The sequence below is a fragment of the Papaver somniferum genome, chromosome 4, assembly GCF_003573695.1.
Source record: "Papaver somniferum cultivar HN1 chromosome 4, ASM357369v1, whole genome shotgun sequence".
Taxonomy (NCBI): Eukaryota; Viridiplantae; Streptophyta; class Magnoliopsida; order Ranunculales; family Papaveraceae; genus Papaver; species Papaver somniferum.
In genome coordinates, this window is record NC_039361.1 from 80090981 (window position 1) to 80163069 (window position 72089).

The following is a 72089-nucleotide window of genomic DNA, read 5'->3' on the forward strand; positions in this document are numbered from 1 at the left end:
ATCAAAATTAATTTCCCAGCCATGACCTTTTGGTGCTCTTGCAGGGCCAATATGCATAATAATAATATTTCTATTGCCACCTATGATGTGAAAAATTTGCTCGCTGTCTGCTTCTTCATTTGGAATTACACAAGCATGGATAAGAAAAAACTTGATTTCAGCAACTCCAACTGTTGTAAAATGGACAGGAAATTGTTGCAAACTATATATTATGTCCATCCACGTATAAGTTGCCAACAAGTTTGGATGCGCTAACTCATATTCGCCACCCTTGCACATTGCAATAGTATCATTTGGAACACGTTCAGTACTTACTTGCCATGTAATGAGTAGGTTGTGCTCTAATCTCCTCCACCCGCGGGAGAATGACTACAATATGCTTATGGACCTCAGCTTCGGGGAACCAATCGCTCTTATAATTCCAGTTGATGACAAGGTACCCCACTGAGATAAAAATATTATCAGTCCGCCTAACATTTCGCACACTGCACAACCCAGTTAAAAACAACTTGAATTTCCACTTCAAGTACCTTACCCATAGCAACACATTTAGAATCTGAGGCACCACAAGCAAGACCTGAATTCCAGTTCTATTTTCAAGGAACTCTAACTTCGTAGAACCAGGAGCAAGAAAGGGAATGTGTAGTAACAAACCAGTACCTAAGAGCCGAATATATCTTATAAGAATTGTGATATTCGTCACAGGAAGGAAAACAAGGAACTCCATAAAGTCACCGTCTGAATTCAAAACTTGAAGCAATTGGGTAGACAATCGATATAAACCAACATCACGATCAGTCCATAGCTGCAACAATTTATGAACAGAAACATAAATATACATAGATTCATCACTATAGGCATCCGTCCCAGTTCACACAAGAAACACAGTGACCCAAGAAGTAATTGTATCGATACAACAATCAAAAGTACCGACAAAATAAGAATACCCTGTATGGACTAACACCTTTCCACGATCATAAATCCATCGAGCAAACTTGATGATAACAAAGAGACACTCGGAAACTACTACTTTGTAACTTGCAGTACCCATTTTATCAATCAATTTATATATCTTTTCCAGTTACAACAACCGTTATCCGCAGAGTCTTGTTAGAACTGTCGTGGTGTAACAATTTCACAAGTATCTTACCCACATAGCCATTGGCACCATCCTTAATAGATACAAATCCAACTGAACTTATAAACAACAAATTTGACTGACACCCAGGCCTAGAATTCCATTGAAGCATTATTTTTCCTTTATAAGAAGAACATAATATAGCTTCACATTTACCAGGGTCAAAGAAAGAACGAGTAAATTCCCAATGAAAATAAAAACAGATACCATCATTAATCGAACTCCACACACTATCTCTGTGTGGCATTCTTACAAACATATTACTGTTATCATCATTGAAACCCGTTTTAACACATAGCAACACTCTTGAATTCATTAACAACAGTTCAGATTGATATCCATGTAAGAGAGTTGGTTGTTGAACAAGCACTAGCACAATTGAATCACGAAACAAAGAAGCTGATTCATACCTATGTTTAATAACGAGCTTATGGGAAAAATTCCTCTTGTAGTTATCCAGTAAAATCGAGCAAGTAGACAGAGAAAAATAAAATTCAGAATCACTAGTAAAATAAGAAAACCCCTTCAGAATTCCAATTTCCTTTCCACGATCAAATAGACTTCGAGAGTAATCAGAGGTAAGATATAAACATCGCTTATAGATAAGTTTAGTATGGTTGTTGCTTACCTCCTTTAAATGCTCGCAATACTCCACCATGTTACCAGTAGAAGTTTCAATTGGAAAAACTCTAATATCACTCGAATCAGCTAAATTAGATAAGGGTTTTGCTGCTAGTGGATCTAAAATTATTGAATCATCCTTTTCGTCAAAGAAAAATGAAGGAACAATCAAATTGAGAGAATCGTCTTCATGATTTATTGAAATTGAAGAGTCAAAAGAATAAGAAGATTTGATTGTAGTGGTTGCATCCTCATTTTTGATAAAGAAAAATGGAGGAATCAATTCCAACTCAAGCGAATCATCTGCTTATTCATCATCTTTAAGCATTTGCTGAAGTTGTTGGTACTGTCGAGCAATCACCGTCAGCCTTTGTTGGCGTTGTTCAGAAATCTCCTTCTCCCATTGTTGGTGTCTTTGATCAATTTCCTTCAATGTTTCTTGGAATTGTAGATAATTCTCCTGCATCCTTTGAACAAAAGCCTGTTGCTGGAGTATCGAAGGAGCAGCAACCCTTGCCATCGAATCCACATCGTAAAATTTACCCAGGAAAGGGAATCTGATACCAATTGTCATGAATCATTGCTCTGATACCAATTGTCATGAAACCGTTTGGATCAATGACAACTTTCTCCCAATTCCAAAAAATCGAGCCTACTGGTTTCGAAGAACAAGCCTATTCGATTGAATCGATAATTTTGATTAATATTTTCCTAATCTCCTCTCTTACGGACGCATAGCTTATAAAGCTAGGTTTTCCCATCCTTACATCCAACGACCGGAAAGGCAACAGGTGGTTTCATCTAAACTACTCATTACAACTCAATTAAACACTAATTAACTAATTATTAATACTAATTATATTTACTAACTACTAACAAGGATATTTATAGGGGCACCCTCTTCCAACCATAGTTGGTACATGACAGTATCTCGTAAAAATCCTTAAGAATTTTTAAACAATATATCTCTAGATTTATTCTAGTTGTTCTTGTTGTAGAATAATTAGGTTTCTCTTCCATTTTTAAAGAGTATAATAAACCCTAATCTACAAGTTTGTTTTGATATTACTTTTACTTAGTAATTGTTTTTTTCAAAACAAACACAAGATTTACAAAACCTTGATTCACATCTAAAGGGAAATCAAATTGGTGTTTTGTGAAAACAAAAGATCGAAAAGTATCAACGTTGTTGTTACATCTTCTAAAGAGAACTAACATTCTGCTAGAAGACTTTTGAGAGTGCTTCTGAAGAGAACCTTGTTTTGCCAGAAGATTTTCGAGAATAACTTCTAAAGAGAATTTGTGTTCTGCTATAAGTTTTACGAAAAGAATTCCTAATGAGAATCAGTGTTCTGCTAGGAGTTCTACAAGTGTTTGAATACTGCTGAAGCAGGTATTACATCTAGTCCGAATAGGTAGTAGGAAATTGGTGTAACAGCTTATAATGAGCGTGTGTTTATTCTGGAGTAGGTCCCAAGGTTTTTCTGCATTTGCGGTTTTCTCGTTAACAAAATTTATGGTGTCTGTGTTATTTCTTTTCCGCGTTATCTTTTTATATAATTGAAATATCACAGGTTGTGCATAAATTCAATCAGTTTGTGAATCCAACCTTTAGGTTGTTTATTAAACTGATTGACACTTGGATATTGGTTGTTGATACCGTCCAAGTTATTTCTTATATTCAACCGGGCTCGCAAATTCCTATTTGTTTGATTGCAGATTGAATTGAGAAATTGAGGTATAACTCTTGGATATACTTTTCTTAGGATTGAGTCTTACTTTCTAGTTGATTCTCTTGAAAGTATATTGGAGTTAGTCCATATAGATTGCTAATCGAAATATTGGATGTGGTTGTTAGACCCCCGCTTTTTCACCAATAATAAAAAGTTAATATTTGAATACCAATTCTTTTATGACTGTCCATGTTTTTGCCTTTCTAATTAAAAAGTCTTATACCTATTATAATTGTTGTTTGCAGTCTTATGCACTCCATGCATCTAGCACAAGATCAAAAAATCTGGATAACATTAACTCATGTTCTCGTATTGGCGGAGTGGAAAGGGTAAACTTCAAATGCAATGATTTAGAACCAGAAGAGGATATCGAGGACGGAAATAAGAAGTCAAAGATGATGTGAGTATCTTACACATTCTTAATCTTGATTTTGTCCCATAATATGATAAACAGATTTTCAGGTTCCAACTGTGCAGATGTAATGACCGGATATGTGTCTTCTTGGATTCATTTCACGTTTTATGCATGAATTCACATGCCATATGCATGTGTAAATCTTAGTTACACAAGTCAGATACATGTGTAACTCCTTGTGTTGATTGTTTTTTTGGATGTGAAATCTTATGATTGTTGTTATGTATGTGGTAGATACACAAGCCATAAGAATGTTTAGGTGCATTTTTGCAGGTTACTTGTATAATTCTTGAATATAAAATCTATAAGAAGTGCTTTCATTATTTTGTGCCTTTCCATTCTTATTTAAACCAGATGCTAGGTAAATATATCTCTCATATATACTTCTCCTTTGCACAAGCCATATTTCTCTCATATTCTTGTTTAATTTTTGTGCATTTTCATTTATAACTGCTTTCATTGCTTATATTTTATTAAGTTTTGGTTTTCTTTCACAAATTACCGTGTATTGAGTCGCATTAAGCACACGCATCAAATTTAATGTAGACATGGAATCAAAACTACAGTAGTCTCATTCATTCCCATGTGTCGTTGATTCAATGTTTTTTTTTCCTGATATATGTTATTTATCATCAAAACTGTTTACGAACTATTGCCTCCTCTTGTTGGGTATTTGACTAAATTTTTTCCTAGAATATGCAGATTTCCTTGACTGGACCAAATGCAATAATTGGAATATCTTTGGTGCTTCGTGAGGATTTATATATTATAGGATATAGTGGCTTGTGTTGAGGATTTCGTTTTACATATCTAGTATTGTGACTCGTTTATTGTGTATAACAAGCAATTACTATAATTGATAAACAAACAAATTATTGTAAATGAATATTAAAGTAATACATGTATTTATTATATGTGTAGTTTTGATGTATAACAAATGAGTACACATCCATATGCATGTGTAACTTTTATTACACATGCCATATGCATGTGTAACTTGTAGATACACATATCATACGCATGTGTAACTTCTGCGTACACATGTGTAACTACTGAGTACACATCTATATACAAGTGTAACTTTGCATTAACAAGTGTACTGGATACACATGCCATATGCATGTGTAACTTCTGTGTACACATCCGTATGTTGGTGGTGATCGGCGGTGGTGGGCGGCCGCGACGGTTGTCAGCGGTGGTGGGCGGAGGGGGTGGTGGTCGGAGGTGGTTTAACAGTGGTGGTCAGAGGTAGTTGGTGGAGGTGGTGGTCGGAGGTGGCTAGCGGTGGTGGTCGGAGGTGGTTTGACGGTGGTGGTTTGACAGTGGTGATTGGCGGTGGTTGTGGTGGTCGGAGGTGGTTGGAACATCATCACACTATATTTTAATAATTTTGGGTATAAATTTAAATTTTATTTAATTATGATCTTGACAATATGTATAAGGGTATGAACGTCTTTTAATATTTTGGAGCTTATATTTAAACTTTTTTTAATTAAGGGATTGTTATTATAAGTAATCCATGGGTCGGGACTTAGCCTGATTTCCCCTTTAGGGTGGGCTGAAAAGAATTATTTATTTATTTTTGAAGCATAAAATTTATTAGATTAAGACGAAATTAAACGAGGGTACGTTGTACCTATAGAATCTGCCATTACAATAGGTCTAATACACGGTGGTGTTATATGATCCCAAATGGTTGTCGATAAGTTTGCTAATGCGTTGTCGTCCACCGCTTTGTTTGCTAGACCGTCAGCTGCCTGATTTCTTTCACTGTAATTGTGTGTGATGATGCACTGTGGAATTTGGGCAAATGTAGATTTGATTGGAGCTATCATATTGATTAAGTAGGGGTGCACATACCCTACCCATATCCGCCAACCCTACCCTACCCCCCCGTGTTTTAACCGTATCCTATCCTACCCACTATTTGGCGGGTAGGGTAACGGGTAAAGATTTTCTTAACCGCCGTTAGATGGGTAGGGTGACGGATAAAGCTCGAAATTACCCTACCCTACCCGCCTACCCGTCTAATACTGAAAAGACAAAGTAACCCTTGTATTGTTTTCTCCTCCTGCCTATTTTTTTGTTATTTTAAAACATAATAGGGGTAAATTACAAAGTAAATGGATTTTCTCTATCGAACCATTTCATCGCTTTTCATTTGAACCATTTTTCTCTGTTTTCATTCGAAGTAGCGAAGTGGTGATTTTCTGCAGAAGAAGTGAAGTCTGGGTTTTGAGGATTTCGATCTGAAGATGTAAGTGTTTATAGATTTCAATTTGTGTTTTGATTTGGGTTTCGATCTGAGTAATCATCTCCGTCTTCATATGAGTAATCAGTTGAGTAATAAGATCTAGGAATTTAGCTGAGAAATTAACATGCATGTTAACTGATTGAAGAATTTCTCGTAGAAATTTACTCAAACGTGGGATGGGGAAATGCATGTTAACTGATTGGTCAATTTGGGGAAATTTTATGATTAATTAGTTGTTTTTTTTAGAATTCTTTTTAATGATTGTGTTTCTTGTATTGTTAATCGTTCACTGATTCACTTAGAAGAAAAATTAAGGTGATAGACGAGATCTGTAGATTTTTGATTCGATGTTTTAGTTTGTTTGAGACAATTTGGATTCTGTAGTAAAACTAAATGATATCCTTTGTGGCTGTTAATAGAGTTTTATAGAATAGAATGAGATTTAGGTAGATTGCAGTTCAGAACTTCCAATTTAGAGTTTTAGTTTGTTAGATGAATGTGCAGTCCACCCAGATCTATGAAACAATTACAAATTTTAGATGATTGTGTTTGTCAAAGAAAACAGTAAGAAGGAGTGTCTCATGTTAGACAGAAATAAAGATTATAACATCAATTAGTTGAATGACGGAAGGCTTATTTTATCTTAAATTTTTGCGCAAAATGCTGCTACAAGTTTGTGCTATATCATCAACCTTTAGTTCCTGTAATTGTATCTAAAGGCCTCTTGGTTTGATTCCACCTACAGGCCTCTTGCTAAATTTTGTTTACTTAATACTTGAAACCATTCACCTGAGTTTTATTTATGGTCTTATCATAAGACTCTTATGGGCTGTCAGTGCCAGTGCAGTTGAAAACACAACCAAAGCAAGAATTACAGGAACAACAAAGATAGATGTAAATGTTGATTTCACTCACAAACTATGTGCTGCTTTGATGCTTCATCCCTTCAGGTTCCGTTATTCATTCTTCATCTTACTTTTATTGTTTTTATCTCAATCATTCCAATGTTATTGATTGGAATTTGTGTTTCTCGTTGTATTTAGGAATTCTGGCAATCCCCTTTCACAGATTATTGGGAGGTATGACATTAACATATCTTTCTGGGTTCTAATTTTGTTTATGTGATGAAAATTTTGTTCAAATTTGTGTTGGTGTAATGGGTGTGATAAAATTGGTGCAGTCCTTGATTCGTTGCATCAATTGGTTCTAATTCATCAATCAATTTCTTGTTTGAATTTGAGTTGTTTCGTCGTTTTTATATTCAGTTTCTTGGTTGATTCTTAAAATTTTCATTCTTTTTTTGTTGTTACCCTAGTCTTTGCATTAATTCTCACACTTAGCCTCTGCTTTCTATTCATATCACTTGTTCTTTGCCTTATAACCTCTATTTGTATTGGGAACCTTTTCTCTAGATGCAGTATTCTTCTACAGTAGAAGTTTTACTTTGTTCTCAGGATTAGTAACTGTTGCAGTAGCATTACTGGTTGCAGTATTCTTTACTGGTTGCAGAAGTGACTAGTGAGGAAGCATGGTTGAGATTACAGAATTGATGTCAACGAGACCTCCTATTCCCTCTCAAGATTCATATCAATCTGTGCAACAAAGGGTCAGTGTTGTTATATCTCCGCCACCTCCACCTCCACCATCTTCTCAACCTGAGGTCAGGGAAAGTATGAAGCGGAACAGAACATCTTCGGTGTGGGAGCATTTCCAAAAGAGTGTTGATGAAGCTGGTATTAAATGGGGGAAATGTAACTACTGTGAAGGTGGTAAATATAGGGCTGGTGGTAAGAAGTACGGCACATCAAATTTGAACTGGCATTTGACCAAGTGTCGGAAGTATATGGAGTCACTAGAAGCTGCGCAGTTGGACTCTCTCGGTCAGCCTAGCAATCTGGGAGATCAGCAGCAAACAGTTAGGGTTACGTTCTGTCAAGATGGATGTAGGAGAGCCTTGATAAAGTTCATTATCACAGATGAACAGTCTTTCCGAATGGTTGAAGGAGAAGGATTTATAGCATTTTGTAGATATCTTGAGCCGAGGTTCAAACTTCCATCGCGGATGACCGTCTATCGTGATATCTGTGGACTGTTTTTGAGTGAAAAAGCCAATTTAGTGAACTATTTCAAGTCGAACAAGGTTAGAGTTTGTCTCACAACCGATACATGGACATCCATTCAGAACTACAACTACATGGTGGTTACTGCCCACTTCATCGATGACCACTGGAAGTTACACAAAAGAATAATATGTTTCTGTCAAATTACTAGTCATGGAGGTGAGCATATTGGAAGAGCATTGGAGAAATGTTTGATAGAGTGGGGTCTTGAGAGAGTGTTCACCATCACGCTCGATAATGCATCTGCAAATAAAAAAGCAATTGAATATATCCAAGAGAAAGTTGTAAGTTGGGGATCGTCAATTGTAGGAGGTAAACATTTACATGTAAGGTGTGTTGCCCACGTATTAGCTTTAGTTGTTAAGGATGGGTTGAAGAAATATCATACTTCGGTGAGCAGAATCAGGTCGGTGGTTAAATACGTCACGGCCTCTCCTGCTAGAATGAAGAAATTCTTAGATGCCTTATTTCTTGAAAGAATGGAATACAAAAAGGGATTAGTGTTAGACGTGAAAACAAGATGGAACTCCATTTACTTGATGTTGGATGCAGCAGAAAAATACGAAAAAGTCTTTATAAGGCTAGGACGATCTGATAAATCATTTCGTGAGAGGTTTATCTTCGATATTCCCGATGAATCAGTAATGGGTGTTAATGTTGATGATATTGACAGTACTGATTTTCTTGATGAAATGGAATCCAGTTCTTCTGATTCTGATGCTGATGAAGTTCCCTTATCTGGTCGAAGAAAAGACAAGAAGAAAAAGCCTCGCGTGCATGCTCCTGAAAAGTATGACTGGGCTAATGCTTGAGTCCTAGTTCAGTTTCTACAGGTATTTTAAATTTCATTGTCTTTAATTATCAGCATGATTATATCCATTTGATCAAATATCCCTAAGCTTGATATTGCCTAACACATTTCACCACTGATTAGTTTTAGTAATCTTAAAACATTATTACTTTAGTAATCCCTAAACATTATTACTTTAATTATATTCCTTATTTTAATTATCAGCATGAGTTTTTCGATTACTCTTTTCTGCATTTCCACGCTTCAAAGTTCTGTAACTTTACATTTTTCTTCTCAACTTCTCAAAGTTTTGTGGCTAACCATTTCCACTTTTGGGTACTACATAAGATCCAATTATTATCTAATTTCTCATAAACTTATCTGAGCTTTCTGTTTGTTCTCTTTTACTTTGGATTTCGTGTGTAAGTTTTGCTCAAAACGAAGACAATTAAACCCAATAACATCGATCTCTTTTGGTTTTTTTCCTTTGTTTTTATTTTGGATTTCGTGTGTAAGTTTTGCTCAAAACGAAGACAAGTATGAATATTACTAGCCACAGTACAATAAGCCGTATTACTGTCATCTTCTTTAGCTGCTTCAGTTCGTGTCTTCTCCTTTTCTTTGGACTTGCTGACTGTCATAATATGACTAACAATCTGGCTCGCCGTAGACTTTTAACATGGTTTTATATTCTCAAAAACATTCTGATACCTTGCTTTCCAGACAAACCCAATAGTGATGGCACAAATGTTTTCCCGGTTAACATCATCATGACTGATTTTTTATTTTTTTTTGAAACCAACTTTGAAAGGTAATACATTTAGTTTTAACTCTATTTATTTTGTATGGAAAGCACTTCCAAACACTCCTTACATACTCACATTTCATGAAGAGATGATCAATGTTTTCTATTCCAGAGTTGCACAAAGCGCAACTGTTGTCAATATTGCTTAGAATCCTGTGGATTCTATCTTCCACCGACAGAATGTCATGAAGACACTTCCAAATGATTAATTCTGTGCATAACACTCATTTTCCATAGCTTAGTCCAAGAAATTGTACTAGTGTCAGAACTGATTGAACAGTTAGCATCATTATTCTCACACAAATTTTTATAAAGGGAACCAACTGTGAATTCCGAGTGATCGAAGACAATTAAACCCAATAACATCGATCTCTTTTAAAGGTGCACCCTTAAAACAGTTGCTGTCATTCCTCAAGTGTGATAGCCTTGATCATCTTACTTCAGTTAGTTCTCAAATGATTGCTTCTTTAGATCAAGCCCGTAGTAGTACCATAATATTTAGCCATCTGTAAACATTTTTATATTTCTTAGTTCATAATATTTAGCCATCTGTAAACATTTTTGAAGCCACTGTTGAGGTGTCTAGATGTTTTGGTCTTTTCTTACGAGTTAATATGATCTGTACCTGTAAATATTTTTGAAGCCACTGTTGAGGTGTCTAGATGTTTTGGTCTTTGCTTACGAGTTAATATGATCTGTATATGAAGTTTCTATAACAATTAAAATTGTTTCTACAGGTATTTTTTGAAGCCACTTTTGAGTTTTCTGGTTCTACGTATGTCACTTCGCATACATTTTTGGGGGAAATTTGTGATGTACGTGGAGAGTTAAAAGAATGGCAAAATGCTCATCATGATCCTCACTTAAGCCATATGGGTGAGAAGATGTTACTTAAATACAACAAGTATTGGGGTGAGTATAAGAACATGAATCCTTTATTGTTTATTGTTGTGCTTCTTGACCCAAGAGAAAAATAACGTGGACTGCAAGTAATACTAGAAGACCTGATTGTGCATGATATTCCTTGGATGAAACAAAGATTGGTAAACAATTGGTTAGATGAAGTGAAAAAGGATTTTAATGAATTATTCACAGCTTATAAGGCAGAATATATAGGTGTAGGAAGTGTGTTAGCCTCGTCGGAGTCCGTAGGTGATACTGGTGGTAGTCCTAGTCACCAGAGTTGTAGTTCTAGTTCTACGTCACATAGAAAGAGAAGACATAAGGCCCATAGAGAAGAACGTAAAACCCAGTTATCTATAACGGAGGATGTTGACAAATCAGAGGTGGAAAGATACTTATCGGAACAGATTTACTCACCAACAAAAGACAACAAAAATGGTTCGAAGTTTGATATACTCACTTGGTGGAAAAGCAATGCTGCAAGATTTGATATTCTATCACTTATAGCAAGAGATATACTTGCTATTCCCGTCTCTTCAGTTGCAAGTGAATCTTCTTTCAGTACTGGAAAGCGAATACTTGGTCATTTCCGAAGTTCTTTAAAACCCCGAACTGTGGAAGCATTGATTCTCCTACAAAACTGGTTAAGGACACCGATTGATATGGATCCATCTACATTTGGAGCTGAAGAGAAGGAGGATGACGTCTTAGAGTCAGGTATACAACTTTCCTACATTTGGGTTTCCTTACTCTTTTGTTTGCTTTTCTTAATCTGTCTTCACTATGTTTGCGAAACGACTTAGTTGGCATTTTCTTTATCTGTCTGTATCCATTTGTGCTTCTTTATGGGAAATACTGGTGGAAGTTTGAATGTTGTTTAGAACTTTCCATTTCTAGTCAAGGAACTTGCATGTTAAACGGTTGTAGCTACTTAGCAAACTGAAAGCACGAATGATGTTTAGAACTCTATCCATTCTTAGCCAAAGAACTTGTTAAATGGTTGTAGCTACTCAGCAAGCTGAAGAATCTTTAAATGAGAGTAATTTGTGGATGTTGGTATTATTACTTGATGTTGGTATTATGACTGAATTATGTTGTGATATTACTTGATATTGTGACTGAACCAAAAGTCTGAACTTGTTGTGATATTGTATTCCATAGTAGGATGTTGTGATATCTCTCTTCTAACAGATACAGAACTTGTTGTGATATTACTTGATGTTGGTATTATGACTGAACTTTGAATCAAATCATTCACTATTATGAATGAATCTAACAAGAGATAACTTGTATGCAGATTTATTTGGTGATCTTAGTACTTATTTCATCATCGTAGATGATGATTGAAGAAGAAGGTCAATATGAAGAGCTTTTGGTGATGATACTGTTATATGAAGAACAAGGTCACGTGAAGAACATGGAATTGGGCTGGGATTCATCGTCTATTTCAAAAAGAATACAACTCTTTTCTTGAGAATACTTTTGTTTGTACATTTTTTATGGTTATGCTTTTGTTTCTAAATTCATCCTTGGTCTATTAGCAGTACCATGGACCATCATTGCTGTGTTTCGCATGTCCATTGTTAGACATGTTTATACTTGTGGTTGAGGCTCTGTTGAGATGGCAGGAGCAGGCTTGAGCTGCTGCAATGGTAATGTTGGTGCTTGAAGTGGTTTCTGCCATTGGTTACAGGTAAGGAATTATGGAAGCATCTTAGATGGATCTGAAATGGGCACTGTAAAGAAGCAGCAGAAGATGGTGGTTACAAAAGGAGCTGAAATTTTGTATTGCAGGTAATATAGACGGTTATACCCGCCACCCTACCCTACCCGACCCGCCAGAGAATGGTTTGGGTAGGATCTTACCCGTTTAATGGCGGGTAGGGTGGCGGGTAAAAATTTTCTTACCCGCCAGTAAACGGGTAGGGTGGCGGGTATAGGCCATATCCTACCCACCCTACCCGTTGTGCAGCCCTATGATTAAGTACCAAGGAGGTTCGGTTGTTGGGATTAAAAATCACACGAGGTTTTCTGAATCCGTTTCGAATTGCACCTTTGGCCATTCGCGATCTGAAGCCGTTTTTGTTGTGATAAGCATGGCCCAAATTTCGGCAGTGAGTGCCGTGGTTATCCCTGGAGGTTATGCAGGTGCTAAAATCGTGGTAGCTTCCTCGTTTCTGTAGATGATACACGCTCCTGCAAGACCGAGAAGACCTCTAGACGCCCCCCATCCATATTGATTTTGATCTAGTCTCCATCCTACTAAAATTGTGGTAGACAGAACTATTGTTATTACGGAATCGAATAGAGAGAGAAAAGTTCAGGGTGGTTCCCAACCGACGTGTCTTTTAGCAGAAGAAACAGTGTCGTCCTGTAAATAACTCAAACTAGAAAGTAGAAACCTTTTTGATTCCAGAATCAAATTAGTATTGTATTTGAGAAACATGAGTAATTCATTAATTGTTCCTTCTGCTTCCTCGAAAGTGAAAGTTGGATCAGCAACTCCTTCTGATACTTCTTTCAAGCGGAAAAGAGGAATGTTCCAGAAAGATTGTAATAACCCCTAAATTTAAATCTTTACACTTTCTCAATTTCTGTGTGTTTCTTCAGCATTTGATTTATTCGGTTGATTTGAATTTTGCAGTGCAACATATGATGTATGGATTTGGTGACGACCCAAATGTGAGTAAACCTAATTCATGCAACTATTTAATCTCTAAGTTATAGATTTCGATAGTTAAGTTCTTGTCGGTTATCAGAGTGGGAGGCATGCATTTATGCGTTTGTGAATTAGAGTCAGATCTAAGAAACCAAAACAGACTCACTTAGTCATATTACAAGGATTGCCAGCTCCAATCCATGCATTTGATGATGATACGAAGAAAAAAATGCCATGTTATAAAATTAGTGAAAAACCAATCGCGCAAAGGACAGTCTCATACTAGGAATGCCCATTAGCATCTTGTAAATTGTTAAGCAAAATTGCTAGCCAACCAAGTCAAACCAGTGATAGCTGATGTTGGATGATTTGCTCTAGCTTACAGGTTACAAAACTATAAGCAGGTCAACCTTGTTCTGGAAACAACTCGAACAAACTCTAGAAAAAGCATTTGATACCAGTTGTTGCCAAAATGCAGCAATAGCTTGTTGTTTTTTTTATTAAACATGTTTTTCATTTAGAACTAAACATTATACAGCATAGTGTTTTGACCCTTTACAATTCCTTTTAAAACTTTATGTTTCAAAACAACAATCTGAGGCACGACTCCACTTAGCTAGCTTGTCGCTTCCGCATTTAAGTCCCTATATACATATTTAATATCTATATTACTGCTAGAAATGGGTTGTTAAAAAAGTGGCCAAATTGCAGTGGATGCAGAAAAAGAATAAAAAATCATTTGTACTGCAAGTAGGGCTGCACGTGGGTTGGATTGTGTCGGTTTTGGCCTCACCCACCACCCAACCCACTGATGGCGGGTAACAGAAGTTGTCACTCGCAACCAACTCAACATTATAATGGGTCGGTTTTCACCCGACCCACATTACGGTGGGTTGGATCGGGTGAGTGGTGGATTACCCACCATAAAATACAATGAACATTACAGTTACAGACTTACAGTCTTACTGTTAAACTTACCTACATACAAATAACTAAGACTCTTACAGATTGGTTGTTGGTTTGCTACTGGTGACGTCGTGACGATGTTGATTGATTACTGACGGTGATGCTGCGATTTGATTTACAAAGCGAAGAGAAAATGAAAAAAAGAAACTGAGTCTGAGAGGGAGAGAAGAGGCTGCCGTTGAAGGGAGCTGAAGAGAAGTTACCGATGATTAGGGTTAGGACATTATATATCATTACTTCAACGTTTGTGGTTCATCTACGATAGGTAATCTAAGGGTTATAATTAACTTAGAAATATTCAGGCGGGTGAGTGGGTTGGGCCGGGTGAGAGAAGCTGTCTCCCACAGTCGACCCACCATACGATGGGTTTTGATGTTGTGACCCATAGTCGACCCGCTCCTAGGCGGGTTGGGTCGGGTACGAGTAATTTCAGGAGGGTGTGGGTTGGGTTGGTGGGTTCAGTCGGTTTTGTGCATCCCTAACTGCAAGCCGATCAAAAAGCTTGGATAAAGATTTGTAGGTTGACCTGCATACAGAAATTAGCACATATAATGGTTTCGTGTGGAAAATCGTGTGTTTTTATACTTGATTTGTTGCTATTTCTAACAGTCTCTTCCAGAAACAGTCGCTCTTTTGGAGGACATTGCTGTTGAGTACGTCGCCGATTTGGTTCATAAAGCCCAAGATGTTGCAACAAAAAGAGGCAAGCTCTTGACTGACGACTTTCTACATCTGATTCGCAAGGTACCCTTATCGTTACCAAATGCCCTCAATTTTTAGTCTCACACTTCTGAATCTACTGTTGATTTCTGTTGTTGATAGACTCGATTTCTTCAAGTTTGTAAACTAACAAGCAAAAGTTATCCAACAGGATATACCAAAGCGTCACAGATGTCAAGAATTGTTGTCCATGAACGAGGAGCTAAAGCAAGCCAGGAAAGCTTTCGAGGTTGACGAAGAGAAGCTTGCATCAACAGATTAATAGGTTGTTAATTTTCTTGGAACAGTTCATATTTCTTGGACTCCATCAGGATCCATAGTTTCGCAGACCCTAGTTCCATTTTGACTCTGTAAATTCTTTGTTGTTCCTTTGTTACACTATGCAGACAAAAACTAATATTAACATGAAATAATGCTTCCAGTTCTGAAATTGTGTTGTACTATTTACACTAAGAAAAAACAATTTAATCTTAACAGCCATAATCATATTTACAATTCCATTAGTGTTTTGATCCAGACGAGCTCGCCAATTTGGCATGTCCCAATTGCCGGAACAGAGTTGAACCCCTTGGGAGAATTTTTGTTTTCTAAAGATCAGGAAATTTTGCATTGCATCGCGTGAGTTGCTGATTTTTGAAGGTTTCAACAACACCAAATGCCTCCCAAAGCGGATTTTCCTCCAAACCTCTAACTAGTTGATACCTTTAAAAAAAATTTTGATGCTTCTTCCATAAAGAAGGTGTAATTGTCTCACCCTACAGAGTGAGGAAACTTACACTTGAGTTCTAGAAAACTAACATGACATGTATGCAAATAAAACAATCAATATTTAGAAAGAATAAAAAGGAGAAATTTAAAACTGAACTCACATAGATTTCAAATTGATTGAATATGTTTGGACAAATATGTGATAACTTTAGGGAATGTTTCCAGATTATTTCTTAGGCTTCTAAAGATTGTCGATTAAGCTGCAAGCAACTTCCTCAGCTTATCCAAGGACTTGTTATATTCAGGAATACAAAATATCCAAGCTCTTTGAATCATGTCTCCGACAACAACCAACTCAGATCCACCCAAAAGTGTCAGGAACACTAAAAAACTCGGTATACTGACACAAAAGTGCACAACAATCAGAATTTCAAATGACTGGGTATATGAACTGGATAAAATTTAAAAAGATGTATTGGTGGAAGGTCCAGGACTCCAAGTCTGATGCCTTCTAATACAGAAAGCCTCATATTCCTCAACTCCATTTCATTAATGCAGATACCTCCTTGACAAATCGGCTGGAAGAATTGATTACTAACAATCACGCGGTGTAATCACGTTAATTAATGCATACACACCTAATAACATAGCATAAGTGGACAATTCAGGCATCAGTACTATTGTATTTAAATTATAGTGCATTGGAATTGTGCTCTTTTGAGTTTCAAAGAAATCTGAGAGCATTTGCTTAACTTGTCGTCCCCATTAGCGTCTGATGCATCCTAGTCAGCCTTATGCCTAGTAAATAGATCAACCTTTGGTGAGCTTGGATACTAATAACTAGATGTCTTTGATCCAACATAGTCTGATGAAAAACCTATAACGGTTTTAGGAAAAATCTAGGTCAATGGAGAATCGAAACCTATAACGGTTTTAGAAAAAACCTAGGTTAAAGGAGAATCAAATCCAGTACGCAACTAGTATCACACAGAAGGTGTGGGGATTAGGTTTTCCAGTTACTACAGTTCTCCCTTATATAGTCTTCATATCAGGGTTTGATAGCTTAGAAACAAAGCAATCAATATTCACCGTTAGATGAAAACCTGATTTAAGATTCAAGCTAAGTTTGCTTAAAACGAAAGCAATATCTCTGAACCGTTAGATGGTCTTATCTTGTTACACACGAATGAAATATACCTTCATTTAGATATGGGTAACCGTCCCTAAACGTGTATATTGAGTTGGCTCAATAACAGTTAACCGAAGTTATCCATATGAACACTTCTGTACTAAGAACATTATTCTTTAAAGCTTCTAGATCAAATGATAATCAAATGAATCTAATTGTGTTACTCAGAGTTGTTCAATTGTTTATATTCTCATAGAAGTATACAAGACACAATTGAAGCAAAATCGGATTTGATTCAAGAGAATCAATTCATGAACATTAAGCCACGGTTTGCAAATATTGCATTCCTTAATGTATAAATGCATTTGTTCATGAGTATGAAATCATACTTAACCGATTTTAGAACTTAACCAACTAAGTTTTCAAACGGGTACGCAAACTTAAGTTCCGGACTTTGGTCTTGTCCGACAGTTCGCGAACAGGTAGCATAATATCGTCCCGGACATTACTCAGGTAAAACCGTTCACATACTGGTATGTAAACTTGGTTTCTGGACCCGAATCATACCACAAAAGTTTGCATACTGGTATGCATACTGTGTTATATCCAAAGAATGGTTAATTGTTTTAAACTCCCATTTCAATTATGAAACATCCTTAGAAGACGACAATAGTCTCACACAAACTATTAGCTTAAAAGTAATTTTCAAGTGATTGAATGATCAATACGAAATATTCCAAGTCGAAATCAAATGACTGTCTCAAACAAATCATGTAAGATATAATAGAATAGACTTCTGAGTGACAGATAAGTTTTAGTATCCACATACCTTTTGTTGATGAAGTTCCTCCAAGCTTTCCTTAGTAGATATTCGTCTTCAATCGATGAACGTCGTGAAGTCTGTAGCTCAACTACACATTCTATCCTAATCTGAGACATAGATATAAGTAGACTAGAAATCAAGACTTATAGTTTGGATCACCTAAACTTGAGAAACAAGCTTGAGATAGCAACACTTGCAAGTTCGACCGAGTAGTGCTCTAACAATCGTGATACACGAGGAATGGGATATAAAGGAATATATGTTCCTAGTTCTTGTAGATAAGTACAGTTTTTAAAGCCTAAGAGTCTTGTCCAACCAAACCCCACAAGTGAAACTGTCAAATAAAGCACCTCTTCTAATGTCAAGAAAGTAACATCGTTGAACAGATAGGAAAATAACAAAGATCAACAAGCTCCAATATAAGTTGATCCACAAAAAAGTAACATTAAAACTCACATCCCTTATGTTACTAACAATTGCTTTCATTGTGGTAATAAAAGACACTTGTAATGGGGATTGATAAGTGCGTAATTTATTTTTTTGAGTGTCACTTCCATATTGGTTTTAGTTATATTTATTGCATATTACCTTGTATTATGATTGTTTTCTAGTGTATGTATTATATTAGGTGAATCATCCGAAAACAAGTGGAAATAGCCACGAAAGTGAAGTTTACAAGTGAAGAAGTTCCAAAGACCAATTGGAACTCATTCAAACTCAGGATTTCTTCTCATCGTCTTGAATAATGCGAAAAATATGAAACCAATGGCAAAAGAATGAGGTCATTACGACCTCGTATGAGAAAGATATGAAAAAAATCAAAGATCAAGCTTCTTAGTTCCCTTTAACTGACGGTTTAATGAAGATGGATAAAGGCACCCATTATAGTTAAGAGGCGTCCATTTTGTTAAGGGGCGGTTAAGTTACTTAAAGTCCAGATCCGCACATAGGAACTTTTTTTTATCAAGCAAGTTTTAAGGCAAGTGAAGAACAAATCCAGTCGAGTGGCGTTAATCCACGAAATCCTGATGCGGGTGCCCCGATGATGTATATTAGAAGGTATTTCACAAAAACCCATTTTGATTTTTATTGTTATTGCTTAGTTTGATCGATGGAATAGGTTTCTTTGATTATCATAAGTTGGTTCGGCCTAAAAGTTTGCGACAAAAACAGACGAACTTAGGTATGTTCTTTTTTTTTTTTTTTTTTTTGCTATGTGGAAGATCAGTTCGGCTCTAATTAATAACTCAATTTTTAGCCGAACTCAGGATAATTCTTAGGGTTCAATGAAGTTCAGCTCATTCGACTTCTCAATGTTTTCGGCCGAACAGTTAAACTTGGCAGAGTTTTCTAATGCAATATAGTTCAGCTGATTTTACTTGTATAGGTTTTTAGCCGAACATCACTCTGTGTGTCTCAATTTTTTTTAGTTATCGGCCAAACTATATTCTTCAAGGCCGAACTTAGTATATACTTTAAGCGAACTTTGAATTATAAGACGAACCTTGTATTGAACAAGCCGAACTATTCTTCTTGCGAGAAGTTCGGCTCTTATATTTCATCCGAACCAAGTATTGAACTCCGAAGAAGTTTGGAAAGTTAAAATTTTTGGAGCTAAAAAAGAGAGATTAGACGTCGTATACGAGTATACCTGTGTATTATTAGCAGAAGGTTCTTCATTGATGTATTCGTCTCGGATTATTTGAATCATCCATTTTGAATCACAAAAATCCCCTAAATCTCAAAAACCTTAGATTTTTATTTTCACTTCTTCTTCCTCTCTCAAAAACCCCACTCTCTCACTCAAAAATCAGATTTTTTCAACTAATTTAACACTAACAACTAATTAATCATTATTATTAAAACTAATTATAACCATTAACACTAATTAAATAAGGATAGTTATTCCATTATCAAAAAGGATACATAAGGGTGATGGTGTTTTTTATTTAGCGACCCTATTTTGGTATTATTCAGTATGCCTCAAAAAAAATAGTATGCGTCAAAACAGGTTTCCTAGAAAAAAAATTTTTTAATTTTTTTTTATAAGCAAACAATAAACAACGCACCTACACATTATCAGTCCTTACCTCTCTGTAATCAACACACGAAGTAGGAAGGATCCAAACTGGTGGAGCATCCCAAGCCATATGGCTAGCATTTTCCTTGCCCCATTGACCTAGGTCGTGGGAAGCCCCATTACATATATGATTAACATCTTTAAAAATTAACGACTGGAAACTAGAGATTAAGACTTTAATATCTTGGAAGAGACAATGAGTTCGTAGGTACCCCAAGAAGAGCTTCTTGTTAATCTTCTCAATAACAACTGCGGCATCAACTTCAATTACGGTCTGGTCCAATTTCCTTCCCTTTGCAACTCTTAACAGGTCTCTGATTCCACGAACTTCTGCTTGTTATGCTGAAAGGAAAATTAAATTTGTCTATTCTACGTAGATAGAGCTGTGTGTTGAGTCTCTTATTAAGAAACCTGAGCCCCCAATTTCTGAATTCGGGTTCCAAGGGCCATCCGTGTTAATTTTTAACCAATTTGTAGGTGGTGCCATCCAAGAAGATAAATTAGATTTACTTTTTCCTAGAAATCTACTCCCAAGTAAACTAGACTGACAGACGGTGGTCTAAAAAGTCTTTGTGCTGATTTGCAATGAATGTACTGTACAGTTGAACTACCTATCTAATGTAAGAAATACCATATGGTCCTAAACATAATATATTAGATAGAGTCTAGTCAATTTGACCTAGACAACTGTCTGTTTGGTCCTATTTGGAAATATAAATTATAGTTTGGTCCTAGAAATAATGATCTGGTCCTAGGTGATGTCATGGATGATGTAATTGTCACTAGGTAGTGGCAGAAATACCCTTTTGGGGCCATATATATACAAAACTCAGTAAAGAAAAAATCTTTTTCAGATTTACTTTCTCTCTCATATTTATTTTCAGATCTAATCTCTTTCTTTTTTTCTTGTTCTTTTTTTCTTCTTGGTATAATAATGGCGTCTCCATTATTTTTTATTCTTTTACTTCATGCTACTGTTGAATACGTTGTTGCTGCTCATGTTGGTGATGTTGAAGATGAACTTAGGGTTTACGATGATGAAGATGAAATCATGTTATTTGTTGCTGCTGCGGTTATAGATGATGAAGACGATTTACGAAGAAATCCGCCGCTGCTGTTGAAGATTCATCTACATATGTTGAAGATGTTGAAGACGACGATGAAGATGTTGAAGATCTTGATTTCTTATGAAGATGTTTGTAGATGGGGAAAAACTATTTGCTGGTTTTTACGGAATTGAGGAGATGACCGTGTGGAGACTCCTTGAATCGAGAAAATGCTCAACCTCACACAGATGCACTGCAAGAAGGGAGTACTTTAAGTTCGAGAGATCAATCTGTAGGACTCCGGCCTAAACCAAGACAATGGCCGTTCTAGAGTCAATCGGTCACAAGAGAGGATGGGATGATATGTAGGAGGGAAGCTGAGAAATGTGTGAGATCAATGGTGATCGAGATTGTAGGTGTCTTGGTGTATTTTGCGTAAGAAGGTTCTGAATGATTGAATTTACTCAGTTAAGAGTGATTGCTCAGACGATGAGTTCGTGTAGACGAAAGATTGTCTGTGTGAACTTGTCGAGAAATTCTTATCTGTTTCAATCAGGATTCAGATACTTATTTATATTTCTGAATTGAAAACACCATGATCCCATGAAGTTTGACAGTTGTTGGAGTCAAAGAGTGGGGAAGTGGAAAATCGTGTTGAACCAGTTGCTCATCGTGCGGAGACTTGGTTAACTTTCCACCCACTACTTTGTTAACTCCTCCAACTGATTGCACGACTTGCTCACATTCTCATTGTGTGTATGAACACACGTGTCGTAGACCGTCAGACCAAAACCCTAGTTAATATCCCCCCATGTGACATGATTGATATCTCGTGAATGTGGAGTCTGCAAGACAGACGTGTATTTAGTTAGTCAGTTGCTGACTTTAGGGGACGATGAGTCCTTATATTGCTGAGTCGAACGTGATTTGCAAATGTTCTGAGACTCATGAATCAAACATGTCTGCTGAGGAAAAGGTATATTGTCGAATAAATGTTGATAACCTGAGCAAACTGTGTTGCTGAATCATTGAATATTGATAGTTGAACCAATATTCCTTAGTATGAGCATATATTGCTCATCTGATGAATTATTGAATATTGATAGTTGAACTAACATTCTTCAGCGTGAACAAATATTGTTCTACGTCATTGAATATTGATAGTTGAGCCAATATCCCTTGATCTGAGCAAATATTTCTCATCTGAGCATATGTTTCTCATTTTATGAATTGTTGAATATTAATAATTGAACCAATATTCTTTGGTGTGAGAAGATGTTGCTCATTTGAAAAAATGTTGCTCGTCTGAGGAAATGTTGATTTAAGATGCTGACATCTGAGCCGAGCATAATTATTAAAGTATTGATCGCGGGATCAACGTAAAATTATTATTATTTGAATCTGCTCAGAATTATGTTTTTTTTTTGTAGAGCTCTGGATTCGAAACCCTAATTTTGATCAACTGCTGAATTGATGATAAATTGATGATTTATTGAAAATCATTCATGAAATGAAAGAGGGACCGAATACATGGGATGATGAATCAACCATGTAGCTCCCAGATGCTCAAGTGAGCAAAATACCAAAGTCTCTTGAAGACCAGTTGGTCAAAGGATGATTAAATGCTAGTTTAATCATTTATTTTAAAATAGTACTCGTGTGAGTGTCAGGTAGTAGAACCTGATTATGGAGAGATGAAGGACAAACCAGGGGTCATGGGATCAGCCCTTGGTGGTCGTGGGACCATCTGATGGTCGTGTGAGCAAACTCCACGTTGTTTGAGAAGAGTTTGGACCTAGTATGAGCAATTGAGCAAATTAGGTCAAAATTGTTAAAAACACATGGGACCGGCTCTTTGAAAGCCTCAGGGCCGGCCTTGGTCGGTCAAAGATACATGCCCGTGTCACCATAATGTCCAATGTCTCAGTCCTGAGAGTTATGATATTTTCTGGTGTGCGTTTGAGCAACATTTTGAGAAAATATGAAGAAATCAGGGATTTTTGCTGAAACTAGGAAAACTTCATGAGATGAAGGAATAAATAATAAATTATGAAGGAATCATGAAGTGTGGGACCGGATATGGCCAAGGCATGGCCGGCCGGCCAAAGAGCCCGGTCCTAAGACGCTTTTTCTAATTTTATAATATTTATTCATGGTTTTAGGGAAATATCATGAAATCAAAGAGTTTGTTGAAACCAATGAATTTGTTGAAATCAAGGAGTTTCCATGAGATGGGGGAAACATAAAAAAAAAGGTAATAATAATAAAATAAGGGACATGTGGGACCTTCTAGGGCATGACCGGCCGGCTAGGTCCCAGTCCCACGAGTTTTCCTAATTTTATATTATTTTCATGGTTTGAGGGAAATTTCATGAATTCAAGGAGTTTGCTGAAACTAGAGAGTTTCCATGGGATGAAGGAAACAAATAATATTAAAATAATAAGTCAAGAGCATGTGGGACGGGTCACGGATAGGGCATGGACGGCAGGGCAGTGAGCCCGATCCCGTGCATTTTCTCCCTAATCTTATATAATTTTCATGAGTTTAGGGAAATATCATGAAATCAGGAAATTTTCATGGGATGAGGGAAATAATAAAATAATAAGGAGTCATGAGGTGTGGGACCGGCCACGGATAAGGCATGGCCGGCCGGCTAGTGGGCTTGATCCCGCAACACCTTTCCTAAATTTTATTATTTCTTTGATACGAGGAAACTGATGAGTGCCAAATATTGTATATATTTATCCCTTTCTGTTGGCATTTTAACTCATCTTTTGTGCATTAATTCTACATTTTATCCCATATTCTGTATTTTCATTGTTTTCAAGAATAAATATTTTTATTAATTAATTTTGCATTTTTAGGTAGTAAATAAAGTTCGGATGAGTCGCGGAGCGAAAAGAGCAGAAAAGTAGTGAAAAGCCGGGAGAAATTACGCAAGGAAGCCGCGAAGAATGGTGCGCACAACCTCATTTTCGACACACAAAAGCGCCTCCGTTCTCAGCCATCAGATCATTTCTCAGAAGCATCCGACGGTCGCTCCTTCATAGAGCATCAAAATCTGAAGTCTATGCCGAGCACCACAGCGCTGGAATTCCAAGCCTTCAGATTAGATGGTAGTTGAATCCAACGGTCGCTCCATTGCTGTTCATCAAAGTTTGATATCTCCGCCTAACACTACAACACCTAACTCCATCTGGCATCGTTGATTTTGTTGTATCATATAATCCAACGGTCGCTCATCGCTTGCCTCCGCATCACCGTCCGATCTACCAACCATCTTCGCATCTCGCAGCTCAGAGTCACAGAACATCAAAACTAGATACACCCGCCTCACACCCTAGTGACCGAGCACCATCCACCTAACCAAACAACCCCTTCTCCCAACCAGTCGACCTTCTCCTCCACCCACCCCTCTGCAGAACCATCTCCCTGCAACCATGTCCTGCCACCACCTTCTCCACCTCTGTCACCACCTGCTCCGCCACCCACCTCTGTCACCACGTCAAACAATGATAACCCATCATTGTTCCCATCCCCCTAGTCCATCTAATTCACTTATTTCACACATTTTCAACCGAAACCCTAAAGTGTGAAATAGGTAAATTGGGTTGAGCTAGAGTGAAATTGAAGGCATGGAGAGGTAGAGAAGGACAAGTAGAGTAATGGGTTGCGTTCAATTTGATGTTGCTACATCAAATTAGGTAAGAATTCACCAACCCTAGCTCTGTCAGTTTGGGAATTTTTTTGTAGAACCCTAATGTGTTGTGGGTATATATATAAGACTGTGGGTATGTTGTAATAGTTATGTTGGGATTAGCCTGCATCCAGGACTCTCATGTCCTGTTAAATGTGTATCACTGCATATGTTTAAGTTTCCATTTTACTGATGCTTGGAATAGCCAGCATCCAGGACTTTCATGTCCTGTTAATTGTTATGTTTGTGTTTATTGTTAATGTTTGTGTTAATTGTTATGTATGTTTGGATTAGCCTACATCCAGAACTTCCAAGTTCTGTTAATTTTCAATTTTCAGTTACAGCTCAATTTCAGTTCATGTTGTGTTTAATTCCTGTTATGCTTATGTCCTGTCATGTTAGTATCCTGTTAAATGTATCTTGTTATGTGCTTGTTTAATTTCATGTTTTGATTCCCATTTCATTCCTGTTGATGTTTGTTACATGTTCACTGTTGTGTTTAATGTGCTGTTACATTTGAAGGAATGCTAGGCTAGATACATCTGTGAAGCTTTGAACTAATTGTGCAATGGAAGAAATCAGTGCTTATAGCAAGCTGATTTTCTTGCCATTCCTTGTGTATGCTTGTATGCAATGTGCTGATTGAGCATTGGGAGAAACTAGTGCTCATAGCAAGCTAGTTTTCTTCCCATTCTATTTGTGATTGCCTGTATTCTTGCCTTAGCCTAGCCTTGCTTCATTTCAGTTTCTTTATCACCCCTTCCCTTGGCCTTAGGCCTTGGTTCATCTTGTTTTGTTCTTTGCTTTTACTGTTGCCCTGTTGTATCTTTCATTTTGTTTGCTGTTTTCTTCCTTGCTTGTGCATTCTGTCACTGCTGTTGTGCACTTGCCTTGCTGCATTGCACTGCTGCATTACTATTTGCTTCCCCTGCTGCTACATTGCCTTCTCTGTCACTTGTGCTGCTGCTGCTGTTGCTGCTGCCAAGCTGCTGCTGCTGCTGATGCTGCTGCCAAGCTGCTGCTGCTGCTGTTGCTGCTGCCAAGCTGCTGCTGCTGCTGATGCTGATGCCAAGCTGCTGCTGCCTTGTCTGTTGCTGCCAAGCCTGCTGCCAGGCTGCTGCTGCCCTGCCACTTCTTCTGCTGCCAAGCCAAGTCCAGTTCCTGCAGCCAAGCTCAGATCCAATCCAACTGAGCCCAATTCACTTCAGTGAAGCCTAAGGCCCAGTCCTCATTAACCAAGCCCAGTTTCTAAAACCAAAAGCCCAGAGCACAACTTGGGCTCATCAGAAGACCAAAACCAAAGCCCAATTTCATTAAGGCCAAAGCCTAGTGTATTGATAGGTTAGAGCTAAAGCCCAATTCAATTAATTGTGGGCTTAACCCAAAAACCTGAACTCACTGTAAGGCCAAAGCCCAATTTGCATTTCAAAGACCAACTGAGCCCAAGCTCAGTTCCTTTTATTGTGAACAAACCCATTAGTACTTTAAGCCCAAAAGGCTTCAAAACCCAATAGCAATTTAGGAACCCAATTAGCTAAAACACTTCCAAAACACACCCGATCTCTGTGGATCGACCCGTACTTGCACGAGTTACAACCGACGACCGTGCACTTGCGGTATTACTGTAGGCCCCCGTTTTATCACGCTTAATTTATACACCCTTTCAAGGCCTGCCAGAAACACCATGAGACCGAGGAGTTTCCTTAAGACGAAGGAGATTTGTTCAAATGAAGAGATTTTCATGAGATCAGGGTAAAATAATAAAATGTGATAAAATATAGAATTAGGCGTGGGACTGGCCACGGCGTGACTGGCCGGCCGGTGGGCTTAGTCCTCTGACGCCTTTGCTAATATTTTATTATTATTATTTTTCTTCCTATGTTGCATAGGTTCATCATTCCTTCGTGTTTTGGAATGCTCGTTTGCGCATTCAGGTGCTCGTTTGTGCATTATTGTTGAGTACACTCGCACCATTTTGGTCGGGGCTTACTCGATAGCTGTTCAGATGCCCGTACATTGAATATTTATCACTAACCCGTGGAATTCTTCTGGGAAGAATCACGAATTGAAGTGACGAAATATTACAAAAAATCGTAGAATATTGTTGAATATTCAGTTAACGATTAGAGATAATTAATTGGTGGCTCTATACTGGCAGGCATGCTGTCTAGGAGCATTAATTATCTGAGAATTGAGAGATATGAGCTTGTTAAAACGTCATATTTCTCTCATGTAGTCAGGGAAAACCTTGTTGCATCCTGAAGACGTTATTGCTCTATACTATCAGGCATGCTGTCTAGGAGTCGTCCAATATTTCGATTCTATATAGAAATAATTACTGAAATTGCTCAGTATTCATGAGATGTGTCGTTTCCTCAACTGAGAGACTACACATCTTCATATACTCCGAGAGACAACATTCTCAATCAGAGACTTTATGGCATGAGCTTTCATGCTTTAATGAGAGACATGAGCCTCAATACTCATCTGATTGCCGGATCAGGAGCATGTATAATTATGGTTTTACGATTTTAACCCTTGTCGAAAATCCACCATCTACATTAAGCCTCCTGCTTAGTGAGGGAAAATCATGTTCCTCAGTCAGCACTGAATGGTGATTTTCCAGTCATGAACGAGAATAAGTAATTGAACATAGTAGTAAGATAAGACGTTACCGGATTTTCGACTGTGCGAGTAGACCATGGTTTGAATGAAAACCCCAATGGCATAATAGAGCGTCATCCAACGAGCATAAATTGGTGTAGAACCGCTAACTTGATGGTGGAATCTTGGGCGGTTAGGATTCACGGGTCGGGCCCGAAAAGGAAATCCTTATGGAATTAGTTCTTGGAAATAAAATTGATATAAAAGGGAATTAATCCCTCTTTTTTTTTATTTATCCCACGACCTACCACCACCTCCTCCCTTCATCCTCTTCACGCCTGAGTTCAGAGGAGCAAGAGAATTTTGCCGGAGCCGTTGATCGCCGTCCGACCGGAGCAACCAACGTCCGGCCGGCGCCGACCAGGTACGCGGCCAATTTTTTTTTTCTTGCTGATTTCGTGAGTTTCTCATGATTTGATCATGTTAAAATTTTATACATGTGTATATATGAATGTGAGTTTTGTAGAAAAAAACCTTATTTTATGAAACGTATGTTCGTTCGATCATTAGTTCAAGAGACTAGCAATAATCCCTAAATTGAGAGAGATTTTTATTTTGAAATAGACATGTGTCCAGTGATAAAATTTTGTTTATGAGCTTTCAAGGAAACCAAAACTTTATCTTAAAAGATGTGAGCTTTTCACAAAACCGAAAGAAACCTTCGTTTCAAAGAAAAACGATCATACGAATGAAGAATTTTTTTTTATTATGAGACCGTGACATTTATATAAAATATAATTCCATATATTTATTTACGTGAGTTTTCTCACGTTATATAAAAAAAATTGAAAATTTACGTGAGTTATTCACGTTAATTATTATTTCGTCAAATCAAAACATGGGTTTTGAGTAACCCTCAAAATTAGATAATTTATTTATGATGAAATATTGTCTTGGTGTAAGTTTCATAGCTCAGTTGTGGATATTTATACTATGAAAATTATGTTCATGATTTTATGAAAAATCAGTTCTGATTTTCAAATAATAATGCTTTGTTCGTTATTGCAGGTTTCAAAGAACGAACTAATTTGGAGTGTTAACTTTTGCACCACAATCACTACCGAAATCGTGAAAAGGTAAGAGTTAAGAGTTACCATTTTTGTAGTGAATTTATTATCAGCATGTCCATAATTTTATGCTCCTGGTTCCAGAAAATGGTGACTTCCAGCAGCAGCGATTATGATTTTAGTTAATCCTCCAGGTCCTCTGACGAGGATTTCAAAGCTTCTGCAGCCAAATCAAAAAATAAGACAAATCATGCTGAGGGGGAAAATCCTGACATACCCCTTAATGACCGGAGAGCCACTTATGCTGAGCTTATGAAGAGAAAAGCCGAGGATGATGAGGCGGACGACCGTCGACGTAGAAAGGATCGAATCCGGCGCAGAATACTAGCAGCTGAGGAAAGACGTCGATTTGCTGACAGTGTGCCTTCCGACTCTGATGCTTCAGAAGATGAACCAGTGTGGGTGCCACGGGATCGCAAAATTAAGCCAGATCGTCGTACCGGAGATCTCAGAGAGATTGCGAAACAAGTCGAGGATAAAGCGGAAGAGGACTCGGACGATCCTAATATCCGTCCAGACTTCATCAATGACCCTGATAGTGACTCCGACGAAGAAGAGGATTCTGAGAAGGACAGTGATGATGAATCTAATAAGTCTGACAACTCGGATGAATCTGACGAGTAGCTTTACTCCTGATCTTACTTAAACATTTGAATGTTTTCTTAGCCTTCGTAGTAGACATCTACTTTATTTAAATATCTTCACTTCAGTATTAAGATTTTCCTTTTGAATAAAAAATCCTTTTAATAATGTTGGTTCTTCTCGATTGAATCAAACAGAATGGGCCAATGCTCATGCGCAAAAACCAATCATAATCCTTGTAGACTTGCCTTGGCGGTTTCCATCGGCAAAATACTAGGATACGCCGCATATGCCGAGAAAACATGCGCCATACACAAGGCCGTGTGACTATATCCATATTTGGTCAGTCCCCAGTACGTTATTTTCCTCCACATCTCCAGTATGGATCTTGTTTGAAACTTAGGGTTTCAGTAGAACTCGCAACTGAATTGACTATTCACAGAAGATAAGCATCCACCGTGTCTCATATATATCTCTCCAAGACTTAGGGTTTAACATTTACGCAAATACTTCTTCCGTTCCTGAGTTAGTTTCATCGCACAGAGAAAATTTTGATTATCATACCTTTCATCGCTATGTCCAGCAGTAGTATGTCTTCTCGAAACGAGCCTCAGTCGAAGCATGAAGTGGAAGCGTCCGTCTCAGTAAGTTGTATATTTTCTTCATTTCCATTTGATCAGAGTTATTCATCATAGGAAAATAGTTTGTTGCAGGATAACCAGAAGAATCCGTCTTCTTCTCATAATTCGAGACCCAAGCGGACTGTTAGAGCCCCTGCTCGGTATAGATCAGCTCATACTGAAGCCGGCACATATGTGAGTGATTCTATGACTTCTTGATTGAAGTTATACTCAACGTTTTATCCAATATTCATCTGTAATTGCAAACTTCTTTGCCACAGGTTGATGTACACGTTGTTGGTGATGCTGGAAAGAGGAGGACTGGGGAGTCCGTGGTCGTGGTTGACGATAGCAGTAACCGTGTTGACGAAGACTCAACTGATTCCGCAGAGGCTGTGATTAGAGCTCATGTTCATGAATATCCAACAGCTGGACTCCCCTTTTAAGCTCCCATGATTAATACTAGCCCAAATAATGAGGTCGTCGGTGGATTCTTCATTCCCAAATGTCATGCACCTCTGTACACTAAAATTTGGAGACGGTATGGGCATATTGCTACGACGAAAATATGAAGAGGCTTTCTCCCAACCCTTCTGACTACGGTGGCCGGACTATTACCGATCATCGAAGAGATGAACGAGATGAATATGCGAGACGTCAAGAATCATGAAATTCATAGGTGGGATAACATGATCTCGAATTGCGAGACCCTGCGGTTCAACGTGAGTTGGCTCCGCCGTCGACTCGATATGATCAAAATCGACAGGGCAACGGCTTCTGCTGATGCAATTTCTACTACAACTGCTTTCTTGGAAGAGGAGAAGGCACTCTCCTTGGAATCGGCAAGAGTTGAGAAAGTTGTCCAGGACTTGAAGGTGAAGACCCAAAACTTTCAAAAGAAGCTTGACATGGCTGTCTATAAAAATTACTCTCTGCTGGATGGTTTACTCTGAGCGAGCATTTATGATTGTCATTTTCGAATAGGTTTAGCCATTTCTTTAGGCAGAATAATTGATCATGGTATGAAAGAATTTTTCTCATTTATGAAATGTTTAATGAACAAAAGAGTATTTTGCATACTCTTTGGAGGAATATGAATTACATTTTGAGAAATGCTTGAAATGATGAAAATGTAAGGACTTTCTATGGATCAGGAATAATATGCTTTGAGTCATTTACCGTTGATGATATTTCCTTCCACTCCTCCATCAATAGCTAAGATCTTGTAATATCCACTGGACACTTCCTTGATGATGACATATGGTCCTTCCCATTTCGGAGAGAACTTAGGAGCAGACATATCTTGTTGAATGTTTTTTGCTGTCTTTAGCACCAAATCTCCTACTTGGAATGTTCGAGGTCTTACCATTTTGTTGTAAGCTCTGGAGATCCTTTGTTTGTATGCTTCCACATATTTTTCTATTTTATCCCTCCTTGACTCAAGCATGTCCAGTTCGGCGATCCTTGAGTTAGACACTTCTGCTTCATTCCACTGCACTCCACAGGATGTGGCGATCCTTGCTGAAGGAATCTTGATTTCCGCTGGAAGTATGGCGTCAGCTCCATAGACGAGAGAGTATGGTGAAGTTCACATCGAGCTCCTTGGTGCGGTCCAGTAGGCCCATAAAGCCATAGGCAATTGTTCATGCCACGTGATTATCATGAATTGTCCGGCTGAGAATTCGGATCAAAGTCTTGTTAGTACTCTCTGCTTGTCTGTTTCCATGGGGATAGTATGGTGTGGAGAAGACTTGTTTGATGCCGTATTCCTTGAGCAATTATGTCACGTGTTTGTTGGCGAAAGGAGTTCCATTATTAGTGACAATGTGTCTAGGAACACCGAACCTGCATATTATGTGTTCCTTGATGAAGGCTGCGATCGTGACTCCAGTAGTGCTTTGAAGAGGGATAGCTTCAACCCACTTGATAAAATACTCAATTGCAGTGATGATGTACTCATGTTATTTCAAATACGCTGGATTGATCTTCCCTATGATATCTAGTCCCCAGCTATAGAAAGGCCATGGACTATTCACAGAATTCAATGGGAGACAAGGAATGTGGATGAGATTACTATGGACTTGGCATTTGTGACATCTCTAGACGTACGCAGCTGCATCGTCTTCCATGGTCGGCCAATAATACTTCTCATGAATCTGGAGAAATAGTTTTCTTTTTCCTTGATGTTCTCCGTCGTTCATTTCTTTTAAAATTGTTGGGATTTCATGCTCAGCTAAGCATCTCAGTAAATTCCCACCAAAGATTTTGCGATATAAGATTCCGTCAAGAAAGGCAAACCTCTTAACTCTCTGAATGAGTTTGATCGTTTCCTTCTTTTCCAACGGCATCTCATTGTCTCGAAGGTACTTGACGTAAGGTTCCCTCCAGTCCCCAGTGTGATGTACTGTCAAAGCTTCTAAGTGATAAGGAGGCGTCTGACAATTGGGACAAGAACTTTGCAGAGCTCTTGACTGAGCTTCCATGGAAGGCCAATAATATCCCATCCTTTGAAGCTTTCTGTAAAGTGTCACCACCAACGTCTGTCCGCAGATCTCTTCATGTATGCATTTGAGTTGTTCATCCGCTTCGTCGTTTCCGAGGCATCGTGATAAAAAACCGTCACGATTCTGATAGTATAATGCTCCATGAAGCAAGAAATAATTATTTAGTTCCTTGAGGCTGACTTTCCCTTCTGAAAGAGAATTGCTCAATTCATGAATAATGGGTGCTCGCCAATCGTTTGTTTGAATGTCTTCGACTTGAGCAAGCCAAGTAGATGACACAACACGCCTTTGTACCGTGATTGTTTTCTCCGTTCCTTCGAATTGCATTTTAGAAGCGAAAGTTGCTAGACAGTCATCATGCATGTTGTTAGTTCATCCAGTATGGATGATTGTGGCATCAGCAAAATGAGTTAAGATCCGCTGAGCTTCCGTTCTGAATGGTGCGAGCGTGATTTATTTGAAAGAATATGATCCGTTCATTTGATTGACCAGTATCTTTGAATCTCCCCTTATCTCAAAGTGTGCTGCTCCTGCTTGCTTGGCCAGGGACAAACCTAATAAGAAAGCCTCATATTCTGCTGAATTGTTGGTGCAGTGAAAATCCAGTTTGAATGAATGCGAGAAGACTTCAATAAATGGAGACACTAATACCACGCATGCTCCTCCGGTGCCGTTGCTAGGAGTGGCATACCCGTCAAAGTATAAGAGCCATGTCTCTTCTTTGATAACTAAGATCTCTGGAAACTCACCAGGTACATCTTCATGCAACATTGTCGTATCTTCGCCTGGGAAAGCAGCAATCAAGTCAACAACTGCTTGGCCTTTGATTGCTCTAGGCGGTACACAAGCTATGTCGAATTCTGACATCTGAAATAGCCATTTTGCTGGTATACCTATCAAGGATGGCTTTGATAGTAAAAACTTTATAGGATCATCTTTGGAAATAAGCATGACTCTGTTGGATAGAAGATAGTGTCTGAATTTCTGAATCGCATGTACTAATGCTAGACATGGTCTCTCAGCTTTTGGGTATCTGAGTTGAGAATCTCCCATTGTACGGCTGAAGTAGTAGATCGGTCGTTCGATCCCTTATTCGTCTTATTGAGCAAGAAGTGCTCCAATAGCGGCATCACTGGAAGCTGTATAAAGTATCAGTGGTCACCCTTGAACCGGGGATTTCATGACAACGGGTGATAATAGTATCTGATGTATTTTCTGGAATGCTTCTTGTTGAACGGTTGTCCGCGTAAAACTTGCTCCTTTCTTCAGCAGAGGGGTGAATGAAGCATTGAGTTGAGCTAATCCAGGAATGAAACGTGGAATATAATTTACCTTTCCCATACAACTTTGGAGTTATTTCACAGTGCGTGGAGGGGGCATGGTAGTAATAGCTTTCGTCTTGTCTGGATCAACTTTAATTCCTTCTGCAGTGACTAGGAATCCTAAAAATTTTCCGGAGGAGACACTTTTACACATTTTAGAGGATTCATCTTTAATTTATATTCTCTGCATATTTCAAAGACTTGTCTCAGAAAAAAAAGGTGGGATGCTCGAGTCTTCGACTTCACCACCACGTCATAAACATAGTCTTCCACCTGCTTTTGCATCATGTCGTGGAATATTGCAGTCATAGCTCGCTGATAAGTAGCACCTGCATTCTTTAATCCGAAGGGAATCACGGTGTAGTGAAAGTTCTTAATGGGAGTGAGAAATGCAGTTTTGTTGGCATCGTGTTCGTACATCTTGATCTGGTTGTAGCCACTGTAACCATCCATGAATGAGAACATACCGTGACCATTGGTTGCATCAACGAACATATCAATGTTGGGTAGAGGAAAATCATCCTTTGGGCAACATTTATTCAGATTCCTGAAATCAACACAACATCTGATTTGACCATTTTTCTTCTTGACCGAACAACATTTGCCAGCCATGTTGGGTGTTGAATAGGTTTGATAAACCCTGCTGCCAATTTCGACCTTGATTTGATCCTCAAATTCGTGTCTGAACGGCCTATGCGACTGTTTAACATCTTTGGAGCCAGGAGTGATGTGAAGATGATGAGTGACCAATTTTTCGTCAAGACCAGGCATCTCTTCGTATGTCCAAGCAAAGATATCCTGATATTCTTTCAACAGACTTATCAGTCCCGCCCGCTCTTCCGGTAATAATGCAGAACTAATCAAGATTGGCCTTGGATAATCCTCCGTCCCGATGTTGATCGTTTCGAGATCATCAGTAGTAGAATCAGTGCCATCTTGAATTGTCGTGGAACATCTTGAATCTTTTGATCAGGTGATTTTTCATTCTGATATGATTCTTTAGGGCGGGGAGACTTTTCATTGTTCTCCCCTGTTAATTGCTAATCTTTGCGCCAGCAGTACGTGATCCTCCCTTCTGCATCATGACTGGCTATGAAGTTGGATCTTGGCGTTGTAGCCTGATCTTTACGGCGCTTGACTGGTGTAGCAAATGACTTAATCGGTTTAGCGCCTGAAGATGATGGTTTGTTAGTAGCTTTTTCAATGGATTCCCAGCTCTGGAGTGGAGTACTGTAGATGTTCCTTGTAGGTTCAGGGATGTCCTTTTGAGACTCAAGGAATTCAGCGTCATATACCGGAGCGTAAGGAGATGACGAAGCTGCAATACGAACAATCTTGTTATTGAGCAGAGCCTTCATGCATTGATGGTATGTTGAAGGAACTACTTTATTGTCATGGATCCACGGTCTTCCAAGTATCATGTGGTAATCAGGCTCTTGTTCGATCACGTGAAATTTGGCATTTGATTGAATAGGCCCTACTCTAAGGTCTATGTATGGATCTGGCTTCCTTCAAATCCTGTCATCAAGATGGGATGGCGAATAATTCTATTCTGTGAGAATTTGGCTTCTTTGAGAGTCTTCATGGTAATGATATTTGTGGAAGCGCCTGTTGGAAAAACGGGGGTCTAACAACCACACTCAATATTTCGCTTAGCAATCTGTATGGACTAACTCCGAAACACTTACTAGAGAATTAACTAGACAGTCAGACTCAATCTAGGTAAAAGTATCTCAAGGAGTTAATATCTCTCTCTTGATTTGGTTTACTCTAGCTAATATAAATCAGCGAGTCTTTAATCAAACACAAGGAATAACTTGGATGGTACCACAGACCAATATCCAAGGATCAATCAATGAAAATCAACAACCAAAGGTTGGATTACTCTAATTGATGATATAACACACAACCTGTATTATTTCAATTATATAACAAATATAATGCGGAAAATAAATAACACAGACACCAGAAGTTTTGTTAACGAGGAAACCGCAAATGCAGAAAAACCCCGGGACCTAGTCCAGATTGAATACACACTGTATTAAGCCGCTACAGACACTAGCCTACTCCAAGCTAACTTCGGACTGGACTGTAGTTGAACCCCAATCAGTCTCTCACTGATCCAAGGTACAGTTGCAACCCTATGCCTCTGATCCCAGTAGGACACTGCGCACTTGATTCCTTTAGCTGATCTCACCCACAACTAAGAGTTGATACGACCCAAAATCGCAGGCTTTGATAATAAAAAAATCTGTCTCACACATACAAGTCTATCAAAGGATCAATCTGTATCCCACAGAAAAACCCTAAAGTTTTTGTTTCGTCTTTTGATATAAAATCAAGGTGAATAGAAACCAGTTGATAATCCGGTCTTATATTCCCGAAGAATAGCCTAGATTAATCAATCAACTCACAACAATATTAATCGTATGGTAGCGAAACAAGATGTTGTGGAATCACAAACGATGAGACGAAGATGTTTGTGATTACTTTTTATATCTTGCTTATCGGAAGGTTAATATCAAGCCAATCAATCTGATTGTACTCGTACGATATAAGATGCAAGATCAGAACACATAACTACGATAAAAGTAGTATCGGTATGGCTTCACAATCCCAAAGAAGTCTTTAAGTCGTTAACCTGTTTTTAGAAGAAGAAAACCAAAGGTTAAAGGAGAACCGACTCTAGTACGCAAACTAGTATCACACGTAAGGTGTGGGGATTAGTTTTGCAAAATGCTAGATGTCTCCTTTATATAGTCTTTCAAATCAGGGTTTCGCCTTGCTCACAAAGCAAACACTATCCACCGTTAGATGAAAACCTGATCTATATTCAAGCTAATACATCTCAACCGTTAGATCTAAATATTAGCTTGTTATACACAAATGAAGTGCACGCTTCTAGGTTTGTTAACCGTACCCAAACGTGTGCATTGTTGGTTCAACAATAGTCAACCAAAAGGTTAGCCATTTGAGCATTTCATACCAACCATTTTCTTCTTCACCATAACTAGTTCAAATGACTCATATGAACTAGTTAGAGAGTTGTTCAATTGCAAGAAAATCTCATGTACTACACAAGATACAATTGAAGAAAAGATGATTTGATTCACATGAATCGGTTCATGAAATTTATATCCACGGTTTGCAAAAGCATTCCTTAGTCTTTATAACTTTAAGTTCAGAAATCATCTTCAGATATATAACCTTTCTCAAGTTCGCAGACTAGGTTCGTGGACTTAAGGTACTGTATAGAGTTTACAAACTCCAGCAGAAACTCTAGGGTTTGAGAACTTTGCGGGTTCGCAGACTGGGTTCGCGTACTTGGCGCACACAAGCAGTTTGTTAACTCCAGCAGAAATTCTCGGGTTTGAGAACTTCGGCAGTTCGCGGACTTGGCTACTAGCCATTCTTCCATTATAGGACTTATGTACATATGTGTTTCCACAACATATTTATGTCCATCATTGGTTATGTAATCTAAACTCTCATTCCAATCATTGAAACATTCTTAGATAACGTTATATAGTTGTTTCACTTTTTCTCGTCAAAGCAATTTTCAAGATGACTAAAACATATCATGACTTGCGTCACTAGGTAAAGAAAAACATGGTCAAAGAGAAACGCTTACCAACACATATTTCGAGATATAGATAGGCGAGGTATATTCGGCTCGAAATACCAAATGTGTATAAAATCTAAGTCTATATATATAGCATACGACTTTTGTCTCAAGAAGTAGGAGATAAAATAGATAGACTTTTGAGTGACAGATAAGTTCAAGTCTTCACATACCTTTTTTTCGAGAAGTTCTACCGGTTCCTTGAGTAGTTCTTCCACTTGTACGATGAATCGCCATGAAGTCCTTCATCTCAACTACACTTACTATCCTAGTCCGATACTTAGCTATAATAGACTAGAAATCAAGACTTATAGTTTTGATCACTAACATTGACAAACATGCTTGATATAGCAATGCATGCGAGTTCGACCGAGCAGTGCTCTAACAATCTCCCCCTTTGTCAATTTTAGTGACAAAACTATCAATACATATGAAATACAAAAAATATAATGAAACTTTAGTAGCTCCTATTCCACATGTCTAATCTTCAACATTCCTTGAAATCTTCGTCCTTCCAAGTACTCCAATGATCCCAAAGGTTGGAAGTTTAGCTTCACCGTTGTTGAAGTTCCGTAGCTATAACAATGAGAAAGCATTGGTCTCGATCATTGTTATACAATGTCATAGTATTATTACACAGTGTCAAAGTCCAATTGTATCACAACTTTAACAATAATACTATGGTGATATGTATCACTCCCCCTTAGTCAATACTCCATCTCACATGGAAACCACTCCCCCTTACATAATGATCCGAAAACCATATGTATTTGTAGTGTGAAGAACTACATATTAATTCTCCCCCTTTTTGTCAATAAAATTGGCAAAGGTACCAGAACGGGATCATAATGAAATTTCCGTAAGAGAAATTTCATGACTAAAAGAAAACAATACACATCATCTTATTTAAATGCAATCATATAGCCGAAGCTAATAGCATTCATCAAGGAGTTTAAAGATACAAGATAACCCCTCTAAAATTCCACAGCCGCACACCCCTCAATATATGACCATTAAGCACAAGTTCAAAATAACTCTCCCCCATTTGATGTCATTCCCAAGGGAACAACAAGAGCGACCTTAATTTCGAAAGAAAAGAAGTATTTTTATTGGACACCAAAAACCATGATAAATGATTTTCTATATCCAAAAACTTAATCAAATTAATCACAAGTAAACCCATGATTAATTTAATTGGAATACGCAATCAAATTAAACACACAAGGTGATCAACTTAATTGATTATGCTCAACATAAGTAAACTTACGGAACATATGACTAACATTACCATTAGAAAATGATTAGGATAGCCGTTCATATACTCAACACAAGGAAACTTATGGAATATATGAATACTCAACTAGACTAATTACAAGAGAACCCATAATTAATCTAATTGGAATACACAACCAAACTAATTAAAAAAGTAATCAATTTAATTGTCATTTGTTTTGCTCGACATAAAAAGACTTATGGAGCAATAAATAAATAACCAAACAAGATGATTAATTTAGTTCAAAAATGCTCAACATAAAGTACATTACGGAACAACCAACAAAGCTAATCAAAAATTAATCAACTTGGTTGTATCGTGCTTAATATAAGACACATTATGGAGCCTCACAGTATTACATAAAATATGGATCAGTGAAGATCAATACTGTGGAAAACACAAGGATTCATTCTATCTTCCATCACTATTTGCATAACGATTTATAATAGACATAATCCTTGAACAGAAAATATTTTAACCATCTTCCATCAAAGAATTGACAATATAGGCTTAACTTTTGTATATGTCAAAAGTCTATTCATCCTTAAATCAATACATGAATACCGATCATGAACGACTTTACTTTTGACAAAATATGGGACAACATAGTTCACAGACGTAAACACCAATATCCCATAACAAAGTGCAATATAACAAATCATAAAGATTAAATACTGCAAACCATCATCCTCCAAATATTTTTAGAATTTAATACCAATAAACCTAAAAAAAACAAGAAGAGGAAAAATAATAGCTATGTGTAATCATAATCATTGATATTCGAGCACTAGTTATTCTTCCAACTAAACCAAAAAGAAGACATACTAGGCAACAATATCTTTGAGAAATTCCTTATCATTCCGAACTCCTTGTCGTCAACAGCCATTGGAATATAAGGTTCGTGGAGGAAGGAGTCAATACCAACAAACCGTCTTGGCTGATGATGTCGAACTAAGGCCTTCTGAATTTCCAAATATCTTAAAACGCAAGCCTTTATTTCACAAATCTCCTTTCTTACTTCCTTCAACTCATCAAGAACATAGGAAAACTTCTGATAGTTAGAAGGGACAACCCTTGGCTTTCTTGTATTCCTCCTCTATCTTTTCAAGGAAGGAGTTACTAGAGATTTCTCTTTTTCCTTGATTGGTGGCTTAACAATCATATTGACATCTTTTCCATCCAAAGACATGATGCTTAGAGAACAGTTATAAACAACTGGTTTTTGTGAGTGGAATTCACAATCTCATCAAGCAGTCTTAATATATAAAATATATCAGGGAGGAAAAAGGAATGTAGGGTTCGCAACCTTTAAGCAGGTTCGTAGACACCCAATTATAAACCTTATAAAGAGTAGAATTGTGGATAATAACCCTTTACTTTATTTTGATAGACGAACATCTTAAGAAAAGAAGAAAAAAACCTTTCCTAAAGCCTGATTGGTACACAACCTTGCCTCTTTTGATCAGGCACATGAGACAAGATTTACCTAACAACACAATCAATTTGTGTTGTGGTGAACAACCATTTGTCCACCATTTTTCTCTAAAAAGGAATCCTCAGACTTCTGTCTATCAAAGCGATTTGACCATACTTTCTTCTCTAATGGTCTTATTTTGTCTTTGGAAACCAACTTCTTAGACAAAGATAAAATCCTACATACCTCAGCAGTCTTCTGAGCAAGTTTAAGCTTCCTTGCCAATTGATTTGATCTTCGTTGAAGTTTGTTGGCGTGCCTCACCTGATGTTTGTACTTGTAACATCTTGATAGTTCATGACCCTTCTGAGAACAAAACGATCACGTCAAACTTGGATAGTATTCAGGCATCTGTGGTGTGAAAGCAGACAGACACATAGTAGATCCTGAAACATTACAACCAGAGTTTCCAAAGGATGGGTCAATTGATTCTTCCATCTTGATTGGATTCTCTTCTTCGCCGAAACCATAAAGGTTGATATATGTATTGCTACAATTATCAAAATCAATGTTTTCACATAGAAGACCAACACTTGATTTCATATCTTCATCAGAATCATAGATCTCAGACATCTTATCAAGTGTTACAGTAAGATCTTTGTTCCCAGTGTATTTTCTACGATTTGGACACTCGTTTGCAAAATGACCAAAACCTTTACACTTAAAGCACTGTGGCATATCCTCGTCATCAGCCTCGCCAGCATCCCTGTTTTTAGGAGGAACGCGATTGTGAGGTTTATCTGACGACCTAGGTTTGTCTCTTGAAAACCGTTTACTTCTCTTCAATAGAAGATCCCTAAACTGTCTTGTGATCAAGGAGACTGATTTGTCAAGATCTTCATCTGAAAAATCACCCTCAGAACGATCATCCTCATAGACATAAACACTTTTAATTTTATCAAGTATTTTCGTGTTCTTCCGTGCTTTAAAAGCAACATCCTTTCCGATTTTGGATGTATGCTCATGATCAAATATCTTTATCTTTCCAACCAAGGTATTTCTGGAAAGATTATCAAGGTTATTTCCCTCAACGATGGCATGCTTCTTAGACTCGTATCTAGATGGCAGCGATCTGAGAATTTTCATCACAATGTCCTTTTCAGGAATAGTCTTACCCAATGCAAAAAATGCATTAAAAATTTCAGACACTTTGTGATCAAACTCATCAAATGAATCTTCATCTGACACACGAAGGTTCTCCCAATCGGAATTAAGGTTTTGAAGCCTAGGTTCCTTTTCACTGGAGTTTCCTTCAAATACGGTTTCTAAGATATCCCAAGCATCTTTAGACCGAGTGCAATTAGAAACATGGTGCTGAAGATTAGGGGTAATGGCATGTATGATGGCATTCAAACCGTCAAAATTTTTCTTTGCAGCAAGTATCTCGGCAGGACTATATTCACCAATATTCTTGGGAACATTTACATCTCCAAATGCCACAACGGGAGCATCATAGCCATTAACAACATATACCCATGATTGAAAATCACGTGCTTGAATAAAAGCCCGCATAGCAATTTTCCACCATAAGTAATTAGAGCCATCGAAGACTGGCGGAACGTTAATATAGATATCACCTCTGTCCATAGAGTCAGATCGCTAAAAACACAGACTTGTAAGGTCTTAAACGTGTTTGCCTGCTCTGATACCAGTTGAAAAAACGGGGGTCTAACAACCACACTCAATATTTCTCTTAGCAATATGTATGGACTAACTCCGGAACACTTACTAGAGAATCAACTAGACAGTCAGACTCAATCTAGGTAAAAGTATCTCAAGGAGTTAATATCTCTCTCTTGTTTTGATTTACTCTAGCTAATAGAAATCAACGAGTCTTTAATCAAACACAAGGAATAACTTGGATGGTACCAAAGACCAATATCCAAGGATCAATCAGTGACAATCAACAACCAAAGGTTGGATTACTCTAATTTATGATCTAACGCATAACCTGTATTATTTCAATTATATAACAAATATAATGCGGAAAAGAAATAACACATACACCAGAAGTTTTGTTAACGAGGAAACCGCAAATGCAGAAAAATCCCGAGACCTAGTCCAGATTAAATACACACTGTATTAAGCCACTACAGACACTAGCCTACTCCAAGCTAACTTCGGACTGGACTGTAGTTGAACCCCAATCAGTGTCCCACTGATCCAAGGTACAGTTGCACACCTATGCCTCTGATCCCAGCAAGACGCTGCGCACTTGATTCCTTTAGCTGATCTCACCCACAACTAAGAGTTGCTACGACCCAAAATCACAGGCTTTGACAACAAACAAATCTGTCTCACACAGACAAGTCTATCAAAGGATCAATCTGTCTCCCACAGAAAAACTCTAAAGTTTTTGTTTCGTCTTTTGATATAAAATCAAGGTGAACAGAAACCAATTGATAATCTGGTCTTATATTCCCGAAGAATAGCCTAGATTAATCAATCACCTCACAACAATCTTAATCGTATGGTAGCGAAACAAGATGTTGTGGAATCACAAACGATGAGACGAAGATGTTTGTGATTACTTTTTATATCTTGCCTATCGGAAGGTTAATCTCAAGCCAATCAATCTGATTGTACTTGTACGATAGAAGATGCAAGATCAGAACACACAACTACGATAAAAGTAGTATCGGTATGGATTCACAATCCCAAAGAAGTCTTTAAGTCGTTAACCTGTTTTTAGAAGAAGAAAACCAAAGGTTAAAGGAGAACCGACTCTAGTACGCAAACTAGTATCACACGTAAGGTGTTGGGATTAGTTTTGCACAATGCTAGATGTCTCCTTTATATAGTCTTTCAAATCAGGGTTTCGCCTTGCTCACAAAGCAAACACTATCCACCGTTAGATGAAAACCTGATTTAGATTCAAGCTAATATATCTCAACCGTTAGATCGAAATCTTAGCTTGTTATACAAAAATGAAGTGCACACTTATAGGTTTGTTAATCGTAACCAAATGTGTGCGTTGTTGGTTCAACAATAGTCAACCAAAAGGTTAGCCATTTGAGCATTTCATACCAACCATTTTCTTCTTACCATAACTAGTTCAAATGACTCATATGAACTAGTTAGAGAGTTGTTCAATTGCAAGGAAATCTCATGTACTACACAAGACATAATTAAAGCAAAGATGATTTGATTCACATGAATCGGTTCATGAACTTTATAACCATGGTTTGCAGAAGCATTCCTTAGTCTTTATAAGTTTAAGTTCAGAAATCATCTTCAGATATATAACCTTTCTCAAGTTCGCAGACTAGGTTCGCGGACTTAAGGTACTGAATAGAGTTTACAAACTCCAGCAGAAATTCTCGGGTTTGAGAACTTCGCCGGTTCGCGGACTTGGCTCACGCAAGCAGTTTGTTAACTCCAGCATAAATTCTCGGGTTTGAGAACTTCGGCAGTTCGCGGATTGAGTTCGCGGACCTTGTTACTAGCCATTCTTCCAGTATAGGACTTATGCACATATGTGTTTCCACAACATACTTATGTCCATCATTGGTTATGTAATCTAAACTATCATTCCAATCATTGAAACATTCTTAGATAACGTTATATAGTTGTTACACTATTTCTCGTCAAAGCAATTTTCAAGATGACTGAAACATATCATGACTTGCGTCACTAGGTAAAGAAAAACATGGTCAAAGCGAAACGCTTACCAACACATATTTCGAGATATAGATAGGCGAGGTATACTCGGCTCGAAATACCAAATGTGTATAATCTAAGTCTATATATATAGCATACGACTTTTGTTTCAAAAAGTAGGAGACAGAATAGATAGACTTTCGAGTGACAGATAAGTTCAAGTCTTCATATACTTTTTTGTCGAGAAGTTCCACCGGTTCCTTGAGTAGGTCTTCCACTTGTATGATGAATCTCCATGAAGTCCTTGAGCTCACTACACTTACTATCCTAGTCCGATACTTAGCTATAATAGACTAGAAATTAAGACTTATAGTTTTGATCACTAACATTGATAAACATGCTTGATATAGCAACGCATGCGAGTTCGACCGAGCAGTGCTCTAACACCTGTATCAACGAGAGCCCCTCTTGAATTCAGAGCCTTTGATGAAACCTATCACGTATAAGGCTCGATTATGCCCTTCATCTGCCATGCGGTCTTATTATCTGAATGTGATGTTGTTGATCGAATGCTCAGACATCATGGATGTCTCTTCGACTGCTCAGCATGACGGAGTTAACTGCACGTCTGATGATATCTGGTTAAGTGCAGCAAACGTGTTTGTGCGCTGTTCTCTGGAGAAGTGTGAGAGTTCACACAAATTTTCGATCAATTGTGCAACCTCCTGGTCCACCGGTTTCTCGTAAGTAGTGAAACTATTGGTTTGAGGAAGGTCATCAGTTGGAGCATTTGGGCGTTCCACCATTTCTGCTCCGAGCATCCTTGTCACTTGCACATTCGAGAGATTCTGGATGGGATCTAGAGCAGTTGAATTAATCCTAAGACCAACCATCTTGTGAAAGATTGAGATTGCAACCAAGAGATTAATCTCCCACTGTGGTCGCCAATCTAGATGGGGAAAAATGATTTGCTGGTTTTTACGGAATTGAGGAGATGACCTTGTGGAAACTCCTTGAACCGAGCAAATGCTCAACCTCACACAGATGCTGTAAGAAGGGAGTGCTTTAAGTTCGAGAGATCAATCTGTAGAACTCCGGCCTAAACCAAGACAATGGTCGTTCCAGATTCAATTCGGTCACAAGAGAGGATGGGATGATCTGTAGGAGGGAAGCTGAAAAATGTGTGAGATCAATGGTGATCGAGATCATAGGTGCGTTGTGAATTCTGCGTAAGAAGGTTCTGAATGATTGAATTTACTCAGTTGAGAGTGATTGCTCAGACGATGAGTTCGTGTAGACGAAAGATTGTCTGTGTGAACTTGTCGAGAAATTATTATCTGTTTCAATCAGGATTCATAGACTTATTTATATTGTTGAATTGAAAACACCATGATCCCATGAAGTGTGACAGTTGCTGGAGTCAAAGAGTGGGGAAGTGGAAAATCGTGTTGAAACCAGTTGCTCATCGTGCGGAGACTTGGTTAACTTTCCACCCACTAATTTGCTAACTCCTTCAACTGATTGCACGACTTTCTCACATTCTCATCGTGTGTATGAACACACGTGTCGTAGACCGCCATACCAAAACCCTAGTTAATATCCCCCCATGTGACATGATTGATATCTCGTGAATGTGGAGTCTGCAAGACAGACGTGTATTTAGTTAGTCAGTTGCTGAATTTAGGGGACGATGAGTCCTTGTATTGCTCAGTCGAACGTGATTTTCAAATGTCCTGAGACTCATGAATGGAACATGTCTGCTGAGACAAAGGTATATTGTCGAATAAATGTTGACAACCTGAGAAAACTATGCTGCTGAATCGTTGAATATTGATAGTTGAACAAATATTCCTTAGACTGAGCAAATATTGCTAGTCTGAGCAAATATTGCTCATCTGAGCAAATTTTGCTCATCTGATGAATTATTGAATACTGATAGTTGAACCAACATTCTTCAGCGTGAACAAATATTTTTCTGGGTCATCGAATATTGATAGTTGAACCAATATCCCTTGATCTAAGAAAATATTGCTCATCTGAGCATATGTTGCTCATTTGATGAATTGTTGAATATTAATAATTGAACTAATAATCGTTGGTCTGAGCACATGTTGCTCATTTGAACAAATGTTGCTCGTCTGAGCAAATGTTAATTTAAGATGCTGACATCTGAGCCAAGCATAATTATTAAAGTGTTGATCACGGGATCAACGTAAAATTATTAGTGTTTGAATCTGCTCAAAATTATGTTTTTTTTGCAGAGCTCTGGATTCGAAACCCTAATTTTGATCAACTGTTGAATTGATGATAAATTGATGATTTATTGAAAATCATTCATGAAATGAAAGAGGGACCGACTACATGGGATGATGAATCAACCATGTAGCGCCCAAATGCTCAAGTGTGCAAAATACCAAAGTCTCTTGAAGACCAGTTGGTCAAAGGATGATTAAATGCTGGTTTAATCATTTATTCAAAATAGTGCTCGTGTGAGCGTCAGGTAGTAGAACCTGAATATGGAGAGATAAGGGACCAACCAGGGGTCATGGGACCGACCCTTGGTGGTCGTGGGACTATCTGATGGTTGTGTGAGAAAACTCCATGTTGTTTGAGAAGAGTTTGGACCCAGTATGAGCAATTGAGCAAATTAGGTAAAAAAATTTAAAACACATAGGACCGACTCTTTCAAGCCTCAGGCCCGGCCTTGGTCGGTCAAGGAGACATGCCCGTGTCACCATAATGTCCGTGTCTCAGTCCCGAGAGTTTCAATATTTTCTGGTGTGCGTTTGAGCAACAATTTGAGAAAATATAAAGAAATCAGGGATTTTTGCTGAAACCAGGAAAACTTCATGAGATGAAGGAATAAATAATAAAATAATTAAGGAATCATGAAGTGTGGGACCGGATATGGCCAAGGCATGGTCGGACGGCCAAAGAGCCCGGTCACAAGACACTTTTCCTAATTTTATAATATTTATTCATGGTTTTAGGGAAATATCATGAAGTCAAAGAGTTTGTTGAAACCAATGAATTTGTTGAAATCAAGGAGTTTCCATGAGATGAGGGAAACATAAAAAAAATAAAATAAAATAAGGGACGTGAGGGACCGACTAGGGCATGACCGGCCGTCTAGGTCCCGGTCCCACGAGTTTCCCTAATTTTATATTATTTTCATGATTTGAGGAAAATTTCATGAATTCAAGGAGTTTGCTGAAACTAGGGAGTTTCTATGGGATGAAGAAAACAAATAATATTAAAATAATAAGACAAGAGCGTGTGGGACCGGCCACGGCTAGGGCATGGCCGACCGGCCAGTGAGCCCGGTCCCGTGCATTTTCTCCCTAATTTTATATAATTTTCACGAGTTTAGGGAAATATCATGAAATCAGGGAATTTTTATGGGATGAGGGAAATAATAATATAATAAGGAGTCATGAGGTGTGGGACCGGCCACGGCTAAGGCATGGTCGGCCGGCTAGTGGGCTTGATCCCACGACACCTTTCCTAAATTTTATTATTTCTTTGATACGAGGAAACACCATGAGATCGGGGAGTTTCCTTAAGACGAAGGAGATTTGTTCAAATGAAGAGATTTTCATGAGATCAGGGAAAAATAATAAAATATGATAAAATATAGAATTGGGCGTGGGACTGGCCACGACGTGACTGGACGGCCGGTGTGCTCAGTCGCTTGACGCCTTTGCTAATATATTTTTATTATTATTTTTCTTCCTATTTTGCATAGGTTCATCGTTCCTTCGTGTTTTGGAATGCCCGTTTGTGCATTATTGTTGAGTACACTCACACCATTTTGGTCGCGGCTTACTCGATAGCTGCTCAGATACCCGTACATTGAATATTTATCACTAACTCGTGGAATTCTGCTGGGAAGAACCACGAATTGAAGTGAAGAAATATTACGAAAAATCGTAGAATATTGTTGAATATTCAGTTAACGATTAGAGATAATTAATTGATGGCTCTATACTAGCAGGCATGCTGTCTAGGAACATTAAATATCTGAGAATTGAGAGATATGAGCTTGTTGAAATGTCATATTTCTCTTATATAGTCAGGGAAAACCTTGTTGCATCCTGAAGACATTATTGCTCTATACTAGCAGGCATGCTGTCTAGGAGATGTCCAATCTTTCGATTCTATATAGAAATAATTACTGAAATTGCTCAGTATTCACGAGATGTGCCGTTGCCTCAGCTGAGAGACTACACATCTTCATATACTCTGAGAGACAACATTCTCAGTCAGAGATTTTATGGCATGAGCTTTCATGCTTTAATGAGAGACATGAGCCTCAACACTCATCTGATTGCCGGATCAGGAGCATGTATAATTATGGTTTTACGATTTTAACCATTGTCGAAAATCCACCATCTACAATGTTGAAGACGAAAATCTTGATTTTGATTATGAAGATATTGAAGACGAAGATCTTGATTTTTTTATGTTGAAGATCTAGATTTTGATGACGATCTTGATTTTTTTTATGTTTGTTGCTCGTGTTGAAGACGATAAACATGATGAATATGATGTTGCTGGTGCTGTTTTGAAGACGATGATGTTTGATGCTGCTGTTGAAGACGACGGAGATGATGATGCTGCAGTTCATTCCATAAATGAACTCTGTTTTTTTTAGGTTTTTATATGGAGTTCATTTATGGAATGAACTCTGTTTTTTTAGGTTTTTATATGGAGTTCATTTCTAGAATGAATTCTGGTTTTTCTAAGTTTTATATGGAGTTCATTTCTGGAATGAACTCTGTTTTTTTAAGTTTTTATATGGAGTTCATTTCTGGAATGAACTCTGTTTTTTTTAGGTTTTTATATGGAGTTCATTTCTGGAATGAACTCTAGTTCTTTTAGGTTTTATATGGAGTTCATTTTTGGAATGAACTCTGGTTTTTTAAGGTTTATATATGGAGTTCATTTCTGGAATGAACTCTGGCTCTTTTAAGTTTTATATGGAGTTCATTTCTAGAATGAACTCTGGGTTTTTTAGGTTTTTATATGGAGTTCATTTATGGAATGAACTCTGTTTTTTTAGGTTTTTATATGGAGTTCATTTCTGGAATGAACTCTGGTTTATATAGGTGATTTCTGAAAAAATAAGTAGAAATTAACAGGAGTTCATTTTGACGAATGAACTGCTACAAAAAATAAGTAAAAATTAACATGGAAGAGTACTTTTGTCAATTTAATATTTTTAAATAATTATGGACCAAACAATAACCGCGTTTTCCCAAAAGACTAAACTGACATGGCCCCCCTAAAAAGGACCAACCGATATTTTTCCCCTATCTAATTTACCGCCGTTGAGGAACTCTCTTCAACTCCCATTCCCATAGAATCCTCCTTGAGAATTAACCAGAAAGAATATCACTGTTGAGTAGTGAATTCTCCACTATAATCTTATGAATCCTTGTGGCCGTCTTCAATTATCCACCAAGTGAAAAGAAGTATATCTGCCCCCTTCGCTAATCCAGTTCAGCAATGTAACAGGTGAGACTTCATTGTGAAAATCAACTTCGTTTCTTATCTAGTACAAGTCTATTCTTCATCACTTTGATCTTCAACCTCAACTTCGCGTTGCTGGTGGTAATTTCATTTGGATTATTTTAGGGTTTTAAGATGTTATGTTTTAGTAAGTTTGATTAATTCTTACAGCTTTGGGTGAAAGATTGTTGATACTTCATTGGAGAATACGATGGGGAAAGAGTTTTGTGGAAAGGTTAATAAATACTTGAAGGAATTGCTGGGGAAGAAGGGATTAAAGGAATTGCTGTGAAATTCCTATAAAGAGAACTTGTTTATGTTTTTGCTTTCAATTGCCTCCTTCCTCATTTGTATTTCCTTCTACTGTGTGAATGTTTGTTTTACAGTAATCATAATCAGTCAAACACTTGGAAACATGCGATTGTTTGGGGAATGGAGTGATTTCTGAGATCAGAAACCTACGGTGAGACCAACATTGGTATGAAATAAGAGTACCATTTTTCTTGATTGATCTGCAATTGGTTTTCTTTGATATATAGCATAAGGTAATATGATCAATATTCATGTAGTTTGGTGTTCTCAAGAGCTTTTAGAGTTGTTTGTACTAGTCTGTTTTTGGCGTTAATCTTTCTTAAGTCTTGGATAAATGCATGACTTATGTTGTTAGCCGAGTTATAATGCACAAGTGTATTTTTCAAATAGGAATGAATAGGATGGGTATCAAGGCGATTCAACTATCAACGGGTAAACACTCTAAATAGCTATATTGCTTATTTCCTTCATACGCTACTGATGGCACACACGTGAATGCTTACTCTCACATGATGTGATTTAGTTATCGTAGTTTCTTAATGTGAATGGTTAATGTCTTGATGCTCATTTCAGACTGATTCGTTCTCAAAATCGACCTCTTTGTTTATTCTTTGGCAGTTTGTTCTACAACGTTAACAAAAAGTCAGCTGAAGGTTTCACTGGACGAGGTTAGATTTGATCCACTTGCACCGTACATGCTCCCTTATCATCCCTGTGCATCATTTTAAATTTTTTTCTTTATTCAGGTTTATAGATCTAAGGTCAGGAAAATTGCAACTCCGTTACCTCCAAAGGAGACATTCTTAGACGATCCTCTACCAGTACTTCGCGTTGTTCGATTTGGTACCAAATGTACTCCAATTTTATTTATTGTATGTTTTTATTTTTCTCAATTCTTATATTACCGAGTGTTGACTCCTAGTTTATTCTACCAAATAGGAACATCAGTTTCCGGTAGTTGCTATAACAACAGATGTCTGATTATTCAACTAGGAAAGTAATAGAATCTGTTTTCCAGTCTTTTTATCCATCCTTCCATGACACAGATCACTTGATCTGTTTCCAACCTAGGGTGCACATTGAATACAAATACAATCTCGACTTTCAACACAACCACCTTAGCTAAAATTCTGAACTTTAATATGATAAAGGTTTGTTAGTGACGCACGTGAAAAGAGGTAAAAAGACATCTGCCATGAGTGTCTATCATGTTTTCTCCAGAGAACGAAATTTAAGCATCGCGTTTATTAGTTGGCATGCCTTTCAAATAGTCTTCATGTATACTTCGATTTCTATTAGTGTTTGGGATTACTGATCTTAAGCTTCCCGGGTGTGAGTGGTTTTGTGATGAGGAGTTAAAAGGAAGCTGCTGCAAGTAATGAGGTAAAAGTTGCTATAATTGGTAAAATTAGCACGGAGCGCATTGGGCATGAAGTGTGTTCATCTTTTGTCATATGTTGAGACGATTAGATTTTTCTTCACGCAAATGTATATGCTTCCATGTATTGATTGTTTCCTTCCCAACTTTTGTGCAGATTGTTTCTGGCATATTGATATTGTGCATTTGCGTACCTTGCCACCCATTTCAGGCTTGGCGTTGCTTCTATGGATGCTGAAAGGAACCTCTTGGGTTGAATTGGACGCACAAGTTTCAATGTGAGTGCTGCTAAGTAACCTATTCTTTTTTCTAATACTTTGTAACTCATTTTGGGATAAGCCTTGGGTGGATCCAGAAAGATAAAATCAAATAACAACCAGAGAGAGTTCAAATATTGGTGCATGTGGGCATATTGTTCTATGATATGAGGTGCCGATTTACTCATTAATACACGCAGCAACCTTAAGTCAATATATGTACATACACATGCTATGTCATACATCGTGGGGTCAGAACTGTCGGTTGGAAATAGCGTTTGTAAGGAAGATGAGTTTCGTATACATGCATGTTTTGGTTGTCGTTGGGCACATTTTCTGAATTTAGTTATGTTTTATTTCTATCCCGGTGTTCGCATGTGTTATAATTTGTATGGTCTTTTTTGTGATATTAAGCCATTTATTGTCTACGGAGTGGTTGCTAGGTTTGGGTATCTGTTGTTTCATTTTATTATAAGATGAGTAAAGAAGGCTTTACTTGTATTCGACACTTTTTCTTCTGCTCGGAAATATGGTGTATACTGTATAGACACAGCAAAGACAACAAGGTTAGAGTGCTTATAGTTAGTATCACATTCTACATATTTTTTATTTCTTGCTGCTAGTTTAGATTTATATCTTGCTCGGGACTTTCATGTAGCTCCACTGTACAGTAGTTTAGAATTGTGATTGCGTTACTACCTTATTGATGATCATCTAGAAGTGGTTGAATGCTTTACTAAGGTCTCTCTTGCATTCTTCATTTTGATGATCATACTGTTCCCATTCTCCTCAGATTCCCGTTGCGAATTACATCTTTCGGAATTCTCTGAAGCTGAAAGCTAGTGATGCAAAAACGGTAAGAGCAACTTTTTCTCTCTGGATTGGTAGTTTGTATATCAGTATATGTTGTCATTGTCGTATAGTTTGAATGTATTTGTGCTGTCTTGGCATCTCTTTTAGATGCTGATGCAAAGCGCATTGCAAGGCTCATGAGACTTTTGAGAAGTATGTATTTGGAGTTTACGATTTTCTGTGAACGTCAGTCCACTTTCATTTTCCCCTTTTATATTCATTTCCTATTTTTCTAGGGCACCGAGTACCATTGGCTTAAGATGAAGCAGTTAAAATTTGATAAAGTATCAAGTAGATAATAGTATGGTAGCATTACCATGCAAAAACATCGTAATTCGAACCGTTTAACGTGAACCGTGCACATTTTACTGCTTAATTGCTAAGATGACTTTTACTGAAAATTGAAAAACATACCTTAAATTGGAGAAGTCCTTTGATTTTGTATTCTTGGTTACAATTCAGGTTTTAATTTGGAGAAGCACTTGGAAACATTACTTCATTATACTTTGAGGCCTAATAAAATAACATGTCAGATATTCATGCCTCAGCTTCTGCTTGCACCAAATTGCTTATCATGTAAAATTTCTCCATCTCATTTTTTTGCTTGTATTTGGGAGAGCAGTTGCAGTGGCTGCCTCCCATGTTTATTTTTAACTTGTAAACATGAGAATGGTAAGGTATGCATGTCTTTTATATCTATTTTATTGTTTCTGCCCATAGATGTGACATAGTAAATTGTCTTCTGACAACCTTCGTGTTTCGAGATCTAATAATTTGTTCAAATTCTTATGACAGACCACTGTGGTTATGGAGCTGCTGATCTTGCCAAGCAGTTAATTGGCTCTCTACAGAATGTGCTAGCAGGCTGTGGAAGTCTTTTTGTAGGAGGTCCCCTCAGAAGGTACAGCTGCATGAACAATAATTGCTTATTTGACAGCCAGATGTCAGTAGGCTGTGGAAGTTTTAGAATCTTCCTTTCAATAATGTTGCCATTTCTGCCAGGGATGGTCCTTCATTAGTGGTTGCATCTGGTCGGGATACCATCTCTATAGCAAGTTCGGTAGAAAAATTAGCTCCAGAAAATGTCTTTGTACTTCGAACTATGCTCGTTCTTGACATGGAACAGTGTATAAACTTGTTAAAGCCTCTGCTTGTTTTACACTGCATTCAGTATTCACTAAAGTAGATTTTTCTGTTTTACCGAAAGAGAACTTTTGTCTGAAAGACTCCTTTTCCTGGTTTGTCTTGTGATTGCTCTTATTGTTAGGGATCTGAACTTCCTTAGGTTAGGGATGTACATCATCTTTGGAAAATCGTATTCATTGTGTCACGTTGTTTGGTTAGTTTTTTATTTATTTGTCCACAATTGTTTTGCTATATAATGGGTGTCATTTTGGAGTGGCTCATCACTTCTTCTTAATGCTATAATTTCCTCACCGAAGGAAAAAATGTCAAATGCAGTTGCCTAATTATCTCCTCCATATTATTTGACTACCCTTTGTTTGGCCAGATATAGAAACAGTGGTTGCATGTTTTCCATATAGGGAGTAGCTTCAATGTTTTACTGATCGAGGAGGAAAGAGACTCAAGATCCTAATTTGACTTAGTATTCACTATTCAGGACAGAAAATTTTAGACCGTATGTTCTCGTAGAGTTTCCTCTCTGTACCTCTTGTTGCATTATTTATTTTATTATGAAAAAAACTATCTATGATCGCTGAGTAACTTGGGTCCGTTAGATTAGGAAGATCAGCAGCACATACAAAATTTCTCCATCTCAATTTTTTTGCTTGTCTTTGGGAGAGTGGTTGCAGTGGCTGCCTCCCATGTTTATTTTTAACTTGTAAACATGAGAATGGTAAGGTATGCATGTCTTTTATATCTAGTTTATTGTTTCTGCCCATAGATGGGACATAGTAAATTGTCTTCTGACAACCTTCGTGTTTCGAGATCTAATAATTTGTTCAAATTCTTATGACAGGCCTCTGTGGTTACGGAGCTGATCTTGCCAAGCAGTTAATAGGCTCTCTACAGAATGTGCTAGCAAGCTGTGGAAGTATTTGAATCTTTTTTTTTAGGATGTCCCCTCAGAAGGTACAGCTGCATGAACAATAATTGCTTATTTGTTTGTGCACCTCCCCAACCTTTTCCAACTAGTTACTGACATTGGCTATATGTATTACATAGGTATCCAGCATGATAGTGAAAGAACTTAGTGGTCATCCAAAGATTTACATTTGGAATGGTGAAGGTAAAATCTCGTTTCTTTTGTCTGCGTAAGGGTTTATTATAGACCTTTTTGGACATCTAAAAGATGTTTTTGATATGGTTACTCTCTTGTGTGCATGTATGTAGAGCCAAACCCACACATGGGACATTTAGCTTGGGCAGATGTGTTTGTCATCACCCCTGATTCAGTCAGTATGCTAAGTGAGGCTTGTGGCACATGGTTTATGGTGAATATGAATCCTATTACTTGAGTTAAAACTTTTTGGTTGATCTCGCAGAAAACCTGTTCATGTTAATGGAGCAGAGAGATGTACATGGAAGTTTGAAGACTTCGGAAGGTGTCTCCAACAACGTGGTGTAACTAGGTCGATGTAAGTAATTGACTGTATATTTCTTGGGAAAAGATTTGCGTTGGATGGTTGACTTTTCAATGATAAAGTACTAGTCTATCACAAACAAATTGATGTTGAAAATATCAGTCACATTATTCATTCTTTGTTGCTTTGGTTTTTGAATTACCAGATATCAGAGAGTTGGAGCTACCGTCCTCTTAGTGATACTGCAGAAAGAAGCCATTGCGGCCTAGAATAGAAGAATCTTTTGATCAGATTTATCAGTTATTATTGTCATGAATCACAGATGAGTAATTCAGTTGGATGGTGTTCTGATTGCCTACTTTGAAGCTTGGTGGTGTGATTGCTTTCAGACATAAGACCGAACAGGAGATACGGTTAAAGACGTTCCCCTAGAAAATGATACAGTAACACCCAACACTATTTTGTGGAGTGTCGAGGAGGTCGTCTGTAGAATGAACATGTTTTTGCAATATTTAAACATTGTAACACCTTCAATACTTGGTTAACAAATGTTTACCATCTGACTGACTCTAGTGCTGTTCTTGTTCTTAGTATATACATATCGACTTCTTACATTTTTATCAAAAGAAAATTATTCTAATTTACATTAGATAGTAGCTGATGTAAAACAACCGAGCAAAAAAAAAATGTAAAACAAAATTCGTAGGGTTGTTGTTCTTCTTCTAGAACAAAGAGGTGAAAATCTGCTATTTTCTGCTTGACGGTGAGGGTGAGAGGGGAATTCACAGAGAGAAAGAGACAAAACTCTGAATATAACCGCAGTATAAAGTGCACCCTTATCTTGTTCACCCACTTCTCCCCTCCCGTAACATTACCAACGTTTTGGGTCGTACACGTGGATGTGGATTAAAATTTAGTTTGCTTTATCGGTCCGCGAGTTATAACCCCAGAGGTGTTACTATCCTTCCACAAAAAACTCATCAAAACAAAAGTAACACAAAAACCCCATCAAAACAAAATTAACACAAAAACCCCAAATTTAAATGTTGGTTTCATCAAATTTTATGATGAAACCAAAATAAAATTTGATGAAACCAACATTTAAATTTGGGGTTTTTGTATCAATTTTTAAAAATTTGGAGTTTTTGTATCAATTTTGTTTACGATAGAGTTTTAATGCATCCCAACATTTGAGTGGGGTTTTTGTACCACAAGTTTGGTCACCTTGGGTTTTTATGACTAGTTTTGTTGCCTTATTAACAAAAGAAGATTGTCTCCGTATATATAGAAACTAGACTGAAGCAGAGAGACTGGGAGCAACAGTAACAGAGATTGTCTCATTTTAATTTGTTTCCCAAGTTTTGCTATCAAGATGTTTCAACTCCTTGACCTTGGAAGGAAGCTATCTAAACAGAAAAGGTAAGGAGATTCTTTCCTGGAGAATTGTTTCCCTCTCTTTTCTTGTGATATGGGTTGAAGTTATGGATTTCTAAAAAGGGTTTGTGTTCTGTCATGAAGGATGGCATTTTTTCGTTCAGACATCAATGATAAGGGAGTAGTCAGTGTTGCACCGAAGTCAAAAGAACAAGCACGGTAAGTGTCTGGTTTCGATAAAAATGGGTTTATGAAAGGTTTTTGTGGTTCTGCTTTGACTTTTTTTTTTGTGGGTTTGATCGTTTTTTACTTTTATCAGAGAAATTGGGTTTGATTATCAAGCGAGATGGGTTTATGTGAGTGTTCATGAAAGAATAAGAAAGTGGGGTTTTCTGGTTCTGTTTTTAAGTATTTTTTGAATTTATTCAGCTATTTATTTTATTTCTGAGTGATTTTTGATTTTTCGTGGGTTCGATTGTTTTTCACTTTTATCAGAGAGAGTGGGTTTGATTATCAAGGGAGATGGGTTAATGTGAGTGTTTATAAAAGAATAAGAAAGTGGGTTTCTCTGGGTTCTGTTTTTGATTTTGTTAAGCTGTTTGTTTTTGAGTGAGTACAATTAAGATACAGAACTTGCAACAAATTTTGAAGCATAAGCTGGGAAATCTACCTCCTTCGTAGCTTCTTCAGATGCAAACTCAACATGGGCAACTCTCCTTAAAGTAGTTTGATACTTGTCGCGAGAGAAACACACGCACATCAGTGATATCCCCAACATTTTCAAATAAATTGATCCTATAACAGCAACCACAAGATAGTGTTAAGACAGTTAAATGTAGTAAAGCTCAGAAAGAGTAAGGTTAATCAGCATATATACACAATTCACAGATCAATTTCTATCTCTTCTCAATTTCCCTCTCTGAAATCCATAAACTATCTAAATCTCTAATTTCTTATACCAATGGCTCGTACCAAGCGAACCGCTAGGAAATCAACTGGAGGAAAGGCACCAAGGAAGAAATTAGCAACCAAAGCTGCTAGGAAATCTGGACCAGCAACCGGAGTCAAAAATGTAGTGTCCTTGTCATGCTGTATGTACTCTCCAAAAGAAATAGCAATGGACGTCTTGGTAGAAAATCTACCAACCACGGGGGAACACCAGTGTGAGCATTGATGTCGTGGTACTCTGGAACTTCCACGAGAATGATGGATTCGCAAGTTTGGAAAACTTTTCAAGGAAGCTCCGGATACAAATAAAGACATAAAACTGAACTCCCACAAACTGTCTATACCTTATCAATTACGAGAGAAGTATCAAGACCTTGAACAAAAAGGCTTTCACGAACAATGCCAATAAGTCTCTGCCATTCCACTTTACTGCCTGCAGTAGTCATCAATACAATTAAGATACAGAAGTTACAGCAAATTTTGGAGCATAAGCTGGGAAATCTATCTCCTTTGCAGTTTCTTCAATTGCAAACTCAACATGGGAAATTCTCCTTCAAGTAGTTTGATACTTGTCGCGAGAGAAATGAACATCAGCGATATCCCCAACATTTTCAAAGAAATTGATCCTATAGGAGCAACAACAAAAATAGTGTTAAGACACTGAAATGTGGTAAAGGTCAGAAAGGGAAAGGTTAATCAGCATATATACCCGCACATCAGATTTCATAATGTGAAATGGAAGGTTCTTAAGACAAAGTGTTTTTGATGCTCCAGTGCCTCTTGCTTGACGGCAAAGTCCAACTTGACTGCTCGATAATTCTACCCCACTTAGCCTTTCTGCCTGCAGCAGTAAATTAATTGCTAGTACAATCTATATAGAACTTTCGACTAATTCTGGAGCATAAGTTGGGAAGTTTATCTTCTCTGCAGCTTCTTCCGTTGCAAACTCAATAAGGCCAGACCAGCCGAACTTTTCATCTGATCGTAAAAGAAACGCACATCAACAATTTTCACAATCTGTTTAAAGAACTTGATCTTACAACAGCAACAACAGAAGCGTGTTAAGACAATGAAATGTAATAAATATAAGAAAGAATAAGGTACAACAATCGCATTTATATACTCACACATCAGATCTAACAGTGTAAAATAGTAGGTCCTTCATGAGAAGTGTTTTTGATGCTCCGGGGTCTTCCAGTCAAGGGAAAAGTTTAATACGGGGACCCAACAAGTATTCACGAAGATTTGCTGCCTGCAACAGTAAATTAATCATGAGTGCAATTTAAGATATACATAACATTTGACTAATTCTAGAGCATAAGCTGGGAAGTATACCTTCTTTGCAGCTTCTTCAGTTGCAAACTTTATATGGCCACCCATTACGCTCTGGACTTGCCATCCTTACCGTAGTAATAATAAAGACACCCATCAAAAATATCCCCAACCTGTTTAAAGAAATTAATCCTGCAACAACAACAACAACAAAAGAGTGTTGAGACGAGAAAGGCCAGAAAGAGACGTTAGCAATTATACTCACACATGAGATTTATCGGTGGAAAATGACAGGAATAAGTGTTTTTGATGCTCTGGTGCTTTTCACTGGCTGCAAAATAAGGCATACAGATTACATAGAATTGAACAATGAGCCATAATGAGAAATAGAAGAACGGACAAACATTGGCAGCAAATTTTAAAGTTTTGACAGGGGGTGCATCCTTTATCATTGAAATAAGGATTTTTATTTTTTACACAGAAAAAGGAGAAGGATACGACAATAACAAAGTGGTATGTCTAAATATTGTACTCATCCAAGATGGCAAATTAAAACAGCAACATATGAGTTATCCCTTGGACTCCATCGAGAGAAAAAAAAAGAAGAAGAAGAAGTTATCCCTTGAACCAAATACAATCAACACATAACTATTAAAGAAGGAAAACACACAATTATAAAATGTATCTATCACAGTGAAATCACAAGTTAGAGGACCCCAACCAGAATGTGCTAAAATAGTCGGTAATTAAGAAACAACTTTTCCTTATATCTTAGAGCTTCTCCAATGGTGCATGTGGATGTTTCATATGTGGCACCATTTTTAAGATATCCTCTAGGTATAAAATCCTAAATATTAGGAAAAAATAAATTTTATCTCCAACCCATTAGATTGTTTCATCTTTCTTTACTTATTTGTAGGCATATAATTGGTTAAAATTATTTTCATTATTGTTCTCATTGATTTTTATTAGTCAAAGTGTGACTAGGATGGGAAGACATCCTTTAAGTAAATGTCTGAAACTAGAGGTTCACTTAGAGGATGTCTAACATTTTTTTTGCCACCTCATCCCCACATCAATTGGTTGGAAATAATTTTTTATAAATATGATTGTGCATCCTATTTGGATTAATACTTTTCCCCTCACATACATTCCATTGGAGAACTAAATGCCGAATAACTTTTGAACCTGAAAAAAAAAATCATCCAAGAGTAACATCTTTCTTCTTGTCTGGAGCAGCTGAACTAATGTTGGTTTCTGTTCACATATTTACGGGGATCCTGGTTGAAGTTTACAAATACCTTCAAGCCCCATATTACATGGTGTCACTCACTCCCCTATTGCACATATGTAACACTTTTGCAAATAGCGTTACCCTGTCAGTGACACTTTGGCAGAGAATGCGCCTTTATGGACCAATCTTGGTTTGTAGACAGATTATAAAAATAATAATACAGAAAAAACTATTTAGCTTTAAAACAATAACAAAGAGAATATGAATTATTTACTAAACAATTGGGTTGTTCAGCTCTCTCTGAGAACCCGTGGGTCACTGGAGATGAACTTGGCAAGGTCAAGTCCAGAAAGCCCTTTAGATTTGAAAAAATCAATTTGGATTTTAGGGTTTGAGGATTGAGGGTAGAATAATATTCTAGGTAAACAGAACAACAAAAGGTTGAAAATGGGTACTAGTTCTTAATATTAAGCAAACAACAGAAAAGGATAAATTCATCAAAAGAAAAATCTCAAGTTTAATACCTTCAGAAGCACTACTAGGTAGCTCTCGATTAACAACACTTGGTTATAGCTTCAACAGTTCTGGAGCTTCTACCTAACTATACTCCTCTTCTCCAAACTTTAAACTCAAAATCACGGCAATAAGCGATGGTTTATAACCCGTTTGATTCACAGGAAAATCCACTGACGTTATCTTTTTCTCAGAAGTAATCATACAGTCGGGAAATTTCATAAATGCATTTGAAATTTCTTCATCAGGCCAACCTGAGAAAATAGAGAGATGAATATAGAATGTCGGAAATGACTAAGTTGCTATCGTACTGTTGCCAACTGTTTCTAAAGTAAAACTGACAGGTGTCCTATTGAGAGTGGGTGAGGGAATGGGTTTCTGTGACAGTTTCGTACAGTATTTCTAACAATTTTTGCAAACAAATTTAATAACATTTATAAGTGTAACAATTATGTGATACTTATTTTGTAACAGTTTTGTAACGATTGTTTGTAACAATTTTGTAATAGCAACGGCAATTTTAGATCTTGTGGCTAAATTTTGCTGATAATCAACGGTCAGGATCTAAATTAAAAGTATAGCTAACGGTTTTTTGGCCGTTTTCACCCCGCAATTATCGTCAATCGGCTCGACTTCCGATCGTTTTGATTGCGCCTAACCATAGTCGGGGTTGATGACTCTCCGTTTGACGATCCAAAAAAGACCAATTGGTGTTCAACTTTTGCGATGAAAAATAAAATAAAAAAGCGTTGCGTGGAATTGCATTTTTAGCCTCCATAGTGAACACATAGAAGGACTCCCTTCGGTCGTCCAACAAGAGTCAATACAAGTCAACATAACGCCCCCTCTCAAACTGATATGGGCTATCAGAAAACACTTTATCGGCTTGAAACAAAGAAAACTGGTACAGAACAAGCGGAAGCGATAAAGGAACAAGTAGAATATATCCACTCCTTAAGGTGATGATAGAACTCCAATCCGGGAGCAAATGAGAAGAATAACAACTCTAATCCAAGAGTTAACCGACAGTAATGGTGTTAAACCAACAACTTAATCAATAATTCATTAAATCTGATAAACGAGATCGCAAGCTCCTTCACAATGAAAGCGAAATGGCTATTTATAGCCTGCAAACATAAACCTAAAAATCTAAAACATTCCTAACTAGCCTAAGAGAATATATTATTCTCATAAAAAAAAATTTAATAAAACAAACAATAATCCTAATAAATAAAATACCAAATTGATAAATATCCAAGATATAGCCATATCTTGTAATATAATTTTTGCTTTCCTAATACGTCAAGTATCAGGCCCCCTCACTGTGACAAAACTCGTTTGGAGTTTATATTGAAAATGGTCAGTCGAAGAAAGCACTTTAGAGCTTCCACTAGTAGCACAACTACTCGATCTTGAATTGTGCATTGGAATTACTAACCATTCGGAACACAATTTTTGCATCAACATCTTCTTCACAAATACGGAACAACCAGATAATAAATGTCTAGTGACCCTGCGACCATAATATAAAAACTCCCATGAGCATTTCCATGCATTTGGAGTCGAACTCCACAAGAGATAGATGAACTATAACAAAAATTGGAGAACATGTCTTTGTAGTAGATTCCGGGAACTACCACCTCAACGGCATCCCTATGGAAAGAATTATCCTTAAAAATTTCATCGCTATTAGACACTTGATTATTTGTCTGAACATTAGTGTCGATATCGTGTTCAACCTCTCCAAGATTGTCGTGACACCCAGCCTCACAGGTTGCAATTAGTGCGATTTTAAAAGCTACATTCTTCGATTCACTTGGAAGTCGTTTTCCCGGTATTAGCATGATTTTTGTCTCTTCCCACATAAATTCATAAACATTTCCATGACCATTGCGAATGGCGTGAACATCAGCTAGCCAAGGTATTCCCAACACGATATAACACAAATCCATGTCAACAACTTCATGAAAATTTGTGTTAGAATAATAGTTACCGATAGACAATGAAAATCTTCAACCACCAATCCGAGTAATTATTTCTCGGTTGTTAAACTACTCAATCGGATCCCCATAAGAATACCAATCCATATCGAGACCAAATAATCCTGCCATTCTTTTCGACACCAGATTTTCTTCGCAACTACTGTCTATTACAAAGTAACAACCTCTACCATTAACTGCTCCAACAAACTTGGGAAATTGAACGTGAAGTTCTCCCATCGTTCTGAAGTATGGTTGCTTGAATGAGTAATTTATCTTAAACGGGATCGTGTAGTAACATGGAAGAATATGAGATTTGATTTTGGTGAAGACAGAAGTAGCGGAATCAAATTAAAAGAAGTTGAGTGAAATAATAAAATGGGCTTAGTTAATAAAAACTAAAACCCTACAATCTATAGTTTCTACGGATCTCACTTAACAGACTTTTTTCTTCAAGTAACAAACAAAGGTTTCTGTAAAAGGTAATAGAGAATAACATACGTACCAAAACATAGGTTGCAACTTGATGATGAAACTTGATTTTTATTTTTTGATAATTTTTTTATACAAACCTAGAGATCACAGGTTTCCTCAAATGATTCTTCTAGGAGGTCTCACAGATGAACAACGCAGGAAAACCTGCGCTGATACCACCTGGTATGCCACAAGCGGAAGCGATAAAGGAACAATGAGAATCCACTCCTTAAGGTGATGATAGAACTCCAATCCAGGAGAAAATGAGAAGAATAACAACTCTAATCCAAGAGTTAATCGACAGTAATGGTGTTAAACCAACAACTTAATCAATAATTTAATAAATCTGATAAACGAGCTCGCAAGATCCTTTACAATGAAAGGGAAATGGTTTTTATAGGCTGCAAACATAAACCTAAAAATCTAGAACATTCCTAACTAGCCTAAGAAAATATATTATTCTCCTAAAAGAAGATAAATGTAATAAAACAAATAATAATCCTAATAAATAAAATACCAAATTGATAAATATCCAAGATATAACCATATCTTGGAATATAATTTTTACTTTCCTAATACGTCTCGTATAAAAAACAAAAGACAATCTCATTCTCTCGAATAGAAAACAAGAAAAATAACTCCAATCAACCAGCCGAAGAAGATGCAGCAGATCCTCGACAACAAAAGAAGATCCAAGTAGTTCATGCAAAATATTATAGAATTTAGGATAACAAAGACCTTTTCGTGAAAAGATTAGCCAACTGAGCATCATAAGAAACACATGGCACCTTCAAGAAACCACCAACCACCAGATCCTTGATAACATGGAAGAACACCTCTACATGCTTCCTAACATGGAAAACATGGTTAGAGACCAAATAAATGGCACTGTTATTATCACAGAATACCTCAATTTGGAAATTTGACAACAACATGCAGATTGACAAAGAAATAAGACATCAGTTGTAATTCAAAAACACCAACAAACAAGAAATTGTACTCAACTTCAATTGAGGATTTGGAAATTGTTGGTTGTTTCTTGAAAGACCAAGATACTAAAGAGGAACTCATAAAAACAACATAAACAAAAGTAGTCCTCTAGTTGTTAGAGCATAGCTCAGTTGAACTCACCAAGTGTTGGTATGTCAAGTTTGGTTGCGATATTTTAGTGTGTCAAAACTCATCTAAAGTCTCTTGATTATATACTAGGGTCAACTTTGATTAGGTTAGAATAGAAAGTCTAGGAATGTTGAAACATACAAGTATTACTCCGAAGACCTGAAGAATGTGAAGAAGTAGAGAACTACAACGACGACATCATCCTTCCACTCGAGGTTAGTAATATTGACTTGAACTGTTTCATTCCTAACGTATCTTTAAAGTCGTGCTATATTGAAAACATAACTGCTAAGCTGTATATACTGTACATATTGTATAATACTCTAGTGATGTGACATGGTCATAATTATATGATCATAGTATTAGGGAATTAGACTACGAAGTATAACGCTTATTTTTTGAACTTCGTAGATATGACATCTACATATTCTTGTATATATTGTTATGATTATATGAATGGGTTATGGTGAAGATTTCATCCTAGAAAATAATGTTTTACATTCGTTCAAAGAAAGTACATTCATGAACTTGTTTCATGAATCGAAAGGGAAACCATTAGGCTATTGGTCTGGATATTCATTGCAAATCTTTGGATGACCAATATGTGTGAAATGGTAGAACCGATCATAACTATGTTATGTATCTTGGTATAACTAATCACAATGCCTGACTTATAATTTGGTATGACTGGTTTTTATTAATTGATGTAACCGATCCTAAGTAATCACCATGAGATGGTATGATCGATATTTATAATTGGTGTGACCGATCCTAGTAGTTGGTGTAACCGATCCTAGTAATTTGTGTGACCAATCACAGAGTATGTGTAATCGATCCTTGTAATTGGTAACCGGTCCTGGTAACTGGTATAATCGGTCTTGGTAACTGGTGTGACCGATCACAATCAATACCATGGGAATATGAAACTGATCATGGTAACTGATGTAACCGGTCATGGTAACTTGTGTGACTGATCACAAGTATTTCCATATTAAGGTATAACCGATCCTGATGATTGGTAGAACCTATTGAACCCATATTGATTTGATTTAATCGATCACATATTTATCTTGGAATACATGTCAACCAATTCTAAACTTGTTTGGAAGTGTGGCATAACCATGTAAATCCATGTAAATATGAATAAGGATTTACGGTGAAAATATGTCAACATACTTTGAACACAAGCAATAACTCTTATCATTTATTGTTCAAAGATATTCCTTAGTACTCGAGGAGATCTTGTGCCGAAATAAATTGAGAATCTTTTAATTCAGGTTTTTGGTTTTATATGCTTTAATTACCAGCAATTAAATGCATATCTCTAGAGAATAAAAATTAGTATTGTGCATTTACTAATTGGATATTTTCTATTGAGAGATTTCAGAAATATTGGACAAGCTTTTATTGGAATTAGGAAAACCGAATTTTTCCATTATTTGCATATCTTGAGGATATTTTTGGTTTTGGAAATTCCTTGATGTCCAAACATCCTTGATCTATAAATACTAAGTTTGCATTTCTAGCAAACTATCCTAAAAGCCAGGCGAACTTCATTTCTTGTTGTTTCTGGTGGAGTCATCTAATCAAAGAGGAAAGTATCCTAATTAGGTGAAATCTCTTACGACCGCTCGTTTAAAGACTTCTGTGGGATCAAGAAGATCTACGAGTACCGTTGGTGGTAAACTAGATAATTGCAGTGTTATTAGTTTTCGATTGATTTGATTGACTAACGGTTGTTGAAACTTTGATTGCACCTAGTTTGTTTATTCTTGATAATATTCTCTTCTGATATAAGATTCACTCAAACTAGATCGAAGTATCGACGGGATCTTTAGAACTGTTGTTAGATCTAAAACATCTTGTGATAATCCATTGTTAACAGACTCCGTCTGATCAAAAGAAATTCAAGTGGTGTTGTGCAGGTTTTTATTGAAGATTAAAGAATATTTTAAAACGAGGAAGATTTCTTATTATCTCTCATATCTTTGTGTGTGAAAAAACCTTGATCCGCTGGGATCCAACTAGAATCGGATTTATTCGATTGATTAGTTGCGTGAGATCGACATCGCTTTATAGTTTCTCGTTGAGATCTATACTGATTGATTGCGAATCTAAACTTAAATGCTTTTGTAGTTATTGGATAGATTGATCTAACCAGGCAAAGAAATTTATTAGATTAAACTAAAGAGCCTTTGCGTATGACTTGAGATGTCTTTATATTGAAAAAAATCAATAGAGTTGCTGATGAAGTGATAGCGGAAACTCCTGAGCATAAAATGGTAGCAGTGGTGGAACAGAGATAGACCTTTGATTTCGTAATCTCTGCATGTGAATTTCTAGGACTCCACTGGTGTTGAGATTTTTTGTTGACTATCTCTATATTAGAATAACAGCTATGCGAATCTTCCCTCTATCTCTCTGGATGTGGACCCTGGCGAAATTAATATCAGTGATAACTTTGAGGCGTTTCCGGCTTGCTCCATATAACTCCTATGGTGTTGCAGAAAAGGCGGTTGCTCCATCCGGATCTCGGGAGAAGCCATTGTGCCCTTCTAAGTACTAGTCACGTCTCCTTGTGTCTCCACGTGGATTTATGGTCCTTCCATCTGGGAGATTTACTGGTGCTCATCTATCCAAGGAATTTCCAATAGCATTGCTTGAAAAAGAATTTTTGTGAAGCTTCCTAGCAAACGGAACACCGGAATTGAAATTGGTTGTTGAACCTGAAAAAGCGAGGGTCTAACAACCTCACTCAATATTTTGCTTAGCAATATGTATGGACTAACTCCAATATACGTTTTAGAGAATCAACTAGACAATCAGACTCAATCTTAATAAAAAGTATATCAAAGAGTTATATCTTAATTTATCGATTCAATACTTACTCAAGCAAATAGCAATCTGCGAGTTTAATTGAATACAAGAAAAATTAACTTGAAGGGTACCAAAGACCAATGTTCAAGGATCAATCAATTTCAATCAACAACCAAAGGTTGGATTTACCAATTGATCAATTCAACGCACAACCTGTGATATTTCAATTATATAACAAAATATAATGCGGAAAAGAAATAACACAAATACTAGAATTTTGTTAACGAGGAAACTGCAAATGCAGAATAACCCCGGGACCTAGTCCAGATTGAACACACACTGTATTAAGCCGCTATAGAAACTAGCCTACTACAAACTAACTTCGGCCTGGACTATAGTTGAACCCTAATCAATCTCACACCGATTCAAGGTACAGTTGCGCTCCTTACGTCTTTGATCCTAGCAGGATACTACACACTTGATTCCCTTAGCTGATCTCACTCACAACTAAGAGTTGCTATGACCCAAAGTCCGGAGACTTTAATAAAAAAATCTGTATCACACAGAAAACTCTACAGGAATAGATAAATCTGTCTCCCACATAAATACCTACGCGTTTTGTTCCGTCTTTTGTTAAATCAAGGTGAACATGAACCATATATACCTGACTAATATTCCCGAAGAACATTTTAGAAATATCAATCACCTCACAATAATCTTAATCGACTAGCGAAACAAGATATTTTGGAATCACAAAAGATGAGACGAAGATGTTTGTGAATACTTTTCTATCTTTCCTATCGGAGAAATTAATCTCGAGCCAATTCTTCAATTGTACTCAATACGATAGAAACAACAAGATCATATCACACAACTACAGAGAAAATAGTTGGGTCTGGCTTCACAATCCCAATGAAGTCTTCAAGTTGTTAACCTACAGGGTCTCGATATAAACCTAAGGTTAAAGGAGAACCGACTCTAGCTTATACAACTAGTATCATACAGAAGGTGTGGGAACTAGATTTCCCAGTTGCTAGAGTTATCCTTTATATAGTCTCCAAATCAGGGTTTGCAATCTAGGTTACCTTAGTAACAAAGCATTCAATATTCACCATTAGATGAAAACTGATTAGATTCAAGCTAATATATTTCAACCGTTAGATCGAACTTAGCTTGTTATACACAAATGAAATGCACGTCCATTTAAGTTTGTGTAACCGTACCTAAACATGTACACCTAGTTGGTTCAATAGTAGTTAACCAAATGGTTAGCCATATGAGCACTTTCATATCAACCTTATTCATCTTCACCATAACTAGTCCAAATGACTCAAAAGAACTAGTTAGAGAGTTGTTCAATTGCTTAGATATCATAGAAGTATATAAGACACAATCGAAACAAAAACGATTTTGATTCACTCGAATCAATTCATGAAATTTATATCCACGGTTTTCAAATATGCATTCCTTAGTTTATATAAGTTTAAGTTCACGAATAAACCGTTTTTATAAAATAACCCACTCAGGTATGCATACCGATACGCATACTTAAGTACCCGGTTTAAGTTTGTTTTCAATTCACAAACTCCAACATAAATTCACGGGACGTGAACTTCCGGCAGTACGCGTACGTTTAGTTCCGGTTATCCTGAGCGGCAAAGTACGCATACTTTGGTTCAAGGATTTTGGACTTACATACGTATGAGTTCACATACAATGTTTATATCCATTCAAGGTTATACATTCTAAACTCTCATTTCAATCATTGAAACATTCTTAGAGGATTGTGAAGTCAGACCCAACTATTTTCTCTGTAGTTGCATGATCTCATCTTGCTGTTTCTATCATATTGAGTATAATCGTAAGATTGGCTTGAGATTAATTTCTCTGATAGGCAAGATAGAAATGCAGTCACAAACATCTTCGTCTCATCGTTTGTGATTCCACAATATCTTGTTTCGCTAGTCGATTAAGACTATTGTGAGGTGATTGATAATTCTAGGTTGTTCTTCGGGAATATAAGTCCGGGTTATCAATTGGTTCATGTTCACCTTGATTTATCAAAATACGGAACAAAACACGTAGGTATTTCTGTCGGAGACAGATTTATCTATTCCTATAGACTTTTCTGTGTGATACAGATTTGTTTATTAAAGTCTTCGACTTTGGATCGTAGCAACTCTTAGTTGTGGGTGAGATCAGCTAAGGGAATCAAGTGCGTAGTATCCTGCTGGGATCAGAGATGTAAGGAGCGCAACTGTACCTTGAGTCAGTGTGAGATTGATTGGGTTTTAACTAAAGTCCAGACCGAAGTTAGTTTGTAGTAGGTTAGTGTCTGTAGCGGCTTAATACAGTGTGTTCAATCTGGACTAGGTCCCGAGGTTTTTCTGCATTTGCGGTTTCTTCGTTGACAAAACTTCTGATGTCTGTATTATTTCTTTTCCGCATTATATTTTGTTATATAATTGAAATATCACAGGTTGTGCGTTGAATCAATCAATTGGGAAATCCAACCTTGGTTGTTGATTGAAATTGATTGATCCTTGAACATTGGTCTTTGGTACCGTTCAAGTTAATTTCTCTTGTATTCAATTAGACTCGCAGATTTCTATTTGCTTGAGTAAGTATTGAATCGATAAATTGAGATATAACTCTTTGATATACTTTTCTTAAGATTGAGTCTGACTGTCTAGTTGATTCTCTTGAAAACTATATTGGAGTTAGTCCATACAGATTTCTAAGCGAAATATTGGGTGCGGTTGTTAGACCCCCACTTTTTCAACTATATTCTAGTACTACTCAATCACATATTAGCAGGAATAAATCGTCTTTGCCTTTGAGGAAACTATGAAAACTTAATCTCCCTCCTAAAGTGCTCTATTTTATTTGGAAATGTATTCATGATTGTGTTCCTGTTATGGGAAGATTGTGTAGTTATGTTAGAAATATAACTAAATTTTGTCCTTACTTCAATGATAATTGTGAAACTATAAAGATATTTTTCTCAATTGTCATGTTATAAAAAGAGTTTGGTTTGCTATTGACTCTACTATTCTCATTTCAATCCCTAATATAAAATTCTCACAGTGGGTTTTGAATTTGTTTAATCAATATCAATTTCATATATCTGAACGTTCGTCTATATTGAGATTTATTTGTTTAGTTATGTAGATAGTATGGAAACAAAGACGTAACATTGTTTTTGGCATGTGTAAAAGTCAATCATGCTGAGTTGATTTTTGTTACAAAGAAGGAGATCAATCAATATAAGAGAATTTTCTCAGTAAAAGCATTACATAAGTTGAGACAATCATTAATGTGGAATACATTTTGTTAGAGCATGGATCGGTTGAACCCACCAAGTGTTGGTATGTCAAGTTTGGTTGTCATATTTTAGTGAATCAAAACTCATGTTAAGAGTCGCTTGATTATGTACTAGAGTCAACTTCTTATAGGCTAGCTTGAAAGTATTAGGATATGAGACATTACAAGTTTTGCGAAGTCTTGAAGATGTGAAGAAGCAAGGAACTACAACGACAACAATCATCCTTCCACTCGAGGTTAGTGACATTTAACTTGAACTGTTTCATTCCCTAACTATCTTTCAAGTCGTGCATATTGAAAACATAACTGCGAAGCATATTTGAACTCTAGATAGACATAGTATTAAGGAATACAAACGAGGTTTATTGCTTAACCATTAAACTTTGTAGATAAGACATCGCCATAATCATTTGAATGCTATTGTGATTATGTATGGGTATGAGGTGAGGATTTCATCCTAGGGAACAATATTTACATGTGTTCTAAGGAAGTAAGTTCATAAACTTGTTTGTGAACCGAAAAGGAAATTGCCAGGTGTTATTGGTTTTGTTATTCATTGCATATCTTATGAACAACCAATATGTGTAATTGAGTACAACCGCTCACAACTTGTTTGTGTTCTTGGTAGAACTATTCACAAAGGCCTGACTTATGTATTGGTATGAATTTTATTAGTGAAACCGATCTTAAGTAATCACCTGAGATGGTATGATCGGGTTTGTGTTTTGTCTGACCAAATCTGGGAAAGGGGAACCAATCCTAGTAAGAGGTGCAGTACATCACAAAGGGGAACCGATCCTTTTATGGGGTGCATCAAGGTTTATAGAAGAAAGGGGAACCGATCCTATGGACATGAGAAACACGTTTTTAGGCAAAGGGGAACCGATCCTATGGACATGTGCAACACATATAAGTAAGTAACCATGTATATGTGGGGAACCGATCCTAGTAACTGGTCAACCGAATTTTGGAAAGCTAGTGTGACTATGCACAATACTCACATGGAGGTAGAACCGAAACTTTTTTTGGTAGAACCGTTAAACCCATGATTGTGATTGAATGTTGGTTTGATCAATCACATAGTTCTTGAAAGTCAGATGCACCAATTCTAAACTTGTTTGGAAGTGTGGCAAATCGGTTTCAAGGTTGTAAGTGTGAAAGAGAACTTACAAAGTAAGGATATCGACATACTTTGAACACGTGCTGTGAATATTTATTTCTTTAATTTTTCAAACATATTCCTTGACGGCTAAGGAAAGAGAATCCCAGGATCGAAAAATAAGTAAGTTAATAATATTTTAATTAAGGTTATTAATTTCATTTTATAGAGAAATTCCAGAATTAGTTAGGTGCATTTACTAATTATATTTTCCGAGAGATTTCAATCATTATTTTCTAACAGAGCATTTCCAGGAATTATGAAAACCGAATTTGTGCTTTAATGAATATCTTGAGAATATTTTCGGTTTTGGAAATTCCTTGGTGTTCAAACTTCCTTTTCTATAAATACTTGAAGTTTTCCTTTCTAGCAAACAAATCCTTCGTAACAACAGACTTCCTCTTTTGTTGTTGTTACTGGTGTAGCCGCCTATTCGGAGAGGATAGTAACCTAATTAGGCGAAATCTCTTACGAACGCTCAGTTTAAAGTCTTTTTTGGGATTGAGAAGCTCTAGCGTGTACCGTTGGCGGGAAACTAGATAATTGCGGTTTATCTTTTGTTTTCGATTGATTTGATTGACTAACGCTGGTTGAAATATGATTGCACCTAGTTTGTTTATTCTTGAGAATCTTCTCTTCTGATATAAGATTCACTCAAACTAGTTCAGAGTTTCGACTGGGATCTTTAGACTATTGTGAGTTCTAAAGACGATCTTGTGATAATCCATTGTTAACAGACTCCGTTCTGTGCGTGATTGATCGCGTGATTGATCACAAGAGATTCAAGTGATTGTGTGCATGTTTTTATTGAAGATTTAAGAAGATTTGAAGACAAAGAAGATATTGAAGATCTGACTTGGGTTTTATAATCTTTGGTGTGCACAATACTTGTTTTGGTAAAAGAGGATCCAATTAATAATCGGTTTATCCTTGTGGTAGATTGGATTATTAACTGAGTAGATCGGCATCAACACAATTATTTGGATTAAGAGTGTTGTTGGCTTAATCTTAAACGATTACTTCTGTAATTGAACATAAGATAGATCTAAGGACCTGACGAAGGATTTTATGCTAAGATAAACAGAAGATCCTTTGCTTGACTCATATCACTTGGTTGAAGAGAGTTGATACCAAACATATTTTTTGTTCCTTTAATGTTTGGAACTAGGTGAACTATAGGTTTAGTTGCTTGGTCTCAACTATATGAAGTTAGGTGTAATTTTGGGTAGCGGCTTAATCCTTAGGGTATTCAATTCTGGAAAGGTCCCGGGGTTTTTCTGCATTTGCAGTTTCCTCGTTAACAAAATCTTGCTATGTCATTTACTTTATATTTCCGCATTATAATTGTTTTATTATAATTAAAGTAAATCTCACAAACGTTAATTCCTATTTACTTGATAAGCAATCCTATTGTGTTTGGTTAAGTCTGAACCTTTGTATCAAGTAAACATGCTTCGTTGTTGTATTGTCTCGATCTCGTATCCATAGACGATCACATGAAGTGTGAACTAATTAGTTGTATTGTCTCGACTCAGTCCATAGACAATCACTTTCGGAGAAAGAACTTATAGGTAGGAAAAGTTTTAGCTTGAGGTGTATTTGGGTACCCTCGCCTTTTCAATTGGTATCAGAGCAGGCAAACACGAAAAAGATCTAACAATCTGTGTTTGGTGCGATCCAACCT

The 72089-nt window shown here is 37.1% G+C and overlaps 2 protein-coding genes, 2 long non-coding RNA genes and 1 pseudogene across 4 annotated transcripts; 4 read left to right on the top strand and 1 right to left on the bottom strand.

Annotated features, from left to right (window-relative positions):
- Window positions 1-13074: 13074 nt before the first annotated feature.
- On the top strand, window positions 13075-15554 carry LOC113275992 (transcription initiation factor TFIID subunit 13-like). The gene is made up of 4 exons (XM_026525586.1): window positions 13075-13332; window positions 13424-13461; window positions 15014-15148; window positions 15276-15554. Exons 1-4 carry the CDS (start codon window positions 13224-13226, stop codon window positions 15384-15386), a joined length of 393 nt encoding a protein of 130 aa, XP_026381371.1. The 5' UTR covers window positions 13075-13223; the 3' UTR covers window positions 15387-15554.
- Window positions 15555-20798: 5244 nt separating this feature from the next.
- LOC113272734 (nucleolin 2-like) lies at window positions 20799-28963 on the top strand. Its single transcript, XM_026522533.1, has 3 exons — window positions 20799-21059; window positions 28281-28348; window positions 28474-28963. The coding sequence occupies exons 1-3, from the start codon at window positions 20799-20801 to the stop codon at window positions 28961-28963; spliced, it is 819 nt and encodes a 272-aa protein (XP_026378318.1).
- A 19713-nt stretch (window positions 28964-48676) lies between these two features.
- On the top strand, window positions 48677-50519 carry LOC113275993. Its single transcript, XR_003323859.1, has 6 exons — window positions 48677-48853; window positions 49019-49310; window positions 49550-49591; window positions 49778-49827; window positions 49906-50011; window positions 50459-50519. It is a non-coding gene; the product is annotated as an uncharacterized LOC113275993 (long non-coding RNA).
- A 751-nt stretch (window positions 50520-51270) lies between these two features.
- On the top strand, window positions 51271-54765 carry LOC113272735 (annotated as a pseudogene).
- A 2876-nt stretch (window positions 54766-57641) lies between these two features.
- LOC113274020 lies at window positions 57642-59771 on the bottom strand. The gene is made up of 3 exons (XR_003322714.1): window positions 59545-59771; window positions 57850-58117; window positions 57642-57766 (listed from the first exon to the last, which is right to left on the bottom strand). It is a non-coding gene; the product is annotated as an uncharacterized LOC113274020 (long non-coding RNA).
- Window positions 59772-72089: the final 12318 nt, after the last annotated feature.

Excerpts from the sequence above, each read along its gene's own strand:
- LOC113275992 (XM_026525586.1), top strand. The coding sequence starts at position 13,224 with ATGAGTAATTCATTAATTGTTCCTTCTGCTTCCTCGAAAGTGAAAGTT. Across the intron at positions 13,333-13,423 it reads AGGAATGTTCCAGAAAGATT|TGCAACATATGATGTATGGA; the intron begins GTAATAACCCCT and ends TGAATTTTGCAG. Across the intron at positions 13,462-15,013 it reads GATTTGGTGACGACCCAAAT|TCTCTTCCAGAAACAGTCGC; the intron begins GTGAGTAAACCT and ends TATTTCTAACAG.
- LOC113272734 (XM_026522533.1), top strand. The coding sequence starts at position 20,799 with ATGGCGTCTCCATTATTTTTTATTCTTTTACTTCATGCTACTGTTGAA. Across the intron at positions 21,060-28,280 it reads TCTTGATTTCTTATGAAGAT|GTTTCAAAGAACGAACTAAT; the intron begins GTTTGTAGATGG and ends TCGTTATTGCAG. Across the intron at positions 28,349-28,473 it reads ACTACCGAAATCGTGAAAAG|GTCCTCTGACGAGGATTTCA; the intron begins GTAAGAGTTAAG and ends TTAATCCTCCAG.